The sequence below is a fragment of the Pipra filicauda genome, unplaced genomic scaffold (assembly GCF_003945595.2).
Source record: "Pipra filicauda isolate LSUMZ 115617 unplaced genomic scaffold, ASM394559v2 scaffold186_size1760508_pilon, whole genome shotgun sequence".
NCBI classification, from domain to species: Eukaryota; Metazoa; Chordata; class Aves; order Passeriformes; family Pipridae; genus Pipra; species Pipra filicauda.
The window spans coordinates 1,631,665-1,702,415 of NW_024104294.1; the positions used below are offsets into that span (position 1 = coordinate 1,631,665).

Genomic DNA, 70,751 nt, shown 5'->3' on the forward strand with positions numbered 1-70,751 from the left:
CCTCACTTTATACTCATGAACGAAGAAGCTGAAGACACCAGCAGTGTACATAATCATGTTAGGATGCTGATTGCAGGAATCATTTTAGGTCTTAATTGTTCAGACTTGAATTTTCTCTACTGTGTGAAGAAAACAAAGAAAATGCTACCTGCAGTTTATTTCTAGCTTGGCTGGAACATAACACCAAAGGGAGTGGTGTGATTTTTCTCATTGGCATGTTGCTGTGCATCACGATCTGGCTTTGGAGCAACCTCCTCCTGTGCCAGCCTGGGAGGAGGTGGGAGATGAACAGGGCTGGGTTACCTGTGTCTTTGCCTATGCCGTTCTGCCCCACTGCTGTGCCTACAAGATTGCTGGGAAATTATAACCACAGCCCAGTGAGGTTATAAAACAGTGTATGTGGGGTTGTGCTGCACCCAGGCCATGGCACAGGCCCCTGGAGGCAGAGGACAAGTGTGGTCAGTCACTGTGACCAAAACTACATGGGAGAAAACCCCACTTCTGTGACTTGCTGTGATGGGCTCTGCTCAAACTGCTGGTTAGGGGCTGGATCGTGCAGTGAATCCAGCACCCTGCCAAGCCCTGGTACATGAGGTGTCTGGGCAGAGGGAGGAGTGACTGCTGCATTTAATACATGCCTTGTATTTAAACTGACATGTATTTAACCTTCCCCTCAAGCTTTGGCTCCTGCTGTTGAGCACAAAGGGGAACCTGGGCTGCTCTGACAGGGAGCTGAGCAGACAAAGGTGCATCCCTGGTGAACCACGTCCCAGCTCAGCCTCTGGCCCCCCCTCCCTCCTCTGACAGATGAAGGGAGGATGCAAGTTCAGAGGCTGCTGTGCCACCCTAAACTCTGTGCTTGTGCGGTAGAATTGCAGAAAAAAGCCTGGCCCACAGGCTGCTGGGATTTGTGCTACCCATTCGCAGGCAGATAATTCCCGGATCAGAGTGAGATTTTGCTTTCTTCTATAGGAGACAACTCAGTGACACAGAATTTTCCAGGAAAAAAAAAATATGGGATCTGCCTGTTTTAGCTTGGGCTGTGTGTGGACTTGCATTTATAACATCTGAGACTGTGATCTGAGACAATTGAACCTGCCTAATTGTTGCTGTGTGTATACACGGCGTGTGTGCCAGCAGGGATTACACATCCTCCCTTCTGGTTGCTCTTGCTGCCTGGAGTCTGCCGTTTCTGCCATAGCCAAATGCATCACATTTTTATTGAATAGCAGTGTCCCAACAAAAGAGAGAAATGCAACATAGGCATAATGAATCACGGGCTCTGGTGGCCTCGGTCAGCCCCAGGAGACTGCAGCTGGCCAAGGGAAGAAACACCGTGGTCTAACTCCTGTTTTTCTTCACTTTTGCCTGGAAAGTGCAGCCATGGGAATTAAGAAAACAAGACTTATCCTGCCTGTGCAAGAATCTAAAGTTCCTAAATGGGCCAGGAGAAGAAACGTGCAGGAGGGCAAGGAGGCTGAATGGCATCATCCTCCTCTCTGCTCAGCGTCCCTCTCTGAGCAGGGGTCTGGCTGCTGCTGCCGCCTGGGAATCCTGGCCAGGGGCTGGCTGGGCACTGCTCATCCCAAAAAATCCTTGGTCAGTGTAGACCATAGCAGGCTGAACACAAGCTGCCAACAACACCCCTGTGAGCAAAGGAAGTGAAATGGAGAATGCAGACAGAAGTGCACTTTTACATCCCATCCAACCCTTTCCCTCTGCTCAAGCCAGGGCAGGCTTCAGGACAGGTGTCAAAAGATAAAGCCTGACTGGAGAGGAACTGGAGATGGGCAGCAAGGAAGACTGGAGAACTTGAAAATGTGACCTGTGAGGACAGGCGGAGTGAACTAGCATTGGTTAATCCAGTGGAAGGAGGACTAGGGAGATGAGTTAAGCCTTTAAGAGTATAAAAGACTACCACAGAGTAAGGCAGTAAATTGGTCTCCCACTGGGAATAGGGGAAAATTGCAATAATATTTTTGAAAAGACATTGAGAGAAGCTTTCCAACTGCAAGATAAATAAGCACTGGAAAAGACACAGGTTGGCATGTCTCCACCAACAGATGTTTTTAGGACCACGTTAGACAAACCTCTGTCAAGAATGCAGGTTTTGGCAGCAAGGACGGACAATGTGGGTTTTTGAGATTAGTTTCAATATTTTTTGTTAGCTGGTTTCACTGTGCTGAAGCCAGAAGCTTCAGGAGAAAATTTCTGCCACTGCACATCCCAAGCATGGTGGGACTTCCCTGCAACTGCTCTGCCCAAGCATGTGTGGTTTTCCTGCAGTTCAAGGACAATCAGGTCAAGCAGTTGAGAAGGTGGCAACTTTTTATCATAAAGCTATTAGAGCTTTAAGCAAGGAATTAAGGGATTGAAGATGTGACAAAATATTTTTTCATGTAAAAGACACTCAAACCCACCTTTATAGGCCTCTCGGTAAAGGAGTCTTTGAGGAAGATTCTTTTTAACAGCCTCATAAAAGCATTATCTACCGTTCCCGAACTTCTAATATTAGCAGGCATGAAGCATAAATATTAATTACTTCATTGAGCAGCTGAGTGCTCGTCTGGGAGGTTTCTAGCAATGCACAGGTAATTGTGCCCCCTCCCCACTGATTCAGTCATGACTAGAAGTCACATGCATATGGCCCTGGGGGCAAAGCTCTCAGCCAGCACCCAGATGTGCCTGCTGCTTTCCACCAAACCCACTGAGGGCACTGGACACTGGAGAATCTGGAGAATCAGTAACACTGGGACATCCAGCAGCAGCTGCCAATGCTGAGAGGGTACAAGAATCCCTGAACTGGCTTGAGATGTGGCTGATAGAGGACAAGAGCACGCTAGGACAACAGCCACCTTTTTATCCTGTTCCTCTTCTGAGTCTGCTCATCTCTTTAGAGTGATGAATAGAGAACAATGATGATGACTCCCAGCACTTTTCCCTGAACTGCTAGTTCTTCTGCAGCATAGGAAAAAATGGCTTGGATGAAGATGCTGATGCCAGCTTTGTTCTCCATAAAGAAGCTCTGCTGGAAGGTAGGAGTCATCAGCCTGAAAAAGCCAGCACAGCTCAGCATATCTCTCCGGAATTTGGATGCTCTCCCTTGCTTCCCCTGTGGTCTCCTCTGCTGCTTCCCTGGGGGCATGGCAAGGTGAGTGGGTGAGGTTCACCCCCACCCCCCGCCCCCCCCCCAGAGGCTCCTGGACTCCAGCAGACTGTTTTCGGTTATCTGCAGATTTTATGAGCATTTCCAAAGGTAGGGGAAGGTTTCCTTCCGCCATGTGTGGTCCCTCCTCTGGCACCGCCATGGTCTGAAACCTTGGTACAGAAAGAAGGGAGGGATGAACAGTGTCAGGAGGGGAGGGGAACTGCTTACAGTAGTTTGGGGATTTCTGTACTATCCAGGCAGGTGAACTTGTTATGATCCATCCTGCAAGCAGTGCAGCCCAGAAGGAACCTGAGATGGAGCCAAGGACCAGCAAGAAGGGGACTTCTGCGAAAGAGGAGTGGGTGGAGGGGGAGGCAGAAAGGGGAACACTCCAGTGTTCCAAACCTGGAGCCCCCGAAGGGAAGGGCAGGAGGCTTTTGTGCATCTCCTTGCATGGACAGCATGTACCTACCTCCACACAATCTAAGTGCAAAAGGACTGGGAAGATGCTCAGTGAAGGATCTTGGCCCAGGCTAAAACCTTTCTGAGCAAACATCCACATAAACATAACCCAATTAGTGGTAAATGTGGGCTGGCCAGCTGCCTGTCTCACTTAGGTCCCTACTCAAAGAAGCTGCAGACACTCATCTGCCTTTGGGTTCAGCATATATGGAAAGTTTAACCAGCTTATAAAGGCCAGGAAGTACCCTAAACGACTTTGCCTGTGCAGGAAAGTGTCTGCCTGCTGTGAAACCTCAGCTCCGGTGCTCACGCTCCAACAACAGTGCTCTCAGCCAAGGGGCCGGAAGCGCACTGTATGTATGTATGTAAACTTGCTGTATGTAAACTTGTCCAGGACCAAGCCCTGTGCCCCAGCCTGGTCCAGGCAAGCATCAAGAATCTGCTCCCCTGATTCTCCCAGGCAGTGCATCAAACTGCTTGCAGAGAGCTCCTTATCCAGCTTCTCTCCTGGATGCAGCCCTCTCCAACCAGGAATTGGCTGCATCACACATGAAAGCCGTGTCTCCCCCTTCGATTCCCCCCCCCTCCCCCCGAGCCTGGTTCAGACTGGTACCGGCCTTAACGGGAGTACCTGGGGAAAGGATGGGGTTACAGTGTGAACCTGCATTCTGCAACAGCACTGTGGGTTATTTCTTTTCTGAGGGTTTATCTGGAAATACTTTACTTGTCCTTGCAGATGTTTCATTTTCTCTGCTGTTGGAAAGCCCTTGGGAAGATCTTGCTTTGTCCAGTGGGAGCAGAGGTACGTTGTGCAGCAGAACATCATCTCCAGGCAAGGTGGAAATAGTGCACAGTGAGATGCTGATTTTGGACACAAACTTGAAGGATATAACCCCAGACCAGATGCTGACTCCTTTCAAGGTGGAAAACCATGGATACACCTCAGAAACAGTTTGCTTGCTCTTTCCAGTTGAGCAGTGGAAGTGCAGCAGCCAGGATAGGTACAATGTACCATCTCCTGCAGCCCTGATTGCCCACAATGGGGACTGGTGCTGATTTAAGCAGGACCTTTGTTTTTGGCTTGCATGGCCAGGACCCAGAGTTCAAGCTTTTATGATCACAATAATCAGGTTACTTTGCCTGGATGCTGACTACTACACAGTTTGGCAAAATGTATTGCACGCACAGATCCCTGCTCGTTCTTGTACGTTTGACAGGGAAGAGGCTGAAAGTAGTTAAAGGCTGAGGCAATTTTAAGCCAGCCAGTAGCCGTGTGCCCCGTTTTCCATGCCACGGCCATCCCTTGGTGGACCCAAGAGAGCCGTAGGCCAGAGGGCTCTCCCGGGGCGGCCCTAAAATAGGTGCTGGGGGAGGCTGCCTGCGGCTCGCTAATGAAGTATTGACGTATCTGCAGTGTCTACTCAAAATGAGTCCGTAGTGATGGAGTTGGATGGCAGCTCTGCCCGTGCCAGTAACAGGGGACGATCGCTTTTTGCGCCTTTCCAGAGCGAGATCCCCGAGGCCGGTGGGCAGGGCTAGCGGTGGGGCTCCCACCCGAGGGTGCTGCGGAGCGTGGGGACACGTGCGGCACCGAGCGAGACCCTCCCCAGCCTGCTGTCACCGCTGCCCGGGCTAAAGGGGTGCCCGGGCTGTGCTGGGTTGTGCTGTACTGGGGGCGGCCGGTCAGAGGCACCGCTCCTCCTCTCCGCAGCTCTGCCGTGGTGGGAGGACGGCGCGGGTGCGGAGGATGCCCCGTACCCGCCTAGCTAGCCGGGTTGGCGGCGGCACCTCCCCCGAGCGGCGGCCCCCGCCCCCCCCCCCCCTCAGCGCCTTAAATGCCTCGGCCGCGGCGGCAACAAAGGCGGGCGGCGGCGGTGAGTGAGGGACTGGCTGAGGGGCAGCGGGGCCGGCCCGGGCTGGCGGTGAGCGGCGGCGGGTCGGCGGTGACAGAGGCATTGCCTGAGGGGCAGGCGTGGTCGCAGGTGCCGTGGGAGGGCGGGAAGGGCCGCGCCCAGCCCGGACCCGCCGCCCTCAGGGGTTTCGGCTTCGGCGTGAGGCGGACCCGCGCGGGTGGGTGGGCTTCGGGGAGCGGCGCCGGGCGGACGAGCGCCAACTCGTAACTTTATTAATTCTTATTATTATTTATCCCTATAACCCCATCAATATAAACTTCGAAGCGACAGACGTGTGCGGCCGTGGCTGCTTGGCTCCCCGTCCCCCCTGCCCCAGCTTCTCTCCCCGCTCGGCGGGGCTTTGCCAGCACAAAAGTCGGTGGTGGGCGCGGAGTCCGCGCGGTTCCGCCACTGAGGGAGAGAGGATGGGCGGGGGATAAGGCAGATCGCGGCCTCTGCCTTCCCTCCGGCTTGTGCTTACCCTCGCCTAAATTTTGACAGATCCTTGCTGGCCTGGGTCAGCCCGCACGGACCTGCGAGTTGTAGCAAGGGATACACGCTCTGAGTAATTTTAGAAGTAGCTGCATTCGTTTTTAATAGCGCACAGCAGGTCAGGCTGCAGAGAGAGTGAATAATTCGTGTCTTCTGCCGTGCTCTAGGCTTTTGTTTCAGGGCAAATCTCTATTGCTGTATTTATGAGCCCCCGGTAAATCAGGGCGGTAGAAGGGGAGCAGGGGCTGAAGGAGTGGGAACTGCTGCTGCTCTTTGCTGTTTCCATATCCGCTTGATGCAACTGGATCTAACGACGGACAGTGTCAAAACAAATATCTGAGAGCGGAAAGGTGCCATCGTGGGGCAGCTGGATCTAGCAGGACATTTTCCTGGCTGTGAGGGAGTGAGAAACCAGAGCTGCCTGTAAATATGTGAGGAATGAATCTAACTTGCTATGTGCAACTCCTCCTTTAGTGGCATGCTTACAATACTGCACTTGCCTTAAGACTGGTAGCTAACCTAGCGGGATTTTATAATGCTCCTCACACAAAAGATTGTGGAATCATTTTTCTGAGCTGGGATAACCTTAAATGTATGGAGGACAGTGATTCAAGCCTACATCATCCTCCTGCTTTCAGAGAGGAGTCTGTGGAAGGAGACCCCAGCAGAATGGGGCACGTGTTACTGAGGGGAAAAGGGACAGCTCTCTGTCCTTGGGTTTTGCTGCTAAACCATTTATTTTATTGAGCTTTGCTGTGCATCTTGGAGAGTTGCCCTCATCTGCTGGGGTCCAGGACAAGGTAACAAACACACATCCCTTGTGCTTCCTCACTGTGTCAGGGAAGGTTTAGGTGAAGCTTTAAATAAGTGAGGAGTTCATATAGATAGGAATGATGCTAACTGTTCCTTAGGAGGAAGAATATTACCAGGAAAAATCTTCCCCAGAAGGCCCCTGGGACAGAGGCCAACAGTGTCTAATGAGGCAAACTTTCCTTATGAGCTGCAGTTCTTAATGTTGGAGGGTGAGGGCTTGAGGGGCTGAAGTCAGCAGACCTGGGGACCTCTGAGAACAGACAGCCTGTCTCCTGGGCTCCTTTGCTCTGGACAACTGCTCTCCTTGCTGTGGCACAAGCTGCTGCTCTGGAGGTGATGGAGGTGCTGAGTCCAGGTAAATCATCTATTTCCTTCTGGTTTAGCAAATGAGTTGGTTTGGTGATGGTGCTGCAGAGACAAGCAGCTCCGCAGTGCTGAGGTGTGTGCTGGGGGACCTCTGGCGCAGCTGCTGTCAGTGTTGGGGACAGGACAGCTATGCAGGAGTGCAGCTTGGTTCCACACAAATCTATCTGCTGGCTTTCTTTCCTTCATTTAGTGCCAAAATGTGTGCCTCTGACAAAAGAGGTGACTTGCCTGAAAATGGAGATGGACCCCCAGTGCAGTGAGCTGCCGCATAACCACTGGAGCTGCAGTGCTCAGCTGGGCGTGTACGTGTCTTCTGCTGGCAGCAAATGTGAGGTTTCAGAAAACAGGAGAAATATGTGATCATCTCTACCTAATTCCTTGACATAAAGGTGTTGATGAATCTCTGATGAGCAAGTTGCTTGCTCTGGTGGCTACTGTTTGTTTGCAAATACTCTAATTTTGTTAAAACCAAACAGTGGAAATGAAGGTGTATCATTGTTCTCAGAGACCTAGTTTTCTAGGGACAAAATAGGCAAGTACTTAAACCTTGGTTTGCAGTGACTGCTGGCAGAGTTATCTCCTGCAGAAGTGGAAAATGCATGGGAGGAATTAGAGGTGCCAGTATGAGGTGGACAGGGGTGGTCTAATGAAGGGCAAAGCAAATGCACCTTGTAATGTTTCGTATCTTAACTCTGTCCTTGAGACAGTGGTGCAAGAGAAACTGCTGCAGAAGCAGATTACTGTATATTCAGAGGCTTATGTCCCTGCTGGCCTCTGTTGGAGGACGGAGGGACACTGAAGGGCAGCCCTGTGCTGGAGGGAGTGTGTCCATGGCACTGCCCGTACTGGCGCCTTTAACCACAGGCACTTGGCAGCACATATCTCACCTAGCTCCTGTCTTGCTCCAGGCTGTAAGAACTGGAGGATGGTAATGGGTGCTGGCCCAAATCCATGTCAGGTTGTCCTGCCCTTTGCTTGCAGGCTGACTGAGGTGGAGGAGGTATTCGAACTCAAGTTCTTTGATGTCCAGTGCTTCTCCTGACACCCTTGATCTGTTGCATTGGCAGCTTTGGGAAGGGCAGGAATGATGCCACTGAGTAATGGTCCTCCTCCCTTTGTGCTCAGTGGTGCACACAGCTCTTGGTGAAAATGTCGTTTTCCTGTTCTCTACTCAACACTCATAAATTTCACAGTGAAAGATCAGACAGAATTGTCTTGATGATCTTCTAAAAAGTGCACGAGTCTTTTCCATAGCCCTCAGATTTTGGTAGAGTGATGTAAATCACAATTATGCACAGGATTAGCAATCAAAGAGCATTATGAATCAATCTGATACTTTGTCTTAACCATAGCCCTTCTTAGATTGCTGACCTACATATTCCAGCTTTCACTATAACTGCTTCAGCAAGAATGGGCTTTGTTTCTGAGTGTAAGGTGGCCCAGCTTCTGGCGATCTTTGTGTTTGAAGAACACTTTCATTGAGATTATGTAGAGATTTACTAAAATTCCTGGTGACTTCAGATGTGCTTGAAGTCTGCGCTGCTTGACTGGTAACTTGTCAATGAAGTGTGAAATATAAGTGGTTCCTTTGAATGTTCTTTTTATTATAATTGTGCTGATGAAAAAGCTAGAAGATGAAATAAGATGCTTTCAGTATAAAGTGCTCTTAGATGTCTAGCCAACAGAGATCATTGTTATCACTTGTGTGATTAAAAACCTTGGAAAAACGTACATATTTGAGCCACTTGCTTATAGGTAAAAAAGAAGTTTTATTGCCTTTCTGAAGTATGTGCTGCAAGCTCAGCCTTAAGTGAGATGTAAACCCAAAGCTTCTTCCGTAAAACCGCTCCCTGCGAGTCACTGATGATATTGATGTTAATGCATATCTGCTTGTTACAGATGAGTTTTCCTACTGATTCCAGAGTGAGGGGCTGAACGATGATAAAAAGGAGAATCCAGAACTAGGTCTGCAAAAGAGTGACTCGGTTGTTTTAAGGCAGCACTTAAACCCATTCCTACCTGTCATGATTTCAGCTCTGCAGGATAGATCCCTTGGTTTGAAGAATGATGGGAAGCAACAAGAAGTGCCTGTTCTGGTGTGCTTGTGCTTCCCAGCACGTACCAGTAGACTGCACATGGTCCAGGAGCTTGTCTGTGAAACCAGAATGGGGATTCGTGAAACCAGAGCAGAGGAAGTCTGTCCTCTGGTTTTGTCTCAGCAGGTTCCAAGTGGTGCCTCTGCCTAGCTTGGGTTTGCTGGTCCCTCTGCAGCATTTGGAAGCTGCCTGAGATGCTTGGCTTGGGGTGTCTCTGAACTTTCAGCTCTCCCAGCAAGTCATCAGATGTTCTTAAATATTTCCTTGTGGTCTGTTGCTCACAAGTTACCACAATGTCCGTTCTCAGGCAGAGGTTGTGCAGAAAGCTGCAACACAGCATCTGGCTGTTTCTTTTTCTGTAATAGCTAAAAAAAGGTCTGTTTGCGAGACCTTTATTTAAAATGGAAACACTGCACAGAATATCCCCCCTTTTACCAGCAGGATGCTGAAGTGCAGGGAGGCCTTTGCTTTTGTATATTGTCTCCTGTGCCCCAGACTCCTTTACCTGGGAATGGTGCATTAGTACACGCAGAAGAGAACTCTGTACCAGACTGTGCTGACATTCTTCTGTGCTCCCGATCTGTGTTCCCTCTGGGAACTGGCAGCTACTGCAAATGAACTGAGGGAGGCTGGTGCTGGTGCATACCTCGGTGCTGCCGGAGGAAGTGTAGAACCCGAAGCATTCGGCACAGGATGCCAATCTGGCTGGCTGTGTTGTGCATACTGAGCTGTTCAGCGGGTCCCTTGGCACTGGCAGAAGTGTTTGTCACGAAGCCCTGGCTTGTGCCTGGGATTTCTGGGGGTGAGGGAAACAAGCTAATGCTCCCCTCATCAGTGTTGCATCCATCCTCTTAGGATGGCTGCAGCAGTTTGGATTTTCAACTGTAAAATTTTGCAGAAAAATAGCAGTTGCTGACAGCAGGGATTAATTTATTAATATGCATTATGGCTTGCCTTTGTCTTTGTGGTACAGCACTTGCTGATTAGGAAACCAAAGGTGTTCCAATCAGCCTGACTTCGTTCACTGGATTTTCTGCAGATAACCTGTGTGTGCCAACGGAGTCCCGAGTCTGTGGGGAGAGTGTGGTGATACTCACTGGGATGGGATGACAATAAAAATTTCCATGGCAGTCATGCAGCAATGATAGCTGCTTTCTAAAATGGATCTCCTGGGAACTAAAAGAAATCTGTAGTCCTGGTTTCCTCATGCTCGTCTCAAGGACCTGCTTTTTACCTTGGAAAAACATTTAATGGGCAGTACCAGAGTAATGACTTTTTTTTTCCTACCCCTACGTTTGTTTGTAATGCAGAATCCTCAGGAAAGTGTGCAAGCTCTGTGCCTTCTGAACACAGCAGCTGAGGCACAGAGCACCTCGAAAGCAATTAGTTTGCATTTAAAATAAATAAATAAAAAAAAATCTCTTGACTGCTCAGAGAAGATGCCTTCATGCTGAGTTGCATTGCCTAGCAAGACTGAAAATTTGAGCATGATCCTTTGTTATATAAGTTGGGTTGTTTAATGTTTATTTATTTGTTTGGGTTTAGGGTTTTCTTCTCTTTCCCCAAAGGTTTAGTTCTGCATAACTTAACTACATCCATACATACATAACATAACTTTGGTACAGAGGTGGAGAATAACTGTGTAAATTCTTGATTATCCTGATGACCTGACTGTAATCCTGCCATCCTTTGTGCTTGCAAGGGGTCTTAAAGAAATTAGAAATTAGACATACAAGATTGTAATAGCTGGGATAAAGGTAATCTCACTGTTGCTTGTGTGAGACCCCACATGCAGTGCTGCTTCCAGCTCTGGGGTCCCTAGCACAGGAAGGACATGGACCTGTTGGAGCACGTCCAGAGGAGGCCACCAAAATGATTAGAGGGATGGAGCAGCTCTGCTATGAGGAAAGACTGAGAGAATTGGGATTGTTCACTTGGAGAAGACAAGGATTTGGGGTGACCTAATTGCAGCCTTCCAGTACCTGAAGGGAGCCTGCAAGAAAGGTGGAGAGGGCCTTTTTTTTTTCTTTAACAAGGGCCTGAAGTGACAGGACAAGGGGGAATGGCTTCAAACTGAGAGTAGATTTAGATGGGATATTAGGGAAACATTCTTTCCTATGAGGATGGTGAGGCCCTGCCACAGGTTGCCCAGAGAAACTGTTGCTGCCCCATCCCTGGAAGTGTTTAAGGCCAGGTTGGATGGGACTTCGAGCAACCTGGTCTAGTGGAAGGTGTCCCTGCCTATGGCAGGGGGTTGGAAGAAGATGATCTTTGAGATCCCTTTCAACCTAAACCATTCTAGAATGATTCTCTGGAGCTATATATCTTTTTATGTTGTATATATTTTTTATGTTGTTTATATTTTTATATAAATTGATATTAGTTCTTCACCCAGCTCTTATTTGTCCAGCAGAGATTCTGTGTAAATAATTATCAGGGAGTTAGGCACTTTGTGAGGTGCATTAGCAGAAATGTTGCAGAAATGGAAATGTTATGTTCTGGTTTCTCTGGGCTGGTGTTGCACAGGTGAGCCTGACATGAAATATGTATGTTTTATGAGAGTCGAGAAGGTGCTGGATGGATTTTGCTCTCATCCAGATAACGATGTCTGTGAATATGAAGCCTGTTTCCTATTAACAGCTGTTCCTGCAGTCTTGAAATTCACTTTTCACAAATGGGTCTGTTCATGAAAGAGTAGTGCTTTCCTGGGAAGATCATAAAAGAGCGACGGGTTGTATCTTAACAAAGTCCTTCCAGAGCTTGGTATTTTGTGGAGTTTGTAACTGCCTAAGGAGCTGCCTTTCACCTTTCTGAACAAAAGGCATCATGGAAGGGATCTCCAACAAATGCTGCAGGGGCAGATTTTAGTGGAACAGAGATGGGATTCAGGTTGAAGGAGTCGGGAGCAGAGATGAAATAGTCCCCTGGATGTGTTTTAGTATTGGAGGCAGGGGGATTCCCAAAGGCAAAAACGGGATTGATAGAAATAGGTGTTGCTTGTGCCTGTGACATGAAAGGGTATTTTGAGAGACGTGGGAGTGCCCAGCTGGAGAGGAAAGAAGAGCAGCGCTGGAAGGCCACTTTAATTCAGGAATGCCTTGTGTGATGGGTTAGTCAGGCTTTCTGCTCATCCTACAAAGTGAGGGATCATTGGCATTTTCAGGCTCTTCGAATTTAATTTAACCTGTGCTTAAAGGACAGCCGTCTTGAATCTTGCAGACTGAGCAGCTCACCTGTAGATGGAGGAGTCTGAAAAAGTGCTGTATATTTGGCACTGAGCAGTGGCTCCATGTGATGTGTGCATGAACCATGGCCTGCTTTAACAGAGGGGTCTGAAAAGTGCAGAAAGGAGGGAAAGCTGCATGGAAAGAATCTAATTTTCTTTGGCTCTATCTGCTGGCTTTCAGAGCAGTCACTAATTCTGTCTTCTATTTTATTCTTTTATATATAATAGCGTGGGTGTGGACTGGGAATTATTTTAAGCCCTGTGGATGTGGCTCAGCAATTTCAAATGTGGTTAGAAGTGTGATTTTAAAAACAAAGGGAAACTCCTTCAAATCTGCACCTGGAAAATTTAATTTTCCAGTGTGGTGTAGCTCACCTCTGCTTTCCCACTCTCAGTTTTGGAAACTTCTTATCACTTTGTAAATCACTTTGCAAAACACCCATATCTTTCAGTTGAACTATGTGCTCTAAGGTTGAGAAGTGTTCCTAGTTATTAAGGGAGTGCAATTGGGTAACTATTTTATTAGATATTCATGGATGGATTGTTTAATTAGGTAGATAGAGGATCGGATCATATGTTTGCAATCTAAGGAGAAAAATTCAGAAAGTTTAATTAAAGATTAGTTTTAAAATTTGATGTCAGAAGTGATGTGAAGTTTCAGTGTGGACACTTAATTAAAATCAGTTTAGTTCATGCTGGAAGTGAATAGGAATGAAGGAAATTTAAGCTTACCATGGCTACAGATGTGGGGGTGTACCAAGGTCATTAATGCATGTTAACTCATACTTTTAAAATTAATTCCTGACGTTAATTTGGCTTGATTCTTTCCATCTGTCCATGCAGACAACACTCTGGAAGTTTCACATTTTTTGAGATATTGCAGAAATTACTTCTTCTCCCCACTATTCCTTCGCAGCATCTGAGCTGAGATTTTACACTGGATGAGGACTGCACGTCAAGCCCTGCAGGTGATGTTTGAAATGCTTAATTTTTCACCTAATTGTTGCCTGCATTTCACATCTGTGAAGTGCCCTCAGGCATGACCGTCATGGCCTGCCATGGGTGCACCACGGCTGAGCAGTGGGGTGGCTGCCTTGGAGCCTGCGGGGCAGGAAAGGGCTCTGTCCCAACCCCTTCTGCTCACGGCTTAGCTCTGCTTCAGCAGGGTCTAGGCTGAGCCTCAGCCCTCCCCATCTGTCAGGACCCTCATCGGGCAGCGCGTGACCTGCTCAGCGCCTCGTCTATGTCTGATCGGCGGCGGAGCTGATGAAACTGGTCACTGCTGCCAGGAGATCTCAGGTCTTTCTTCCCAGCTCCTACCCATGTGGATCTCCCCTGGTTGCCACAACTCCCTGATCTGAAAGAAAACAAACCTGAGGTGCGATTGAACACTGCACAGGGTTTCCAGTAAGTGGAGGGAGCAGCTGTGAGCATGTTGCCAGCCCCTGTGTCCCCTAGTCATGCAGCCCTAGCATGTGCTGTTCTGGACCAGCTGGTGCTGGGGACTTTGGGATGGTGGTGGTAATGACTTTTGGAGAGCATGAGCCACCATGGTTGCCCTAAGGAGGCCACCTGCCAGGGTTTTGGTAAGCACAGGCTGTGCTGGTGGGCAGGGTTCTATGGCTGGATTTGTCCATCACTGCCTGTTTTTCTGAAGTGAAAACACTCAGGCTGGGAGTGAAGGTTATCATGTCCTGCTTTTCCCCACCTGAGATTGCCCCACAGGCTGTTGCATGTTTTAATGGTGTCACAGTCTTGAAGTTGTTTTAAAACATTTTCTTCAGTTAAATTCCTGTCTAACCATAAGCTCCAAGAAACCTGCTTTTTCTTCCAGTATTGCTCCTTCTAGCCCATTTCAGTTCTTGCCAGATTCCTAAGCTGCCGTCTCCTAGAGAGCTTTCAGTCTTTCTGGTCCTTGAACATCTCTTAGCCCTCCCACAACCTTGGCTTGCTTTCTTTTATGTTTCATGAAGACAAACTGCAGGAGAAAAAACAGCCACAAAACAACCAAAAAACCCCATCCCCTCTCCAAATGTCCAGATACATTCTACCTCTTCTCTGTAGTTGCGCTTGTTATCTTTCTGAAAACTGAATTTAGCTGTTGGTGTTATTAGTAGTTCTAATAAAATTTGTTTTATAGCTGGTTACCAGGAGATTATTAGCTGCGTGTGTCAAAAAGTAGGTGTAATGGTTCAGAGCAGATAAGCTGCAAAAACTACCCCCTTAAAAAAAGCCTATGTAGAAGCTACTTTGGTGTTACTCACTGGAAAAATGAGCAATTCTTCAGCTCTGGTTTGGGGAGGAGGATCAAGGAAGTTGAATTTGTCTCGAGCAAGATGTATTTGAAGTGAAAATACTGGTCTTTGTAATATCTTTTCCAAGGAAAGCAGTGAGAAACTTCTGCTAATTTGGTAGTTGTGGAAAAAGATCCTACTGGGATGATGCCTGGGTGAGACTGCTGCTGAGTGAGAGATTGGATTAGCCATAATTTGCACAGCTCGTCTTCCTTCATGCTACTGCTTTCCCTCCCCTGCCATGGTGTACTGCAATGCATTAGGGTCCTTGGATGGTTCATGCTGGCATTAATTTGAGTTAAGGACATACTGGGACCTCTTCCTAAGCTGTGTGTGTTTGGGTTCCCTGCTGAGAGCAGAAACCTGAGCTGCTGGACTCAGGTGAAACATATGCCGGGCCAGGCGCATACACTGGAAACTTGCCCAAGGCAGGATAATTATGGGAGGCAGCTTTTTCTGAGCAGACTGTGTGCTCTCACTTGCTGAACAGTCTTGTGATTAATGTCTTACTTAAGAGGATTTTAGGACACATGCTGCAGTTACACTGCATTACTTTTAGAAGTAGGGGAGAGGTTAGAAATATAAACTCTGTAAAGGCTCTTTTGTGTTTCCAGCAAGAGTCATCAGTTAAATGCAGTGCATCACTGCTCTGTTGTGTCAGGGTAGGCAGTGGTTTTTGCTATGGATGGTTCAGTGGGAGAGGGATCCTCAAGAGGGTCTTTGCACATGTGTTTGTACAGGTTGTATTGCTCAGAACTCCTTAGGGACTCATAGCCCCAGTACTAAGGGTGAGTTGTTCTGCCCTGATCTCAATATTACCAGCTCTCCCTGCCCCTGGCTCCTGGCTTTGGACTCTGGGAAGTTCTGCAGACAGCAGGTGTTCACCAGCAGATTTCGCCTTCAAAACAAGGCTCTGTGTGCTGTTTTACTCAAGCCCAGGTTATGTTTAGAGGCGTTGGCAGCTCTAAAGAGATTGTTGATCTTACCCAGGATACCGTTGCCTGTGGTGTGGGCACAGCAGTATTTGCTCTAGTGTTTCTGTGTTGCTGCCTATTTGCTGTGTGGTCCTGGCTGGTGGTTGTAGTCCCCTGTCCGGTGATTTCTGATCAGTCTGATGTAGCTGTCTAACATCTTGATTTCTTTCCTAGGCTAGAGAATTCGATTAAGAGGGACATGAGAGCATGAAGAATTGCATGGATGTGCTTCCTGTGGTGGCACCTCCTACAGATCTTACCTGGCAACCTACTGCTGCCTGGAAGGGAATGACAAGGAACTGCTGTGGGCAGCAAGGGAACCTGGAGATGAAGGTGATGACCATGGCTCTTCTTTTTCTTTTCAGTGTCCCTTTTTTCACTTCCACATGCGTGCAGCAGGAGCAGGACTGCTGTTGGCGTGACAAGGCCATGTACGTTCAGAGGCACTGCTGTTTGCGCTAGGGCTGTCTCGTGTTGCTTGCAGAGTTGGGAGGGTGGTAAAGAAAATGAGAAGGGTTCTCTGCTATTCCCTTTGCAACTATCCTATATTTCTCTTTTAAAGCAAAATAAAAGATTTGTTCTGCTACTTGTGGGAGCCCTTGTAGAAGCTGAGACATATTGGTAGTGTGCCAGAGATAAGTGTCTGAGATCCAGTATTTATTCTGCCTTGCGTAAAATGAATATAAGATGTGTATTGGGGCTCCTTTTGGTAAGGGCTTTCCATAGAAACCCTCTGGGGATATTGCCTGTGGTTCTCGGTTACAGTAATTAGCTGCCTGCTTTCAGGGCTGTCATGTCTGAAGTGCTTTTGGTGGTGATGCCTCTATCCCTGTCTATCACCCTTCCCCGCTGGCATCCTGCCCCTTATCCCAGCACTGCAAGGCTTCGGAGCTGCCCTCAGAAATGATGAGCTAGTTCAAAAGGTTGGGTCATGTGAGCCATTGCAGTGACTGAGGAAGGTGCTGATGCTGGGACCCCACTTTTCTCTCGTGCACGGGAAAGCTCACTTGGTAGGGAGCATTTTTAGAGGCAACTGCAAATGTAAGTGTTGGGTTTATACCTGTTTTCATGTGTGAAGAAGGCTTGGGAAGACCTTGTTGTATAGCTGCTTCTCTAGATCCTTAAATTGCTGGCATGAGGAGTGCCAGCTGTTGCTCCCCACTTCCTCTTCTGCTGGAAACATGCTAATCTCCTCTCCTCTGCTTAAAACCTAAATCTTTAATATGGAACATGCACCACCCTTTCTTCCTTTCTGGCTGAGGAACACTTGTCCCTCCCAGTGTTGTGTTACCTTTAGCATTGCAAACTGAAACGCTTGGGCAGGGGTGGTGGAGCTCCAGCAGCCTGCTTGCTTGGAGGCTGCTGGATTTCCATCCCCAAAGAGGGCAGAGAGCAGCCAAAATTTGCACAGAGATCAAGAAAGAGCTGTATGGAGCCTGGGGAGCACTGGCAGGAGTGGGAACACACTGCGGGAGGTGGGTGAGTGGAAAAGAAAAAATGTGGCACGTTGCCTTGGGCATCTCTGGCAGTTGTTCTTTTCATGGGGAAAAGAAAACAAAGCTGGAGACAACTTGACTTCTAGTTAGGTAGGATTTGGGTGTAGAATAGAGGTTAAAGAAGCAGGTCAGCCATGGAGCTCAGCCCCTGCAAAACTTCTCGTTTGTTGTTGTTCTTGGGAAACAAGGGGGGGGGGGGGTAGTTCTGTTTTTCTTCCTTGTTCCTCTGAAATCCAAGACCAAACCTTTCAAACTCAGATTCACTTTTAGTGCAGATATCCTTCTCTTAATGTGCATTGGTAACACTGAAGAGTCACCTTCTATTTGTGCCAGAATGAAATCTCTAGCCCCTTTCAAAACACTCGGAAGTCTTCCTCCTGAACAGCAAACCCAGCTCCCTGTTACTAAGTACAGTTTCAGACTAGGCAGCCTGGTTAGGTGTGGCTTGCAATATGCCAAGGCTGCTGTGGGAGTTGGATATTTGAAAACCAGCAAAGTGATACATTTGGTCTGTAATATCTGTACCTCTCTGTCTGCCTAACCCTCTTGTCAGCAGTTATGCTGTCATATGTTAATAATTTAAACGGAAGAGGGACTTTTCTCTTTCCTCCTTTGGGTACATCTGAAATAGAGAAGTAAAACCAAAAATTGGTACACACCCCCTTCATGTCCCAGTGCTCCCTGTGGCTGTGTGGGAGCCTCTGACCCTCTCCCCCTTTAGAAGGGGGCAGAGCCTACCTGTTGGAAAAGAGGATGTTATGTGTTGGGTCTGGGTGGCTGAAGGTGGAGGAGATGAGCTTCGGTGCGTCGAGTCCAGGTTTAGCAGTGGCTTCCCAAGGTGGGTGTCCAGACCAGTGGAGTGTGATCAGCAAAACCTTCGACCACGTACTAAAATACAGTTTTCTTTCACAATAACGGGATGACGCAGATGTAATCGTATTGTGTAAGAGCAGTTAATTCTGTGTGCTTGTGCTGAAGTGCAGTGCTAACCCATCTGCTTGTTTTTGCTGCAGTTTTGTGTGTGCTTTAGAGATGGCCCCACTACTGCCAGCACTTTGGGGCAGCTTCTCTATCAGGAGCTGGCTGTTGGTGCGTATGGCTCTGTGGTCACTCTGGCAGCCTGTTTCTATATACTCATGGCTTCTACTCTTTTACATACATGAAGTCCTTGCTGTGGCAGAAGACGCTGTTCTCAGACATTGCTTTGCACTTGAAGCATTTTGTGGGACTCCTGCATTAGCTCTGAAACACCATGGTGAGTAGAGGACGTGAGCTCAGGACAGGCACTGCATACAGTGGTCAGCTTTTCCCCCCAACTCGGATCCAAAAATGCTCATAAGGAAAGGACTTCCAAGAAGAAAGGCTTGTGGAGCATGGGAGGAGGGCTGGAGGTGGAATCTCACTATGGCAGGAAAGCAGCTTCCTGCACACTTTCCTGGTGGGGAAAGGCCACAGAAACTAGGGTACCCGCCTTGTGCAATGCAGATGCTGGAAAGGATGTGAAGGGCCTTAGGGGGGATTTCCTAGGAGGAAGAGAAGAGTCCTGGAGATGCAGACACACCAGGAATGCACCTGGTTCCTAACAGGTAGCGTGTATATCCACCTCCAGCCCTCCTCCCTTGCTCCACATGGCGCTGTGCATCCTTGGTCTCCTAAAATAGCTCTTTGAGTACCACTGCTGGTAGTGGCAAGCGCTGAACCCGCTGTTGCTGCCGCAGCGCGTGTGATCGGGCCGTGCTGGGCGTGTGAGCAGCAGTGCAGAGCACAGGCCTCCCTCTGCCCCGGCAGCAGCACCTGCCCAAGTCAGAGGGTTCGGGGGAGCTGGCGCCCCGAAACAAGTGTGTGGGAAACTTCTGCTCTGCTTCCCTGCTCTCATGCAAATGGTTTTTTACCTCTTTGGGCCCTAATCTGCTGAGATCTCTGAAAGAGCTCTGTTTACTCAGCTTTTAAAGAGCTCCCAAAAGGGGCATGGGAGGTTTGCTGCAAGTTTCTGAAGCACTAATGCTTTCCCTCATTGAGGTGGCTGCAGATAATGCCATACAGAGATCCAGCCAAAATAAGACTTTATGCACAACCCAAAGTGGAGGAACCTGTAAACTGGGTCAGGCTTGTAATTTTCTTTAGCCTTGTACTTTGGGGGGAAAAAAAATTAAAAATTGCTGTTCTAGCAGACTTCAGAAAATATTCATCAGGCTGATGCATTTTAACTAGATTTCTATACTTGTTTAGAATAAAGAAGGAAAGTTCAGAGATAACACTTTGTAAAAGTGGTTTCCCTTGACAACATACAACTCTGGCCTATATGCATGTTGGACAACCTGTGAAAAGGCTTTTATTTCAGCAATATCTCTGTATTATGAATGCATTATTTCCTAACTTAAAAATAGCTGAGGATATGTGTGTAAGTATGTAAGTATGTGTATTTGTTATAAATCCAAGAGAGAGAGCAATACAAGTCTCAGTGGAAGCAGAACCACCTTAGCTGAATTGACCTGATTTTTGAAAATAAAAATAAAAAATAAAATAATAATAAAAAAAAACCCAACCAAAAAACCCCACAAAAAACAAACAAACACAAAAACCCCAAACAAAATCCAAACAAACAAAACACACGTGCACCCCCTCCCCCAAAACAAAAAAAAAACCACAAACAAAATAGTTTCAGACAACTCTGCTAGGCTTCCCTGCTGTTTTTCTTTGCTTTCATACTAGAATGTTGTGGTTCCTCCTATGTGAGAGGAGATATTCTAACTGCCACACCCTGGGCTTGGGGGTTCTCTGCTAGTTTAGCCTCAGGGGATACTGGTATGATGGCATGAGGAAGGAAAAAAAATTGTGTTCCTCCTGTCAAGAGATATCCAGGACTTTGTACCTTCAGATGCCTGTGCGAGGTTAAAACATGGTGTAGTAGCAGCCAAGCTCCCATCCTGAGAACCTGGAGGGGAGCTTGTGGAGAGGAGAGTGAGCTACATTGCTGTACCAAAGGATCCAAAGGGATCCTTTTGGCAGGAAGAGGAAGGAAAAAGGAGATGAAGGATCATCAGCTCCCATGAGACTGTGATGGCATTGCCAAATGAACTACTTAAAAACTTGTCCCTTTGAAGTGTGCTGGAGTAAAGGTAGGCAGATTTGTTTAAATAAAATGAATGAATAACTTTTCATCTAAAGCTTGTCTGAGCCAGATCAAAAGTCAGCCTTGTTTAAAGTTCAGTGAATTTCAAGCCCAGTGCTTTTCCACTTTGAGCTTGAATGGGATGTTGAGCAGCAAGAAGAGGTGTCATGAGATCACCCTCGCAGCCTTGAGCACTGTGTGAGATTTGTGGCATGTGAGACCACTGCTGTAGGGAGTCTCTTGCTCTTGCTTTCGAGCAGTAGGGCATGGTGTCCTCCCAAGGTGTTCTGTGAGTCACCCCCAGCAGCTGGCAGCCACCACTGTGCGTGTGGAACACCTCAGCTGGATTTCTACAGGTTCCTTGTCTGCACAGGATGCTGCTGCTGGGATGTGGATGGTTTTGGCACTTGTACTTACTTGTGTGGTACATTGAGGTGTGTTGTTGTAAGAGATGACTGTAGGTAGTGTTTGCTGCACGGCCTCAGCTTACAGACAAGTTTTACAGTATTCTGTAACTTCTTCCTGGTAAATATTTGTTTCAACTTAATGTCAAGTGTTTGATGCTGTGGTGCAGTTTCCTTCTTTGGGGGTGGGAGAAGCCCCACTGGAACTCTTTGACCTGTGTCTGGGTTGTTGAGATGTTAGATAAAAGAATTGGCTGGACTTCAGAATGATCCCGAGGAAGAGCAGTGCAGCATAAATCTGATTAAGTGATGTACTTTAGGTCAGGTTTGCACCTTCAAAGCTGACCTGCTGGTCACCTACATGCACACCATGTTTCCATCCCTGCTCGGAAGCAATGTCTGATCAAAGGGGGTTGGAGTCAGGTGAAAACCAACAAAAAGAAACTTTCCAAGAATGGTCTAACCAACTACTTGGGTTACTGCATTTCTCAGCAGCACGACTCCAACGGAATTCATAAGGAATGCTCCCTCCCACCCCCTTGATTTTTTTACATGTGCTTTTTTGAGCTTCCCTTCCCTTTCCAAGCCATCCATCCTAGGCATGACAGATGCCTGACTTCTGTGTTTGGGGGCAGTTCTCTTAATGAAAGAGGAAGTGTGGTGTCTTTGTGGCCAGGTGGCACTGAGTGCCCAGGAAGAGCTTTATGTGCTCGTGTGCAAGAGTCCAGCTCTGGGCAATAACATCTTCCTCCCATCCCTCATATCTCATTCCTCCTCCCATATCTCATCCCTTCATCCAACCAAGTGCTGTCTGGTTGTGGGGGAAGACAAGAATCTTTCCTTGCTCTGGGAGGCTCAGAGAAAGACTGCAGAAACATTTTGTGCTAGAAGTAGTATGAGAGCCGATGTTGAGTGGAGGAGATGCAAAAACGTCTGGGGCCTCCTTTGCTGCTTTAGGGAGTACCTTATGTTTTTGTTAGAATTATCTGTCTAGATGTCTCTCTCCGTGCTGCAAGTTGTTACCTGGCTTTGATGAAAAACATATTTGTGCTGAGATTCACTGGTAGTCTCCCTTTTTCCCTGCTTTCTCAGCCACCCTGTCCTGCGTTTCATGCCCCTGGCTGGGCACCATGTGGAGCTCTCTGCACACTCAACTGCTTGGCCCTTGTGCTGGTGCCAGGCTCATGTGCTCAGCCCGTGCTGGCTGCACCTCTGGAGCCCTCCCACAGGTGTGTCAGGCACAGGCAAACACAAGGGGACTGTGGCTGTGCTTCTTCCCTGGCACTACACAGACCCAGGGAAGACGGGCCACCATTAGTGACACCCTGGGAAAGCAAAGTCCTGCTGATTTCAGGAGCCATTGCTGCTGTGAGTAGGGACCAAGTTCCTCCTGTAAGGCAGTGCCATAGGGATGGCACAATGGCATCCTTCATAGAGGAAACACAAATTCCCATGTGCGTGGAGTTTCTGTGTGCTTAAATACCAGAGGACAAAAAGCTGCCTGCTTCAAGGGGTGGGTGGAGGTGTGGCTCAGATCCACAAGGGATCCATCCAGTTGTCATCTGCAAGCTCTGCTGCCAGACTTGTTTCTGAAGTGCCGACTGTAGGAAGTGTGACGTGTCTGGGGACAGGAGATGGGTAGTGCTTTCCAGGCTTTACGTCTGGTTTTCTGGTGGAGAAGAAAGGAGACTAAAACCACTGGGAGCTGGAGATATCACATAGGCAGACACTAAAATGGCCTTTATTGGTGTCTCTGAACCCGACTGTGTTTCAAGCTTGGTGTTTACCTCCCTCCAGCAATTGTGTAGATTTGTTTCACTTCTGATCAATTAATGCCATGCCCATAGCCACACTGATCCATCACTGGGATGCTGCCAGCGTTTGTAAGGGGGGAAGAAAAAGGGAATTCTTTGGCTAGGTTGTACCTGGCACTGTGGAGCTGCAAAATGCATGGCATGCTGTGTTTGGGAGCTTACAGCTGGAGGTGGTTCCTAGGCTGTGCCAGTCCTCCATCCCACCAAAGAGTTGGTCATTGCAACTAGTTTGAGAGGCACCCCTTTGCTCCTGCCAAGTGTTCTCCATGCTGGATCCTTAAGCAGAGGACATAGTCTTGGGTTTGAGTAGGAGGTACTACTGAACCTGCTTTCCTTTCCTAAGCATCTGGGGAGATGCTGAGGGAAGAAAATGGGAAGGAGGTTTCAAATGAAGGCTTTATCAGGAAAGTTTCATTAATGTTTTCTGTTTTTATAAATACATATGTAAAACTTTGGGGGGAGTGTCTTAATCTCTTTAAATGTCTTTGAATATATCTAGGTGTCCAGAAATGGCTATGCTATGCATTTTGTCTACAATTTATGAAATTATGCTGTACATATTGTCTGTGATTCATAAAATTGAATTGTATTTAGGCAGCGTCACTTCTCTACCAACATACATGTGGGCTTATTGACAGCAGATATATTTGAAATGCTGCTACAAGGAGATAGTGTTACCGGATGAATCAGTCAGACCTGTGTTTGAAAAACAGAGCAACACTTGCTGTTACTCCTCTCTGAACTCAAGCCATGCTGAGAGCTCCCTGCACAAGGATGTGACTCGCTGACGTGCCTTGGCAAAGCACATATTTGACATCTGCTACTGCAGATATTCTGACTTTGGGAACCTGCCTGCTGCTTCAACAATTAACAATATCCAGGACTTTGGGGGATATTGATTCCTGCATATCTGCTACCTCAGCTGCTCTGCTGCAGCCTGACACTGAGGGCTTTCTTGACAACTTGTGCTGGGTTACACCTGGCTTTCCTCTGGTCGTTTCAGTCTTGGTTTAACCAGTGGAACTGATGATGTGTGGTAGAAGTGATATCAATTTAGCTTTCCTAACACCGTGGCTAGGGAGACTGCAAGCAAGTGGTTTTTATTTACAGAAAAACGTCTGATTATTGTAGCACATTTTTTTTCTGCCTCCTTTTCTATCAGAGATAAAATAGTTAACCCTCATTTTGATGTTTCCATTTGTCTTCCATGCCTCAAGTTCCTTTCATAGAAGGGAACTACTTTGATTTTTGCCAAATAAGTTATTGAAGTGCTTGTTACATGGTTGTTCTTACAATTTCTCTGGTGGTTATTTGGTTTGATGGGCTCTAATGGGTGTCCTTTCTAGTACTCTCTTTATTGCCATCAGGACTTGCCTTTTTTTTCCCAGTATCTGATATTTTTTTGATGAACAGTCTTGACATCTGTGCGTCTCTTACATTATAAAATACAGATTTCTTAGTGAAAAGTGATTTCTTTTAGATGTAATGCGGGAAGTGTTTTGGTTAACATAGGGTAAATAGTTCGAATAGTGCTTTCTGAAGTCAACAGCCAGAATTCCCACCTTAATTGTTTCTTCCAGTGAAGTTGATGTGGTGGAGGGCTGCTGTTGAGCTCATGAGCTCTGGGTACGTAGAGAAAAGCAAATCTTGGTAGTGCTGTTGGACTGAAACCCAGGAATGATAGATGGACACTTCTGCAAGTTTATTTCACTTAGTGAAAGGCTAGGTCTTAAGTTAAATTGAATTAGAATCCTCTTCAAGTTGTAAAGTTACTGCGTTGTCCTTGAAACAGAAAGACATCGTGCCCACCTGCAAAGGGCTGGTGTCAGAGAAATATTATCCTGAGGGGTGGTGTGGCTGCAGCTGGCACACAGTGTATTTATTGTCCTGGGGCCATGGAATACCAATTACATGTCTTGGCATGCAAGGATATTTGCAGAGGCATTAAATGTTGACCTGCCACATGCTGTTTATTTCAGATAAAGAAGCGCTCCCCTTTCATTTTGAAAGATAAACCTTGTAGAGAAACACAGGCTTGGATGGGAGAAAAAAGTGATTTGTTTGATTTGAAGGTGTAATGTTCCATGTAAAGTAAATAGTCATAGATGAGTGATCACATCCTGGTCTTTAAAGTTGGGGTGGAGTAGGGTAGGGGGATTTTTACTGTTAGCTTCAGCATGGGAATGATTGTGGTAAAGTTGACCGATAACAAAAAACTCACTTGTAAAGTCCTGACACACAGGGTCTGGGTATGGGAGGAAAAGCAGTGAATTTGGGAATTGGTGCTGTTCATGTATGCTAAGATGTGCTTTCTTTCTGTTTCTTCAATGGAACGTGGAACTGGCGACTTTAGAAATGGAAAAGGTTTGTTGCTAGCAGTAGTCTCGAAGTGTCTTACTGAGCAAGGCTTATGTGGGCATGTGCCCGTCTGGAAACAGCTACTGTGTTGAGCTGCACTTTGAGAGCTCCCATGGTGGCCAGCTAGCTGCATCCAAGTGAGATCATGCTACAAGAGCCCAAGGCTGGCCTGGGGCATGCAGACACCCCATGCAGATGAGGTCTCCTTTGTGTCCATTATTGGTAACATGGAAAATTCAGCAGGCTGTGGGATTTTGTAAAGGAGAAGTGCTGTTCCCACCAGCTGAGAGAGCTTGGTCCTGTTACAGAGTTCATAAACATGCTGTCCCTCTGAGCAAGTAAGCCACCAAGCAAGGAACAGTATGTGGTGTTCTCCACCATGGCATGCCTTGATAATTATTTTATCCTGTCCTAAGAGTTTAAACTGTCCTTCCATCTTGGTGCACCTGCAAAGGACCCTGCAGTAGCCTGTTTCTCCCTTAGCCAGCAGGGTCAGGGACTGGTACTGCTGACCCAGGTCGATGGTTAGAGCCTGTGGCTTTGCAGAGGGAGAAGACACACTTTTTGGTGTTCACTGCTCTCTTGGCAATGTTGGAGTGAGGGGTGATACATGTGTCAAAAATGGAGGTTGTCCCTCTGTGGCTGCCAGTCTCTGAACAAGTAGGCTAAGGAGGACTGTCCCTTTGACAGTCATCACCTATCAGAGCAGCATGGCTGTACTGTAAACACTCTTCAGTGGATCTCTCTTCCTCTCTTGGTATGTCAGTGTTGAAGCTCTCCTTGCATGTGTGTGTTTGTGTCTGCTTCTGGTCTGGGCCTGAGCACAAGAGCAAACAGAGGCTCCCTTCCTGGGAAAGCTGTGTCTCAGCCCTGTGGGTGCTGCTGGCACCTGTGATGCTTCTCACTGCAGCCATAACTGTTGGCACATCCTCAGGGCACAGGTTGCCTAGTTCAGGTGCCCTGGATTTGTCATACTGGTTAATGTCAGGTGGTTTATTAAAGCTGATTTCAGACTGTGCCCTGGTGTGTGCTGGTCCTGGGCCAGAGCTGTGCAGGCACCTGGGATGGTGGGAGCTGGAGGTGGGAAGCCACAGTAGTGTGGGTCACCTCTTGCCTTGGTTCTTGATGGCTCATGGTGACTGTGGTTCTGCAGGTGCCTGGTGGAACCTTTGCAGGGAGTGAAAGCAAAGCTGCTGCCTCGTAATTAGGGCAGCAAAAACCAACACAGGATCTAAAAACAGGGGGAATAAAGGGCTGACACAGCTAGAAATGAAGGCTTCTACCTTATATTAAATACCAGTGTTTGTTGACATGTAAAACCAAAATGAAGCACACACTTAAACTTTCCCCCGTGCCTCCCCCCAAAATCTGGCTCTCCTCTTCTCCTGGAGGATTTTTTTCAGCTGTGACAGCAGCATATTTTCTCTGGCACATGCAGAAATTTTAAATGCAGGCAGGACTAATGGAATGATTTATTTGATTATGAGTGACTTGTATAGCTCCTTAACGCATCGTCTGAAATTTAACCATGTTTCTCACTTAAAATTATTTTTTCCCCTTTCCCTTTTCCCTTCTCTATGTAAAATTTCCTCATTCTTCACTTTTTTTTTGTTCTATTTGTTGGCATTGGAAATACTTAAATGTATGGCTCAACAGATGTTTTATTTTCACAGCACAGTGATGTTTTGGAAAAAAAACACACCAAAAAGCAAGCCTTCCTTCCCTGCTTATATATTTACAAAATCGTGATACACACAGTTGAATTAACTGGCTGGGCTAAATAAGGTATCAGAGAGATCTGAAACTCTGCTGTAGAGGGACAGGTCTGAAACTCTGCTCCAGAGGGACAGACCTTTAGCTTGGACAAATGCATCCTCACCTGTCATCTGGTGTGTCAAGCATGTGGAAAGTATAGGTTCTTCATCTGCAAAATGGCATGATTGTAATTTGTTTAATACTGTAAAAGATCTTGATGTATATATTTTTCCCCGGGACAGGAATAGGGAATTTTGAGGTTACTTTTTTAATTCAGATTTTTTTCTCTTCTTCAGTTTCTTTGAGTATGTTATTTTATTTTGAACAGATCAATTCCTGCCCTATACCTCCATGTCTTTCCTCTTTTCCACACACTTTTCTGGAAACTAATTCAGCCTCTGCTACCAGCCACTGCTCTTTTCAGAGGTACTTTACAGAGGGTGCTGGATGAAGGAAAGGGTTAGCACTGAGAATGTACAAAAACAATGTAAAGGTGTAGTTGAAGTATAGAATGTTCATATAGGAGAGCATAAAAACATTAAAAAATACACCAGCAAAAGCTAGGGGCAAAACTTTCTTCTTGTTCAGGCATGGCACAGTTGTGGGTACAGATGGAAATGCATAAATGAAGGAAATCTGGAAAGAAATGTAAGTGCTCTAAGTTTAAATATGAAATCATTATCACGTTATCTAAAAAAAGGTTGAGGAACAACTTGCTAAAGTAAAAAGCTTTTGTGCATAGATCAGACACATGGAAACTGCATGTAAATGATGCTGATGTATGAATGGCAGGACCAAGGAGAGGTGCAGTAGACCAGGTAGATGTGATTGCTGCATATGCCCATCCCCAGGGGTATCTCAAATCATTGCTTAAATTAAAGGTTTTATTGGACGTGATCGCATTTCAGAAAGACTCTGGTGGGATTCATTACTTCAGACCAGTAATCATAATAACTAACACCTGTAAAATATTTTAAGAATTAATGAAGAGGTCTCATCTGTTTGCAGAAGTTGCATTTCAAATCTATCTGCCTGTTTCCTCTTCTCTCATTTTCAGAAGTTGGTGAGCATGGAGAGAGGGAAGCGTTGAATTTTCAAGGTTTTGGTGTGATTGCTCACCAAGAGCCTCAGTAAAAAACAACTATAAGCTGTTGTGGGATGAGAAAGTCCCTGTCCTTGCTTCGTGACTGCCTTAGAAGGTTGGAAAGCAAGTGGTCAGTTTTCACAACATCACAGAAGTCCCCAAGAGATTTTCTCTGAGATCCCCACTGTTGAGCAGTGGTAATGGATCTGCAGAGGAAAGGAGGGAAGGGTAGGAATACAGGTTTGGCTGATTTTGTCTCCTTGAGACTGCTGGGACCGGGCAAAACACGGAGCAGCTGCAGAGGGGTCTTGATCCTGGGTGGCTGGGCAGCACAGCAGCAAAGGAAGCCTGTGCCAGCAGGGATAAGATAATGCTCTTTAGTTGTGTTTACTCCTCCCCTCTATCCTGCACCAGGGACAACTCTGCGAGTCACTGCTGCTTGCAAAATATCCTGAAGTCATTGCCGACAGCGACAGCATAGAGACCAGGGCTCAGGAGTGGTCAGGAAGGGAAATGGAAGGGGAGGAAGTTTCCAAGGGAGAACAAAGCAGCCCTGTTGTTGTGTTGTGGCTGGACCATGTGGTCCAGAGAGCATGTCCAGCAGGGGTGTCCCGGTGTCCCTGCCTTGAGAGATGGTCACGTCCTGCTAGTTCTGCTGGGGAAGTTGACCGAGAGAGTCCAAGGTATGGAAAAACTGCTGTTCAAGGAGGGATTGGAACAAGTGGGATTCAGTCTGAAAAAGCCACGAGTGGGCAATGGAGGGTGTTAGCAGAGGTGGTGCAACCATGAAGGATGTGTGGAAAATGAAGGCAGGAGTTTCCCGTCAGTGGGATTGGGTTTTCTGGTGTGAGGTAGAGAGAGGAGGGGTTGTGTCTGCACTTTGTGCCATTGCAGAGGTCATTGCCTCGGGCTGTTTGGGAAATATGAGTGCTTTCAAGAACTAATTAAACAAATGTGCAGAGGATGGGCATTGGTACAGCTGATGACACAACTTTTGGGAAGCCGAGCGCATTTACTGGAAGAGAAATATATTCATACCTTTGTTCCATAGTCGTGGTTTCTCTGTGTGTCTGCTGTTGGACACAATAGGAGATAGGTAAGGCTTGATAAACCTTTTGTTTATGAGATAAAGACAGTTCTGTTAGCATTTTTAAGGTAAATCTGCTGTGAAATGGCGATTGCCGAGTGTTCTCTGCTGTGACATTGCTGCATCAGGCTCTGGGTTTCAGAAAGGCAGCAATTTGTTTAAGGTTTTTTATAGGTTTGGGGAATTTTTTTTGTCCTTTCTTTCCTTCTACTCATAGCTGACACTTTGTGCTTTGTGTAGGTGATAAGCTTCCATCACCTCCACAAAAGCACCTTTGTACTGACTGCTGCCACACACAACTGCACACAAGTGGCTTATCTAAAGGTGTGGAAAGAGAGCACCACTTGTGGGGTATCCTGCTTTGTCTGGAAGAGCAGGTGCCTTCCCTCTCCACAGAAGACGTTTAGTGGTGGAATGCTTGAAAGGCTTATCTAAAGGTGTGGAAAGAGAGCACCACTTGTGGGGTATCCTGCTTTGTCTGGAAGAGCAGGTGCCTTCCCTCTCCACAGAAGATGTTTAGTGGTGGAATGCTTGAAAGGGACCTGACGTTAGAGCACTGCTTGTGCCAATAAAATAAAACCATATCATGTGAAGTAGTAGTAATAATTAAACTGAATCCACGGGGAACAGAAGGAAATGTTGTGGCTCTGCTGTGTACTTGCTTGCAGAACCTCCTTTGCCAGCTTGCAAATCAAAGCAAACAATGTGTCAAAGTTCACGTTGCAGCAGCACACAGTCATCAGAGGCAGGGATCATCCTGTACAGAGTGACTCAAAGGTGAGCTTTCCAGGTTCCTCTGTGTGGCCCAGGAAGGAGAGGAGATATTGGGACTTGGGCATCCTGTCCTGTGCAGCCGCGGGAGGAGTGTCCCAGCAGGAACTTGCAGTGAGCTGTGAGGTTGTTTCACTGCGATGAACCTGCCACCTTTCTAGATGATTCTAATGTAGGAAGCCAAAGCTGATGGTTGCTGAGTTGTGCCTGCTGTCACCTCCACCTGGAAACCCGTCGAGAGAGGTTTGTGAAGTCCAAAGCAGGGCAGAGCCGTGGAGCAGAGAGCTCCACTCTGCAGGGTGGTAGGCACCTGAGCACCTCCTACAGTGTTGATGCTCTGTCCTGCCTGCACAGAAGCTCTGGGTTGAGTTTCCTGGAAGCCTTACCAAATACAGGCTGGGGGCTGCATGAGGGAGGCATCTCAGGGTCTTGTACTAAGCTGACACTGGGCAGCTCTATTTCCGTGTGTGTCTCATTGGGAAACGTTGCTGTGTGCATGTAGTTTGCCTGCAGAGCCTCTGACAGCATGAGGGTGATTCAGTGGTGCTTTCCCTATTAGCCAATGGCTTTTGCAGTCCCTGCCTTTGGGTGCCTTCTGTTCTGGATGGCACCGGGCAGACCCCGAGTGAGCTGGCCCTCCAGGGTCCCCAGCTGTGGAGGGCATGGCAGGAGGCGGGAGGCAGGGCTGAGAGTGTCTTGCAGAGCCCATGGCAGGAGAGGAACTGGAGGTAGAACAATGTTTGCTTTTTCATTGTGGAGTGCTCTATAAAAAAAAAATTTGAGTTCCTTAATAAAGTTAAAATATAAATAGTCAGCATTAGGATGCTTTAATAATTTAGTATTTAGTCTGTGAAGGGTAGTGTTTGTAATTTAGCTTATGTGGCATTGTACTGACTCGAGTTCCTGCAAAAGCAAGCTACTTCTTATTTTCTGTAATACTGTGAAATCTTCCTTTCTCTTGCTGCATTTCCTTGGTAGTAAAGTCTAAAATAGATTTATCTATTTTGTGAAGACTTATGGATTAAGATACATGTTATAAAGCAACTTTCATACGTCTTGCTCCAGAAAAGCAGGGTCTTCTCTGCAAGAGTGCATGAATTGCTCAAAAATAGGCAGTAGAATGTTCCTCTGGGAAGAGTTAGCTTTATCTTTCTTTTCCCCTGTTCACTGCATTAATCAAGTTATTTCCTTCAGTGTATTGTGGGTGTATCCACTGCTCAGAGTCTTTTCCATGGGAGAAGGCTGTTGGTCTGGTTGGGACCATAGAGCAGGCAGTCTGTGAACTGGTTCCTGCTTTAGCTGAGAGCAGAATGTCCATTCTGAGTGGACGGAAAGGCTTATGTGGTGTTAATGTGTTTGCTGCTGGCCCTTCCAGGCCTTGGTAAGAGCTTTTTTTGGGACCACAGGGCTTATCTGAGGAAACACTTGCTGACTCCTAGAAATTTGAGGCTCTTCCTTAACAGGTTTTCTTTTTTTCCTCTTTTTCTGCAGGTGTTTCTTGAACTCTTCAGTGCACCACAGAACTGTTGTGTTTTGGGATATTCTGCTTAAGCCTTCAGAAGAAAATCTGCCAAGAGCCAAAAATGACTTGAGTTGGAGAGCTGATGCTTTTTCCACGGGTACTGTGGTGGTAGCTCAGTAACATCTCAACAGCACGGTGTAGCACTGTTTGCTTTCAGCAGGTTGCTCAGTGAGGAAGTTGCCGCCCTTGCCTCTCTGGGATGGCAGTGGTGACCTGCACGTGTTTGTCTCCTGAGGACCTTGTGCCTCTGTGCTACTCCCATGTTTTTGGATGCATGCTGGAGGCAGCCACGTCGGGAAATGAGCACCTGCTCTCCTGCCTTCTCTGGTCCTGTGTGCTGCTCACGAGGTGTTTATGCCTCAGCATGTTTCGTACACCCACCCCTTGTGCTGCCTGGGTTGAGCTACCTTTTGGGCAGTCCTCCTGTTGGATTTCCCCTTTTATGGTGGGAGCTGGAGGTGTTTGCTAGAGTGAGGCAACACAGAAGAGGAAAGGCAGTGCTGTACAACAGAGTCTGGTTCTGCTTCCTCCAGAAGTAACTTTGCTGGAGTAATGTTTATCAAAGCGCGTTTATGAGCCCAAACATGCCTCAAACCTTACTGGGGCTTCATTGGCTCCCATCAGCTGTTTAGTAAGGTTTGATGTTGGGAAGTGCACTCAGCCCACCAGAGGTTTGCAGCAGTTCCCTGCGAAGTTACCAAATGAGTCAGTACCAGGCCGGTGAAGCTCCTGGGGCTCATGAACTCACAGACTTTTTTTTTTTCCCCAGTTATATGCTTTATTATGTGTTTATTAGCATTCAAGCTTATGGTCGAGTAAAAAACTCATTTCTGGAAATTCATTTGGTGTAATTTGGATATTGATTGGCAGGGATGAAAGATGAAGGAAGGCAAAGTGCAGACTTACCCCATTGCTAGTATAATACTGGTGGTGTTAACGTTGGCTGTCACTTGTGGTAGGGAATAGACAACAGGTTTGAGTGGCAGTGGCCTCAGATCACCATTACGTAGCATGTGATGGCTGATAGCCAGCTCAGGTCTTTCTTTTTGGTGTTTGAGGTGGTGGACTTTGAAATGAGATCTTTAAACAGCTTGAAATTTTAGAATTACTATGTTGTCCCTCTCCCCTCCTGTTGCTTGCACACTGATATTTATGACTTTATATATATGCAGCCCTGACTGAGCTGCGTTCCTTTTTGCAGGACCAGCTTCCAGTGGACCATTTGGATGCACCATACACTATGGTTCACATCAATGTGTTGAAAAAATTAATGTGTGTTCTTGTGGTGATACTGGTAGCACTGACAGTTTGCCTGTGGAGAGAGACAAGAAGAAGCTACTACAATCCTTTCAAGATTGAGAACGATGATTTGCAGGGTCACAGGAGTTCAGAAAAATGGAACACTGTTAAATCACAAGGCCTCTTCCGTGAAGCAGCCAGCGAGTTGGGTCAGGTATCCAAAACATGGCTTGGTACCCAAAACAAACCAAAAGGCAGCATCTCTGAAACAGTGGAAAAGTCCAAGAAAGCAGCAGCCTCTGTGAAGGTATGGGATAAGGACAGTTCATCCAAAAATCTCATACCCAGGCTGCAGAAGGTCAGAAAAAACTACCTGGCCATGAACAAGTACAATGTGACTTACAGTGGGAAGAGGAACACTGCTAAACTCAGCCCGGAGAAGCTGCTGTGCCAGCTGCGGGACAGGGTCAACGTGACCATGATACAGGGGTCAGATGGTCCTTTTGGTACCTCTGAATGGCAGCAATACCTACCAGGGAAGAGCCTCAGTGAAACAGTGGGCCACCTGGGTCGCTGTGCTGTCGTGTCCTCAGCTGGGTCTCTGAAATCATCTCATCTGGGACAAGAGATAGGTTGGTATCTTTCTGTTAGCATAAAGCCAAATATCGTTGTTTTATAACTTATGCTGAATAGAAGTAAGCTACTGTCATGCTCTTACCAATAAATCTCTGTTGTGGTCAAAAGATGTTTAGAATAAGTTGAAATATTGTCCTTCAACTTCTTCTAAAGTCAATTAACATTTCAGCCTAGGAGATGGGAATAATAGGTAGTTCTGTTCTAGCTAGTCCTTTCAATTTTCATGATTGTGTTGGCATGACTAGAGGATAGCACTAGTACTGGATTACCAGAGAGAGGTCTTGGTTCCACAAGTGTTAAGTTTTTTGAGAAGATTTGGAGTGGGTTGAGTAATGCTCATTGAACAGTCAATGGTCAGAAAAACTTTCATCGAGAAAAATTTTGTCAGAGAAGAAATAAAAGAAAACACCAAAGGGGAAAAAAAACCACTGGACACAGCCCTGAGCAGTGTGTGTTGAGCAGAGGGGCTGGGTACAGACAGTCTTCAGAGGTCACTTCCAGCCTCAAGGATGCTATAATTCTGCTCAAGGCTTTACAAAGGTGACACTACTGTATTCTGAGCCATAAGACAGTGGCTGAATTTGAATGGCCCAGAAGACTTTACAGGGCTTTGTTTTATCTCTTTAGGCAAAGTTTGGTGACGCTTTGCAGTCTTATCTGATCATATTTATCTGAAGTTAATGCATTAATAAATGCTGAATCATTGGTCTTGTACTGTGGATTGTAAAGAAGCATGTTTTGATACCAAAGCATTTTGAGTCTTTACAAAAGCAACATGAAGGGGAAACCAGGTCTTCAGCCTTCACCTTGGGGTATTGTGCCTGCAGTTCCCTAAGCTTGCTTCGTTATTTTTTGTTTGAAGCTCAGTTAGGATTCTCACTTTGCAGAACTGTAGCTTCGCTGAAGGAGAAGTTTTAAAGCCTGGGAGTTTTCTCTCAAGTGGAAATTGTTTTCAGGCTTTGGTGTATTCGTAAGTTTTCTGTTGAATCAGATTCTTTTGGCCTGCACTAAGCTGCAAGTAGCCTTCATCTTCTGAAACAAGTAGGTGGGTAGATTTTAAAGCATTTTTCACGGACAACTTGGCAATCATAGTCTCTGGGTGCTCATGCGAGAGACAGTGTTTTGTTCTGGTACTTGCTCAGAAGTTCTCCCTCAAACTTGTCTGTGCTCCAAAGAGCAGGTGGAAAGGAGCTAGAGGGAGGCTGGACAGCTGGAAGTGTGTTAAAATGCTATTAAAAATGCAATGAAAAATAGCATTGCCTCCTGGTTCAGGTTGCAGGTGGGAGTTGGTTGATGTAATTGTTTCTGCCCGCGTTTGAGGCTATGCGAGTCAAGGCGTAGGAAGCCAATTCTGACTTTTCCTTTGAGTACCAGTCTTGGCTTTTTTGGGTGCCTCTTGGAGCTAAAGGTTTGCTCAGAAGTGACTTTCTGTTGAACACCCTCCCCAGCACAGCTGGCTTGTGTCCAAAGGTGTCTCTGTTAGGCTCCAGGATACTGATAAAACTGCTTGCTCCCCTGTGGGGAGACCCTCTGAGGATGTGAGTGTGATGTTTATGGAGTGTTGAGGCGCAGTCAATACAGTGCTGGATTCAGTGCCAGAGCAGCCAAGTGCTCTGGCTGTGGCACAGCTCAGCGGACGTCAGACATGCAAAGCCATTTCATTGTTCCTACAGCCTGTCCCTGAGCCTGTCTCAGAGCTGAAGCACTGGCTTGTTCCAGATCACAAGGAATGGATGCTGGGGAGGTCACTGAGTAGTGCTTGAGGCAAATCCATTAACCCTTGCTGGTGTTCCTGCCTTGTGTTCCTCGCGCCTGGGTCACCTTTGTGCTTGGTCGTCTCTGCAAGGGCTTCTGCAGAGTTTGGGGCACTTGCAGCTTTGAGCTGGGCAGGGTGAATGTTAAGGATTCAGGAGCATTCCGAGTATTTATGTAAGGTTTTTTCACAGTTTTGGCTGGATTTATTTCCATGTAGGAAAAGTCATGGGTTTGTTGGAGGAAGTTGTCAAAAAGGTACTAAATCTTACAGGCTTAAAATTAAGCATTTGCGTAGATGAGCACAATGGATTGCTGAGTTATTATTCCAGGAAATATGTGTTCTGTGTAAGCACATTAAGATATCAAATGAGCAATTAGTCACTGTAAGGAAGGCTGGCAGAGCAGAACAGGGAGAAGCTTGTAAACAACTGGCTTGTGTCTTACTGGGCTCTTGGTGTTACTGAAGGTTATAGGATGCTACTGAAAAATCTGATATGAGAGATACCAAGTGTAGCACAACCACCTGGAGACAGCCAGCTACTCTGCCTGAGCTGTCACCAAACACCCTTTTAAAATGTGAACTCGGGGCAGAATAATGCTTAGTGTCTGGCTGAAGTTATAGGGGGAGATTATAACCCGTATTGAATTGATGCAAGGTAGGACATGGAGTTATGGGTCTGTCGTGGTAACTACAGAGGCACTTCTCAGCATGGATATGTTTTTTTCCTGAAACATCACCTTTCACAGTTTTGGGTGTTGCTTTGGAAGGGCTCTTAAAGATCCACTTCTTGAGAATAAAGAAGCTGAGAAACTAGTCTTTGCTGACAGTAATTGCTGATCCTCCAGCATTGCTTATGAAAACACCCCTGTTTTCAAGAAAATGATCTCAAAAAGACCTGGTTCTGGACCAGGCGAGCCCTTCTGCCCTGCCTGGGAACTAGGCAATTCCCCAGGGACCCTGACTGCAGGTGCTGTGAGCTGTGGTCATGTGGCCTCAGTGTGAAGGCAGGGGAGTTGGTCCTGCTTCTCTAATGTGAAAGATTTCCTATCCAAATCCAGCCACGAGGCATGGAGAAGTCAGGGTGATGGGCAGGAGCACCCTCCATGCCACAGCAGCCTGGCTCCGTGGCGTTACAGCAGCTGTGCCAAGGCAGAGGAGGGTGCTGAAGGAATGCTGTGCTATCTTAAGAGATGATACCAGCAGAGGAGAATGCAGTGAATCCCAAGGCGTGTAACAAGCTATGCCTGTTTAAATGCACAGCAGAGGATTTATTTCTGTAAAGTGGGAGGTGTGCTGGCAGGCTAAGGTCAGCTTCGCTTTCCACTGTGGCTATTATACAGATTTCTTGGGCCGGTCAACCTCCAGTCTGCAAGAGAGGTTGCTGGCTTGCCATTCATTACTTTCCATTTCCTTAGTATGCAGCCAGCCGCGTGATAAATTAATTGTCTGTCTCCTGGTAAAGTGGAAGGAAGCAGAGGGAGGGAGATACTGTACTCCTCCATGCAGAGCAAATGCTGGAATTGTGCTCTCAGCCTGCCAGTGGGTTGTAGTTTTAAAAAGTGGGGATTTTTAAAGTATATTGATCATGAAGTTTGAGCCACAGCTTCCTCCAAAGAATCTGGCTCGCTACTTCCAGTTGTTACAGGGAAAGCCAGATTGTATTAGAAGTACAGGTGCATAACATGTTATGTGTCTCTGTCACTCAAAAACCAGTTGCTAGCTCACAGGTTTTCACTGTGTTTCGCTTTCAGACAGCCACGATGCTGTCTTGCGGTTCAATGGGGCTCCCATCAAGGGCTTTCAAGATGACGTGGGGCAGAAGACAACAATCCGTCTTGTCAATTCCCAGGTGAGTCTGAACAACATGTGCCCAATGGGCCAAGCACGGCAGAGCTGCATTGTCTGGGAGATGAGCAGCAGGCTGAACTAGCAGCATCCAGGGGACTTCTGGGCTCATCTGCTGCTGGGAGGTCTTTAAAAAGAAGTTGGGGGAACAGGGCCATCCCTCTGATTTTGCGTGGCCCTAGCAGAAAGCTGTAAGATGGGAATATTTCCCCTTGGAATGGGGGACAGTTGGTAAATCTGAGGTGACTGGAGTGACCCTAGCTCATGCTAGGGAACCTGTAGTATCCTGCTTGCAATTTACAGCAGGCACAAGGTAATTTGGGGTTTGTCTTGGCTTGGAGCCTCTGTGTTAGCACAGGAAGGCCAGCTGCAAGCTGCTGCTCTGCCTTCAGAGCAAGGGGCAGGAGCAGCACCACAGCTCACCTAATGCAGCTCAGCAGAGAGAGGTCTGCCGAGAGAGGAGTTGTGCTTGCCCCAGAGATGGGTATGAAGAATGAAGGGAGTTTATTTGGCTTTTAATAAAATAACAGTGTTTCTTTACTGCCTAGCAATGCCACAGATTCTGTAGGTAACACATTAACCAGTGCTGCTAAATGGCTGAAGACATTTGGCAGAGGACACACCTTTAAAGCTGTAGTCTGTGCACAGCCAAGAGAGGGATGGGCTCTGGTGGGTGAGTCAGAGGGTCCGGGATCTCACTGCAGAGCATGGCAGAAAATGCTTTAAATGCAAGGCATTGCTTATGGAGTTACATTTTCCCTGCGGCGCGGGCCCGGCTGGCCCCGGGCACGTGCGCGGCGGCGCAGCCCGGCCCCAGGCGCTGGGGCCCGGCCCCGGGCGCGGAAAGGGGCGAGAGAATGGGAGCTTCGCCTGTGCAGACAGTGCCATCGTGGGAGATGAGAGGGGAGCCCCGGAACACAGAGAAGAGAAGGACAACTCTAAACCTGGGCAGATGGAGCTCGTCAGCCCTGTAAGGCCATCCATCTAAGAGAAGGTCACCCTAAAAAAACCTATGTCCTGAGGACCTCGCTACCACCATCCAAGCTCACTCGGCCCCGGCAGATGAACCTTAGGATTAAAGGGTGGGCTCAGTTCAGCACACACTGTGTCTCACCTAAAAAATCCATTGCGCAGACTCGAAGGCCTTACCCGCATTTGCAAAGCCCTGTATCTCCAGCGCGCTTGTAACAAATGTGGGTAGAGACCTTTCCCAAATCTTCGTTCGCAAAGACTGGCCATGATGATGACATTTTCCCTGGCTCTGTGAGAGCTCTTTCTAGGTATGAGGCTGTCCCTCTCCTGGTTGCCTTTGGCTGTCAGTAGGCTGTGAAGCAGACTCCCCGGGGTTAGGAGCGTGTCTAGCGGTGAATTGGCCCGTTCACGAGCAGAGGGAGACCCTTGCTGCTCTAGGTACATCTCAGTGTGTTTGCACCCTTCTTCCATACAGCTGTTACCCTTCATGTTTGCCCATTTTGGGGGGAGAAATTTTCAGGTGTAGACATGCAGAGGGAAAACAAAGTCACAGTAGTGTGTGTTGGTGAGGTAATGGAATGAGGCAGTAAAATGCCAAACAGGCATTGGTAAAAGACCTGCTGTGGCGCTGCAGCACCTCCTCACCCTGCAAGAGGAGGAGGAGGTTCTAGGCACATGAAGACTGAGGGGCTGGGAGAGGGAGAGATGAGGGGCTTAAACATAGCTTTTGTAATCCAGAACCAAAAAGGCAGGTTTTTTTTTCCTTACCCCAAAGGTAAGATTTTTAGGCTGGAAGTTTTCTCATCTGCTTCTGTGTGAGGAGTCCATGGGAGCTGCTGTGTAATGAGGTTTGAAGTTTCTCAAAACAGCAGCAGGAGCTTGGCCATCTGTTCCAAAGGCAAGACATGCAGCTGGTGTGTTTGCTTAGTTCATTTTGTGTGTCTTTTTTGTTCTTGCTTCTCTTGTGAATGCTGTTGCCACCTCTTTCTGCTCTTGGATCTTGCTTCTCCACTTCCTGGTGTGCTCTGTGCTGCTGCTTGCTGCATCTTGATGCCCTTGTGTTAACATCCCCAGTTAGATGTGGGACAGTTTGTCCTTCCTGAACCAGTCGGGTTTAGAAGACATATCTGACTGCTCACATCCTCCTTATGCCCTGTTTGACATCTCTTTTTTTTTTTTTATCTTTCCTTTCTGTGCGTATTTTTATACGAATGTCAGATAGGTGTTATCACTTAAGCAACTTTCCCTAGAGGTTGTGGTCATTGCCAAGCTGACAGTGATAAGAAGAGAAAACATGTACATGACCTGTGGGATATCAGAATTATCAGCACAGGGAGGAGGGGATCTGTGTGGTTGTACAGCTTAATATGACTCTTCATGTGCAGTCTCTTACTTTTGTAGTTATAGCCATGGCATTATAGTATTTCTGTTCTCCATGTGGATCAGCCTGCAGTCATGGGTGACATTCCCTCTGAGTGGAGGCACCAGCTTAGAAAAATTCAGTTACAGGGAGAACAATATTGTTGCAGTTTTTAGAGGCGAAAGTTAACGCAAAATGCAGCGTAGATCTGGCTGCTGACCAGGGCAAAAGATATGAGTAGTGCAGGAGCCTCTCATCTGGGCTTTATGAACTGAGCATCTCTAATTGCAGTCCCTGTTATCTTCAGGGATCACCGAATTGAAAGCCTGATTTTCTGATGTGTTTATTCGCACTTTTAGTGCTGTTCAGTGCTGTTCTAGTCTTGGTGACATCATTTAAACCTTCTTGTGAGTGGGGTTGCCTGATCACATTCTGTTTTCAGCTTACTGGGCCTTGCCCAGAGCTCCTGCAGGCATCACATAGTGGCTGGAGATGCTGTAGTTTGTTCTTGTTCTGGGATTGGCTTTTCTTATGTTATTTCTTGGCCTTTCTGGGAAAAGGGATGAGATTGTGGCTTGGCTGCTTTTATTTTGGCTCTTACTATCGATCAATCCTTTCCCAAAATGAAGGAAATGGGATTTCCTGAATCTAATCTGTCAGAACTAGCCTGTATGGAGTAGCATCCCCTTGGCATGCATGGCCAGGGGCCCTAAGTTGCTTAGTAATTATTTTAGGGTATTTTTCTGTAATTTGCATTACATATCTGAGGGTGGATGGTTATAACAGTAGAGTGGGGTATCTTTTACATCTGTGCGGATAGGGAAAGGTTAATAGATTTGATACCGACAGGAGGGGGAGACAGTTGCGATCCCCAGATCTGAGGATAAGCTTGTAGGTCCACAAGTTTGGTAGTTGTTTTAAATAAAGAATTTATTCAACACTGCCTTGCTTTTTTTCTTAGACCTTGACTGGTTCATCAGCGGTGCTGCCTTTCATGACTTGTTTTCCTGCAGTCTTACACAAGGCATCGATTTGCCCTGGGAAAGCAGCACATCTTGCAAAAACAAGGGCTGAAGTGTGTGCGAGGGGAGTGCCAATGTCACTGCGGAGGACACAGCTCTTTCCTGCAGAGCTGACCGAGGACCAGAGTTCCTCGTTCCTCCCAGTTCTTGTTTACAGTTCTCCTGGGCTGACTTCTCGCTGTCATAGAGAGCACTCTCTTCTTTGGCTGCCTGTGCTGTTACTGGCACTAATGGGTCTGCAGGGAGGAAGAGAAAGGATAGAACACATCGGTGGAATGGGGGAAGATTGTGATGGGAAAGGGGATCGTGTTTAGATTACAGGACATTGACTGTGGAAGCCGGAAAGAAGGAAATCATTGTGATATCGTCAATAAAATGTACCAAGAGAGTAGGGGCTGTATTAGCAAGATACTGCTTAAACTGTGAACTGGCTGAAGAACAAATTAACTAGGAAATCAGTAGATCAGCTAACTAATTAGGATCAAAAATCCGGGCAAGACAAGTAAATAATGTAGCAATTTAAATGAATTTAACTACTTAGAAAGAATTGGTCACTATCAGTATTAAACACAACAAATAGGCACTAAAGTATCTGGGGAACCAGATTCCCCCAGCAAACGGGTTAAGTGACCAAGAGTTAACAAGTAGTGCCAAGACCCAGCCATGGGGCGTGAGGAAGGACACAGCAAACAGCTTGTGGCTGTGGAGGTGCTCTCCACCTGGTTTCTTATCCCTTTGCTTTTGTGCCTATCGCAGCTCGCTCTGTGTCTCTGCCAGCTCACATGGCTTTGCTTGGCTGACCCTCGCTTTCTCTGATGCTCAGTCTCTCAAACCCTCCTTTCGTGGGTGCTGCATCAGAGAAGTTCCTGAAAAATTTCTAGCCTTTAAATAGAAACAATGAAATGAAAATGAAGTGTCCGTGTTCCTTGCCCTGGCACTGTCCCGTTGCAGTGCTCCATCCCGCTCGTACCCAGCTGAGGGGATGGCTGGTACCAACCTCTGTGCCCCTCCTTGCCTCTGGTGTCCACAGGCTGCAGGCAGATGTTCACACCTGCAGCATTGCAGGCTCCAGCTCACAAGCAGCCTAGATATTTTAGCTGCTGTAAGGAAAGGAAGCCGGGCAGCACACGTGGTCAAGGCCAAGCTTTAATCCTGCAGAGTTATGAACAGATGCGAGGAAACCCTTTTTGCTTTTGAAATAAATCATATCTGGGCTAGCTGGAGTGTCCTTTTGCTCTGGTTACGGGGACAGCCAGGCAGGCTGCTGGGGCAGCCAGGATGCTCAAGGACTAATTGGCTGGCTCATAATTAGGTCTGTGGAGAAAATCAGGACAAATGGAAGCTGATTTCTATGATTATGATTTATGATTACAGTGTTTACAAGCTGTGCCTGTACAGATGATGGCTTTGGGTGGGAAGGACAGGAGATGAATTGTTTAATTCTGATTGTTTGCTTTGTGCTGCAGACCTGGGTTACCCTCAGGTGTACCAAACAGTTGTTGTGTCTAGAGTATAGAGAGAACTTCTCTGTTTGAAGATTGCCTTCTCATTGCTGCTCTCAGAAGATTCAAACCTCCTTTGCCTAAGTTGGACTCCCCTGCTCTGGAGAAGCATAGAGAGCTTGGTGTGAGGCTGGGTTGGACAGGGGTGCCATGGTCTCTCATCTCCTCCACTGGTGGTCTCACAGCTGAGCCCTGGCTGTTGGAGTTCCTGCTGCTCAGAAGAAACCACCCACCTGCAGGCCTTTTTTTTTTTTTTTTTTCTGCACACAGTGGGGAATGCTCAGTAACCAACAGTGGCATGGCTGTGACTGTTTTCAGGTGTCTTTTACTGCTTGGCTGCCCACTCATTCTGACAACATACTGTATATCATTGCGTTTGTTGTTGTTATTCAAGCTTGTCACTGTTGAAGAGAAGCAGTTCCTGAGGGAAGCGCTATATAACACTGGAATTTTAATTGTCTGGGATCCAGCACCTTATCATGCAGAAATTCATGAGGTAAGGCTGAGTTTTCTGTAAATAAAATCAGATTCATATGCTTTGAAGTGCCTCGGTTAACCCACTTCCTGCTAACATGGGCAGTCACTCCTTTGAAGGCCATTGTTTTTTACCTCTTTATTATTGTGGATGTATCTGTGTGTACTTCTGAGAACACCCCATGCATGAGTGCTCCTATGAAAACACTTGCCTGTTCCTGATCCCTGTGAAGGGCATCAGGCCAAGTGTAACAGGTCACCACCTCTACTTTCCCATGGACTGATGCCACAGGGAAGAGATCACTGGTAGCTGCAGCAATTAGAGGATGATCTGTTCTTTCTGACAGTTACTCTAAGATTTGCTGCTGGTTGATGCTTGGATATTTCGAGCACCAGTGAGACATGAGATATGCTTGATGCGTTATGAATGGATTAGGAAACCCTCTGAAGATCTTAGCAAATGTCTCCTCTCTGTGTCAGCAAGGCTGTCATGAGTGGGTGTTGCAATCCCTCTAGCACTCACTTTTGATTTTGAGTACAAAAGAGCATTATTTGATAAGTGATGAGCTTTGGAGACTCATGGTCAAAGCAGGTAGAAGTGAACAGTCCATTCTTTACTCTTATTTAGAGCTCTATCTGTAACTGAAAGGTCTTTGCCTTCCTTTCTCTGGACTGCATTTCCTATTTTGTCACTGATGTTTATTCCTGTGTCTAGTCTCATGGCTCCAGGTGGCATAAGGGGGTATGTACAGCATGTTTAAGAGTCAGTAAAACCAGCATGGGATATTTGTAGCGTAGGAAAAAAAAATCTCAAAATGATTTAGAAAAACCCCATAAACCATTCCTAAGTGTTTTTACTGAAAGGAGAAGATTTAGGACGCAAATCAGCTCTGCCTGGTTTGGGAGGCTGTGCTGAGAACACTTGCCTGCAGAATAGGATGCTTTGTACTGCAACACTGAGAAGGATTGGGGTCTGTAACATTTAAGGCAGAGTTCTCAATATCATCTGCTATTGGGAGGTACAGAAGGAAATTATACAAGATGCTGATCTCATTTAATGGTCCTTCACTGAGATTTGCGTTTTCCCTGCTCTGTTCACTGAGTCAAGTCACCACAGTGACCCAAGGGTTGCAGCTCAGGGTGTGCAGGTGTAGCAGGACCTTTTACCCAGCATCAGCAGGTTCACTCATCCTTGTTTCCTGTTGGTTACAGGAAAATGGGCCAGAAATAGTCTGACTTCTTGTTTCTGTTTTGCAGTGGTACAGAAAACCAGACTACAACTTTTTTGAAAGCTATAAGGCGTATCGTAGAACACATCCAGAGCAGCCCTTCTATATCCTGAATCCAAAAATGCAGTGGCAACTCTGGGACATTCTGCAGGAGAATTCCCTGGAGCATATTCAGCCTAATCCACCGTCATCAGGAATGCTTGGTAAGATAATCACCCTCTAAACTTCTGGTTCAGTTTGCAGGCAGGAACTCTCCAGGATGCCTTTTTACAAAGACAACTACAAATCTATGGTGCTTATCAGAGTTGTTTTTACAGTGTTTGTCTTATGCCAAAATTTAAGCTTCCTGTCTTTAAAGTAGCAGCGCAGTTGCACTACAGTAAGTGGTTTGCAGCACTCCTCTGAAACAGCAGTTACAAACATAGCCCAGTTCCACATGGAAACAGGAGGGCAGATCGCAACACTGGGATGATCTCTAGGATTTCTAGCTTCTGGTGCCAGAGCAGTTCCCACGGGGTGTGAGAGGAAGGATATGGTTCCTGCAGGCTCAGATCTTGTCAGGCAAGTAACTCTGGTTACTGCAGATGAATTCTGAGTGCTAGCCTGTTCATCCTTTCCATATATTATATATATATATATATATTTATATAAAAATGACTTACTGAGGGGCTGGGGATGGTCAGACTAAACAGTTGCCCTGAAAAGTTCAGTGATGTTCCCCCTTATGCAGCATGCTAACTTCTTGCTTGTCAGCATGCTAAATTCTGCCTCTCAGCGAAGGAGCTCATTTTACATTCTGCTGTTGCAAAGGTTTTCCTACTTAGTGGAAAGCAGATCTCATGACCAGATGAATAAAAAGGAGTGAACCTCTGGGAAAGCTCACGTGTATTTGAAATCACACAAGACCTATAGTCTTGTTTGCCATAGAATGTCCAACTGCTGTGCTTCCACCCTTCGTCTGCTCCTGTCTCTGCTCCCATCACTGCTGGGGCAGAGGCACCTTTCTGTCTCCATGTAAACAGAGTCACTTCATATTTTTGCCAGGTCCAGCAGCTATTAAATGATTGCTGGGATATGTGCAGAATGTGTAACAGCATAACTGATGACTTCAGCAACAAAATTGTTAGCAGGCACCAGGCCACATCGGACAGCAATTTCTCTGTGGCTTAACTTGGGGCCAAGTTACCTGCTTTGTAAAGCAAATCACCTCACCAAATTCGGGGGCATAGATGAGTTCTAGTTTCCAACTCTAGCTTCTCTGAAAGGTCTAAGTGTGATTGAAAGTTGTAATTTGAAAAAGTGGTTGAAAATGTGTTTAAAATGTGCCTTAGGTAAATGAGTGGTTTCACATACGGGTTCTTTTAATGTCTTGCAATCCATGTTCCTCTGATTGTGCAGAGTCCTTGATATCTCAGATACTGTGTGAATTTCTGTGATGTTGTACACTGTTTGTGATTCCCTGGTATATTCTTGCACTTAGAAGAAAAGTAGCCAGCAACTATGGCTTACGTCTGATCTGGCCGAAAAGTCTTCAGGCTGTGCCCAGTGTGATGTCCTCGAGTAGTTCCTGTGCCTGTCAGAAGACACAGGAGGGCAGCACCGCTCTGCTGCGGGGACCCTGAGGAGCAGAGGCTGCTGAGGTCTCCCTGAGCATATCCCAGCACCAGTCCCATTCATATTCCCTGCATTCACTGGAGGCAGGTGGGGAAAAGACGAAAATCTCATCCCTGCTTATTCAAGCAGCTAAGTGTAGTGCATGCTTGGCAGACACCCAAGTTTCCATGAAGGTCATTGAGAATGGTAGCACTCTTAAAAATTGGCCTTTTAGCAGGTCTGTCGCTGTAAACAATCCGCTGTGATCACATCGATCACACACTTCGCAAGGGAGAGCTTCAGAAGACATCCCTGATCTGGCCAGATTTGTTTGCTCCCCCTCTACTCTGAATGTCCCAAAAGGAAGCCCTTCCCCTGGGAGCTGGATGCTCCTTGCTGCCTGCCTGTCTTGCTCGAGTGTTTAATTGGTTCTCTGGGCTGATGTGGGCTGTCTCCCTTCCATCCTTCCCCAGGCATTGTGATCATGATGACACTCTGTGATGAGGTGGACGTGTACGAATTCCTCCCTTCCAAGCGGCAGACGGACATTTGCCACTATTACCAGAAGTTTCATGACCACGCCTGCACCATGGGAGCTTACCACCCTCTGCTCTTCGAGAAGAACCTGGTGAAGCACATGAACCAGGGCACAGACGAGGACATCTATACTCATGGGAAAGCCACCCTGCCCGGCTTCCGAAAAGCGCGTTGCTAATGGATTGGTGTTTAGTTTTCCTTGACTGTCAAAGCACTTTTTAAATCAGGGTTGTCAGATTTGTTAGGTCTAAGCACTGGTGTGTTTTGACAGCTCTTCCATGTAGCAGCGCTTGCTCTTAGGACTTCGTTGACCAGCTCTGTGAGGTGGTGTTAACTCACTGTGGTACATCCACACCATATCTGCATGAGTCACTGCAATAAATTCACTCCCAGTGGAGCCAGGCTCATGCAGTGGGTGGATACCTCTGTCTGCCTCTCAGCCCATGATGGTGTGGGGGAGGTGCAGGAGAGGCTTTCTGAGCAGAGATTGCACAAGTTGGGATCAAATGGTGAATACAGTTTGGTTTGCTTAAAAAGGGTTATGACAGCCAAAAACCTGGTCCATTGGGAAACAAGAGAAATAATTTAAAATTTGTTCCCATAGTCCTAGGAGCTCTTCAGAGCAGGACTGATCTATGGAAATGCTGTCAAGCTGTGTACTGATAAGCTAAATTCCTTGTCCAAAATATTTCATTTTATAAATAGTTTGTAAAATTACCTTGACAACTTCCTTCTGAATTGTAAGACTTCTAAAACCACTCAGGTGACATTTTTGACCAAGGAAGAGGGAGGCAATTCACAATTCAGTGATTCTTGCAAGACTTTTAAATCTTGTTACTTTTTTAAAAATAATTTAAAATAAATTTTAGTGAACATTTACTTCTCCAGTACAGTGTTGGGCTTGGTACAGAAGAACCCTTATTTCAGAAATGTTTTGGGGAAGATGCTCCAAGGCACACATGGGAGAGCTCACTGGAAGTCAGTACCTCTTTCCAGCTGTCTGCTGCTCTACCTTTGCAATTGTTGGCAAATTACTTCCTGTCCCCAGTAACAAATACCACAGAGCTGCTTCTAGATGAGTTCCAGTCTTCTGCAAGCTACCAGAAGGAATCTCTCGGCTGCTGTGTGCTTTTCTGAGTAGGTGGGGAGCAGATTTACTGCTTCCATGCTTCATGAGGTGTGAGGAGGGAGAGTGTGCTCTGCTTCTCATGCTGAAACAGGCAGAACTGAGAAGGGCAGCTTTTTCCTGCTCCAGGGGACTCCTGTGGCAGCATGATGGAAGTAGTAGCTGTGCAATCTCTTGTATGCTGGTGAGAACACCTTCCCTGTCTCCTGTACTGGTGTGTTTCATCAGGTCTGTAAAGAAAGCTTTTTCTTCTCCTGTTTTGAATAAATCCTGTGAAGTCATTGGCCTGTTTTTGCCTTGGTGAAACCGGTGTAAATATCTTTGCTCCATGACCCTGGGGATTTGCACCAGTCTTGCACCAGTGCAGGCAGAGCTGGGAGGGAGCTGCTCCCCTACTCATTCCAATGAGCCCGTGGCTCTTGCCCTGCTGGTGAGAGGGCCACTGCAGAGCTGTTCCTTCAGCTCAGAGCCTGGCTCTCTGCACCCCCATCTCTTGGGATGCATTGGGTCTGTCAGTGCTTAACAAATTGTATGGCATATATGTAGGGAAAAAAGTTCAGGTCCTGGCACTACTACTCAGGAGTGCTAGGGCAGGAATGCTGTGAAGGCAGCTGTGTCTTGTTAAGCATTCCTTTTCCCCGTGAGAGGAGAGAGCTTGTGGGGGAAAAGCCATAAGGGGTTTTTTGGGAGAGCTGCAGCAACCTCTCCCCATCACCACTCTTAGTTTCTAACAGTCCTAACTCTGGCCTTTGGATCAAGGGAGTGTCTGCCACAGCAATTTGCCTTCTTAGTATGTGTTTAGTTGAAACTTGAATACCTTCAGACTCTCTTCCTACATTGTCTCATTTGACATTTCCCACCATGTTATTTTCCCCGAGCATCCACCCTGGGGAGATCAGCCCAGCCACCCTCTTCGTCTTGGGCTGTGGAACTGATGGATAGCACATGGCTTCTGGGAAGCCAGAACAATCTGCCTGCTGGTCACCTGGGGATCCCCAAACCACCTGCTCCTCTACAGGGCTCCTGCAAGAAGACAAAATGTCAGACAGGCTCCCCAGGGTCTCTCAGAACCCTCTGTTATTTATGGCAATAGTCTTGCACTGGGCATGGAATTTCAAATGTGATGGTAACAGTTTTAGCTACATCCGGTGTGTGATTCACTTACAGTCTAAACACACTTTTAAGGAATTATGACAGAGCTTAAAATAAGCCAGTTTTGACCATCTTTTTTTCCCCCTCTTTTTGGCTGCCTAGATCCCAATCTAATATAAATTGCAAGTGATGGCAAGTCTGGTATTTAGAAGAGCCAGGTGTAAGTTAGTGGGCAGCAACAGCTAGACTGTAACAAAAGCCTCATCCCTCCTGCAGCCTAACCACTTCCAGAGTGAACAACTCTCTCCATGTAGAAAACAGGAAGAGGGCAACACTGCCCTTTCCAGTTACCTGCTGAAGGGCTAAGAACTAGGAAAAATTCTCCATAATTATATGAGAAGGGTGGAAAACATTTCCAGCTGGAAACTGTTTTTTCCACTTTGCCTTTTTAGAGAGCCAGGAACACGGGTGGGGAGAGGTTTTCTGGTGAGCAGAGACCAGAGGAGGCAAGTGCTGCTGCCAGGGGGTCATGGTTGGATGAGGAAATAATTGGGTGATTTAAAGCAATGAAAATATGTTACTGACAGAGGAACACTGGACTTTATTGTCTTTAAAGGAGATTTTTCATTGTCTGGGCTAACAAAGGGGCCTGTGGGTTTTTATGGTTTGCTTTCACTAAAGACAAGGGGAGAAAAGTCCCAGAAATTCAAGCTGTTCCCACCTGAGTCAACACGCCTGTCCTCACCTCCCTGAGAAGAATGGAGTGGGTGAGTAGGAACTAGATCTGACAACCAATGTATCAAGTGACGGTTAAAAAAATACATACTGGCACTTCCTGGAGAGAAACACAAGCTGCCCCAGCCACACATTCCTTTGGTTTTGTGCATGCACCCAACTGAAGGTGTAGGAACAGTAAGATGGCTCATTCTCTGCTCTATACTGTGAAGTCTGACACTCTTGCCCAGCACTGTAGGTGCTTGTCTTCACTTGTGAATCGTACCAGCCTGGCAGGGAAACTGCATTACTTGCTTCAGGTGATGATACAAAGCACACTGTGGAAGCATCAGGCTTCATTCTGGAGCAGATAATTTGTGTGCATGGCCATATACATCTTAGTTCATATCCCTGTGCATTTATAGAAGAGATGAAAGTGAGGAAGATCTTGTGGAGGTGTGGATATGTTACCTGGCGTCCTGGGAAGGGAGCTACCTGCAGTCACTGTACTCAGCAAGGCATCACCTGGAGCTCATGAGCTCCCTGGAGAATGCTGGGAGCAAGCTGGGACCCAGCTGGCTTTGTGCCTCACTCCAGGTTTCAAGAAGGAGCTACAGATCAGTACTCCCTTTCGAAGAGAGAACTTTCAAGGAAGAGGACGTTCTTGCTTCTAGCTTGTCTTTAAAGTGCAGATGAAGGTAAAGTTGTAAATGTCTCTGTCTGCAAATAGCTGCTTCTCTTTTTGACCTAAACTCAGTGAGCTGTTCAGCAGCCTTGTCTTGTGAAAGGTATGGAAAATGGCTTCAACACACAGAACCATGACTGGTCATCCTGGTAACACAATGGAGGGAGATCTGATGTCTCTTGGAATTGGTAGCACACAGCTCATGCCATGCACAACTTGTCTGCAGTTCTGGAGGTGGGTATGGAGGGCTTCTTTCAGGGGAATGTGCCAGAGGGTTTACAAACACAGCACCCTCACAGCATCTCCACTGAGAAAGGAAGTAGCCCTTGTGGGAGCCAGCTTTGGAACCCCTCATCTTCCATCCAAGTCCTGTGAAATACTTCCCTCTGTAGGTAAGTGGCTCCTGCTGCTACTTATCCTCCAGGTGTCACCTCTGCTGAGGTGACACCCGAGGATGTTTGTGTCTCCAAGTTTTGCATGAGTTTGTATGTGCTTGCTGGCCTAAACTCAGCTTGCAACCTCATGTGTGATACAGGGAGAATTTAATCTTAATTGCATCTTTTGACAGGCGAGTCAGACTTGAAGCTTAGCACTCTACCATTAATTTCAGTGTACAGTGTACAATGAAGAAAACTGATTTGGGGATTTCAGCAATGAGCATTTGAAAAAAAAAATTCCTATGTTTTGGGAAGATACAGGGATGTTTGCAAAGCAGAATGGAAGATGAACAAGGAAAATCTGACCTTGGAGATGGTTTGAAAAAGTGTATGTCTAGTGCACTTTATTCTAAATAACCCCCTGAAAGCCAGAGAAGGGCAGGAGTGGAGGGAGTGAACTGAAAGCAGTTTGGTTTGGAGTAACTTCTGGCAGGAGGGAGATCTCTCTGAGCAGAACAAACACTTCCCAGGGAGCTTGGCTTGCTGTCTCTGTGCCAGCTCTGGGTGTGCTGCTGGTTTTGGAGGTCAGTGTGCATGGAAAGCTGTCCTTATTGGAACAAAACCAACTTGGAATGTCTTTATTTCCATTCATGCAGTATCTTGCAGTGTTCTTCCTCTCTGGCCCTGGTATCCTTTACAAAAGCAATGGCGAGGTGCTTCCATGAGCCAATGCCAATTCAAACCTGTGACAAACCTGTCTTCAGCAGGTACTGATGGCTGTTCTACACGTCAGAAAAAGTTAAAATTTTAGCATGGGGATGCATAGTTTACAGTTTCAAGGAATTCTAAAACCTCTGTGCAGGAGAACCTCAGAAGGAGGGTCCTTCTAAGAATAAGAAGGTGATTAAATCAGCCAAGCTTTTGCTAATCCTGCTCCAGAATGGCTCTGCTGTGTGTTATCACCTGTTCCAAGCCTCAGTAATTCGCACAGAGCCCTCCACAGGTGCTTACCTTGTACCACTCCAGTGATGCTGAAATGCCTTGGGTCATCTCAGGTCTATAAACCCAACCTGTCAAAATGTGGAAAAGCTGAGTCCTTCTCTGATAGTTAAAGACTAAAATGAAATGCAGGGCCCTGGATGGTGAAAGCGGTACCAGCATTTGTAGCACTCGTTTCCTTTCCCAGAATAAAATAAAATATGTGTGAAAGTAGGCTGTGTTTCATTAAAAACCAGTTTTTGATACACCCAGCAGCATAAAAATAGGAAAATTGAGTTACATGCTCAGTATGTGCTTTATATATTACAAAATAACTGTAATTTATCGTCCCTGAAGTGTTACATAAACACTAATCTTAACAAGTGTATGGAGGGGGAACTTCCTTGGCTTTCTCCTACTTGGCTGAGTGATCCACACCCATTCAGAAATGCTGAATAACTGCATTACCACTTAAAACACTTCTAAAAAACGGAACCTGATCTTTAACTGAGATAAATCAATGAAGTATCCTACCTTCAAGGGAGCTGTAAATCATTTTCATGAACTGAGAATCTGTTTCCCCTCTCAGTTGCCTATAGTTTTCTCAGGTATCTTCACAGACATTATCTTATTTGAGTCTCTCTTGGTTTACCAAAGATATATTAAAGACCCACATTTCTTAAGAAAATATGTGTGAGGGGGCATTTGCACTTGAATTTAGGAAGAAGGCTGAGCAAACAGTTAAGGCTGGACCTCCTGTGCCTGGGACAGAGTGCAAAGCAGTTTGTTGCTGGGGGAACGGAGTTTTCTAGAGAATTTAGAAGATGGTGTCTTGTACCAGCTGCCGGTTCAAGGTTATTTGTATGGGTTGCGGGAACTGGGACTGAAGCTGAAGAATTTAAAGGAAATTATAAAGAAATCTTGTTTATTTGTTAGGACTGAGATGCTCAAAGCAGTTTGGATGAGAAGCAACTCAATCTTGTTGAAGTAGGACTGTCGTGGCAGATAATTTGAGCCTGACAAGGCTAATTGTGACCAATAGTTTAGAGAAACTCTTTTCTTATTTTTAATGAGTAAAAGTTCTAATTTGCATAAATATGACTTGCGGTCTCTTTTTAGTTTTTTTCCCCACTTCTAGTTTTAGGCACTGTTTGTGTAGGAAGATCAGTGAGTGACTGGGACAACATGATAACGATTTGGCATTCTTGCCTTTGAATGGCCTGGGGTAATTGTGTGGGTAAGTTGTTGTCATGGTTTGAGATAGCCCCAAAATCCAATTCCCTAGCTCCATCCCCCCTCCCACATCTCAACCTAATGTGAGATGGGTTTTTCCAGACAAAAACACACCAGACTCCAAAGTGGGGGAAAGGGAATATATTACAATGACTGTACAAATAAATACCATATCACATTATACACACGATCACAACTATCTCTACCATGACATATAGTATTTACAATGGATCAGATCTCTTCTCCCATCCAAATAAAAGTCCAGGAGGGAAAGAAGGACAGATCTCTTCCAGTCCTTAAGCAGCAGCATCTTCTAAGGCAGCAGGTTCTGTCTTCTCCACATGCATGCAGCAGCTGTGGCTGGCTTTCTGCCAGCACTCACAAGGGAGGTATCCAAGCTCCCTTGGCCCCCTTGACGCAGGCAAAAGGGTCTTCCGTGGGCTTCGTAACCCCAGACAAGGTCGTTCCACCACGGTCATATCACGAAGACACAGGGGGGTCTTCGTGACGGTCTGGTATCTCTTGCAGGGCCTCTGTGCCCTGTCTCTCAGGCTGCCACCGTGGCAGCAGTGCGAGGGGGGGAGCCAAGGTCAACTCCCCCCGCATTCCATCTGGCCGTCCCGGTCCAGCTCCGGGACGCTCTGAGCTTCTCAGCTCCTCTCTCTCTCCGGTGCTGCATGTCCAAAACTGCTCTCCAAACTAGGAGTCCATGTCCCTCTTCTCCAAGAGGGGTCTCAAGGGAGTTTTGGGGGAGTGTGGTACAGTCTTACCCCCAGAACTCTGTCTCTTGGCTCTCCTTTCCTCGGCTCTCCTTCCAGGAGTCTCCTCTGCGGTGCTGCATGTTGCTTCTGCTGCTCCTTCAGTTCAGGTCCTTATCTGTCCTGGCTCTCTGCCACCGTTTCTCTGGTCAGTGTCGGCTGCTGCTCTGCGCCCATGGAGAAAACATCTCCTGGCATAACTACAGGCACCTAGCCCAGCTTTAGGCTGTTCCACGTCCCTGCAGCCCCCCAGCCAGAGGCTGGGAGGTCCCAGAGGGCCCAAGGGGCTCAGAGCCCCTTCCTCGTGGCTCTACAACATGGCCACCTCTCCTACAACAACAAAAACTACAACTCATCTCTTCCGGTGAACTCGTGATATGTTTACATTTTCGCAGGAGCGCCCATTGGGCAGAACTTCAAAACTTCCAGGGGTTTCCACCCCTTGGGGTCTACCACTTCTCTTAGCCTCTGGGGGAAAACAAGGTCCAAACCACTACAGTTGTGTATCCTGGCAGCAGGTCTGAGCTCTCCGTGTCCAGCTTGTCTCCAGCTGTGCAGGTCTTTGAACACTCTGGAGGTGCCAGGATTGTGGAGTGCTGTTTCTGCCCCATGATTTTCGGACTATTGTCATCTTGCTCAATAAGCTTTCAACGCTGAGCTCTGAGAGAGCTTGAGCTGACTTAGAGCTCACTCTTAGGTGAGCTGTTGCCTCTGAGCTTCCCTGCTGAGCTCATGTGGAGGTCTGAAGTGTCCCTGTGCCCTGGGGATAGACACTACCTCCTGGTCTGGACTCTTCTGGTCCTGCCACCAAGTGGAGGTGACACTCCCAGCTTCATCTGTGAGTGGCTGCTTTGCTTGCCGTGATCTGACTGCAGATTCTGGTGAGGGGTGCCAGCAAAGAGCCATAAAATGGGCATGTGTTCGTAAACCGAGCCCACACAGTCATTGTTGGATTGGCTTCTCGTTGATCCTACCCACGTCCTGCTGGGACACTGGGGTGGAGGTGACTCTATGGATGCTCCAAACAACCTGTGTTACAGCACTGCTAACCTCGGGGTTTCTCTTCTCATTATTATGGGACTCAAAAACATTCCCTTGGTGACAGAGCAATAAAACCATCTCCTCCCTGGCTGTGTCCTACAAGGAAGCAAGGAGGTCTCTCCAGATCTCAGTTCTCGATAGGTATAAAGAAAACAAGGGCAGAATAAGTGAGTGTGGGTGGGACACCTGCAGCTGGAAGCTGGGCTTTGGTGAAGCTGTGCTGCTCCAGGTTTCATACTGAAAGTTTCATCCAGCTCTGCATGCCAGTCCCTGGCCTCCTGATGCCCTCCTTCCTGTAGACAACCAAACCTGAAGGAATTCTGGTTTACTCTGTTTTAATTTCACACTTTTAGTTAATAATTAAATATAATGATGGTGCTATGATGCAGCATCGTCATATGTGGCAGAGAATGAAAAAAATAGCAAATGAGTATCCCTGGTGGCATGAGCGAACAAGGAAGTGGTATGTCAAGAAATCAGCTGTTTTTGTCACTGCCATAAAATGGACAGTACAGGAAATAGTTTTAAGCTCAATTAATTTTCAGTTCTCTTAAATAGCTATTAATATTAAAACAAAGCTTGTGTTGCCCCCTGGTAGTCCCCTTCCTGTCCGACTCCTGTCACTTCGAGTGTGTCAATGGCCACACAGGAACCTGGAGATTCCTGCACCATGGAGGAGCTGTGTTTCAACCCACTACACCTTCCCCCACCCTCGAAGGTCTCTGGGGAGTTGGAAAAGGACAGTGAAGGTTGTGTCTTGCTTTATGAAACCTATGTCTATGCAGTGCTCTAGTCTCATCACCAATCCATCCAATCCTGGGAGCAGATGGTTTCTGTAAAGCTGTGTTCTGTAGCTTCAGCGTTACATGGATGCTTTATTCACTAATCTTCCAACGTAAGCATCTTTGGAAAAGCTGATACACAGATTAATAGCAGCTGAGCCAATCCCGTTACCTGAAGTCTCTGTTTTTCCAAAGCGTAATTTGCCAGCACACCCCTCTGTGAGCTGAGGCCTTAAATTCCCCCCCTGTGCCCAGCTATAACTGTGAGGGGAATTCACAGGGGAGTTACTCGAAGAAAAATAAATAAATGAATACAAAAAAGTTCAGCCTTGTGGTTTGCTGAAGCAGATGAAGCTGAGGTCGTAATGCAGCTAGAAGGTCATTAAAGGGTGAGGTGATGGGTGCAGCTGTAAATCGATTTTAAAGTATTAAGGAAGAGGAACCAGTGATGAAAAGTGCATATATGTGGGAGCTGTGCACCACACTGCTTTCAGCATAAGGAAACTAGAAGGGCAGAATTTTTTCATCTCTGTTACAAACCATACAGGGGTGGATACAGTTGTCGGTATTTTGTTACAAAAACCCTGTACTCCAAAGCCATCCCTCTCCGTGAGCTTAATCCCTCCAAACTCCCCAAAGCTCTTGGGTACAGGTGAGCGTCTAGCTTGAGGTTTTTGGTTGTGATGAAGTTGCACTTGAAAGCTCTTCTATGGATCAGCAAATGCCAGAAACACTTTATATTTTTCTTCCAAGGAGGGCTGAGCCTGCAGTGACTGCTCAGTACAAGGCTGAGAATTGCAGTGCTTGTGAAAGCAGGAAGAGTGGATGATATCACTCTGACTGGTGCCCAGGACTCTCAGGAGCTGTTAGGAATTTGCATGCTCAAAATGCCCTTTGGAGAGTCCCCCTCATCACTTGCTTAACTGCCTTCCAGTTAAAAATGTATTATATATTTATTTGCTAATGTACCTATTGCTTTGATTCATGAAGATAGTGATCTGGCAGAACTGAGGATGGTTTTTCCAAAGCTCTTAAAAACAGCTCTTCCTATAAAGTCAGAAGGTGATTATTCCACCATGAGCAACACTTGGCATTTGTTCATTGGTCAAACAGTAACAAAAGCTTAATGATCATCTGGAAAAGTAACCAGAAAATGGCATGTTCGGTGAGAGTGGGAAGAGCTGTGAAATCAGTTTCAGGAAATTTTTTATAACAAGCAAAACAAAAGCCCCAAACCCGTCTTATCAGCCGTATATCTAATAGGCAAAGTACTTGACATGCACCTTCATAGCTTGGCACTGAGTCCCACTTGGCAGGCAGGAACGTCCTGAGTCAAGGTGATTTTGCTGCAGTATTAATATTTTAAGGTCCTTTGCTCAAGCAAATACACAGGCACTCATAAGAAATCCTATAGTGCTATGGAAACTTTCCATTTGTAAACCTGAACAGGTCCTTGCCCGGAGCAGAAACTGGAGAATCTCCCCTTGATGTGAGGAGACTGCAGGAAGGGATTTTGTGCTGATATGCAGTGTTGCTTCTCACTTCAGTGAGAATTAATGAATTATGCTGCTCAGTGTGATTTTAAGAAGTGGGTTTTGTGCTCTTGGGAATTCCTGGCTTTTACTGCCATATGAGAAAGGTATGTGTGTGTGTGTGTATATATGTACAGGCATAAGGGGAAGAAGCAAAAAGCTACAGAGCAAAGCAGTGGTATTTTAAGCAAGAATAGCAGTGAGGGGCATCCCTGGCTTGGGAAAATTGGAAGTGGGAAAAACGGAATGTGTCCCTGCCAGTGGCAAGGGGGTTGAAAGTAGATAATCTTTATTGTCCCTTCCAACCCAAACCATTCTACAATTCTGTGATACCTTTTGGGGTCTGAAGGGTTTTGCTGTTGTATGTGCTTCCTGCAGTGCAGGTTTTCCCAGAGTAGTGCAGATTGCACAGATTGCACAGTAGTGGCCAGATTGCACTTCTCTATTACACCTGTGACACTTGCTGCTCTGATGCTTGCTGATAGTTTAATTTTGAAGCCTGGGAAAGGTCATTAATCTGCCTTGGTAACAGATCACTGCCAATGTGCCACATGCAGGCCCACGAGCTGGAGGGCTGCCATGGGCTGAGATTCTCTGTATTTTATGGCAGTGTTTTGTCAATGCACAATACATTCCATTTTTGCTGTGTCTAGCTTCTTTTTCTCCTGTTTTGGGAGAGGATGGAATTCTTCAAGTACTTTTCTACAGTATTCAGTACTTCTAACAGTGCAGCAAAATCCATTATGAGGACGAAGCTCAGGCTGGAATTTGAGTAGTGGAAATATTTGCACATGCTTCAGAATGTGAGCAGGTGTAATCAGTGGGGATCTTCACACAAGCTGAAGGCCATCTGTAAATGAAAATTAGTTTCTTTCATTCAACTGCTATTTAATGAATATTGCCTGCCTTGATTGAGTTCCCAAGGTCAGTGCTTCTGATGCATTCAGATTATTGTAGATTGGCCAGTGCCTTCCCTGCCACTCTTTGGCTGCTGAGTTTTGTAGTATTTGAAGTAATTAAAGCCACTAGTGTAGTCTAAAACCAGCTTTCTAGTGCCTGTTACCACAGCTGCTGCTCAGTTTCTCTCTCAAGATTTGTTATCTGATACTTTCAGGTATCTGGGTGGAAGAAAAGAACTCCAAAAAAAAAAAATGCCTAAATGGGATAAAACCAGAGCCTTTTCCTGAAGTGCAAATAGATACTTCCCACAGACAAAAATAGTATTTAAAAATACATATTTAAATTAAAACAGCCTTTAGGATGTGTTGTAAAAACTTGCACAGTTTCAACTTTCTTATTACAAAGCTAAGGGATTGAGCATTTAAAAATGAGAGTCACTTGAGCTGTTCGAGAAAAATCCTGGAGCCTGGTGGTTTGCTCTTGTGAAGTAATTTAGCATCTCCTCAAAACAGCAGCTGTATGTGTTTGGGGAGTGTCCTGTCCCCAGTTCACAGGTTTCAGTTCAAACACTGAGATGCTTGTGCCTCTGAATACCTTGATGTATGTGGAGTCAACTGAGGAGTGAGATTGCACTGAGGATGAGCTGGACCATGGGTTCCTCCATGTTTTCCTGGGGGCTTCCACAGGAGAAGGGAGTGCAGCTGGGAAGGTGCTGTCCCTGGGTCCCCCCAGCCCCTTCTCCCCTCGAGGCAGAGAGATGGGGCAGTGGTTCCAGATGCCAGCAGGTTCTCAGGGCAGGAGAGTTCCCTCTTCCTTGCTTTGAGCATATGGGAGATACTCTGTTGTACAGGGTCGGGAGTCTCATGTTCCTGTTTATTTTTAATAAATTAGGGAAAAAAATGCCATTTTATGTCGACTATTTCAATATGCGCGTGTCACTTTTCCCTTCTTGCAAGTTTTTTTTTTCTAATTATAATTTTCTTGAAGCCAAAGTTATTAACATTTATCCTCTCAGGGCCGAAAGCTTCTGTTCAGCTCTGAGTCACTCTTCCAATTACACATTAATTTACCCAACTTAATCATTTATCCAGAGTAGCTATGAGAAATGCACCAGTCTCAGACTGAAATTTGCTGAAGGAAAGAAGGAACATGTCTTTGGTGTATCTTTGGGGTTCAGCTTCGTGAGAGATGTATTGAAACACTCTGAATGTTTGGGGAGACAATCCAGGGAATTTTGATGACTGATTTATTCCAAGGAGCTTTACAGTGTGCAAATGGGACAAACGCCCAAGTGCAGGGGAGCTCCCCAAGGCTGTGGTGCCCACATGTGTTCTCCCCCTCACCTCCCCTCCCGGCTCCTAGGGCACCAGCTTTTAAATTGGCCTCAGCTTTCTCCCTGCTAACCTGTTCAGGAGAGGATGTGCATTGCCAAAGGCATCTAGTGCTCCAGTTTGCAGACGAACCACAAACTTGCAAAAGAAGTGCCTGGTTATCTGGGTGGCTTGTGATCACTTTTCCCTGGTTTTGGAAAAAAAAAATGCATATACTTGGCTGTTTATGTTATTCAAAACAGAGAAAGCTGTTAAAAGTATTCTTCAAAGATATAGGTGGGAAAAATGGCTAAAACGCTTTTATCTGTTTTGACCACAATGAAATCTGCAGTGTCTGTATCTCAGACCTTGAGCTGACTGCTATGAATCCCTGTTGGAGTCACAGAGCCAGTTGTCCTGAAGAAGCCTGTGGGAAAATCATATGCCTGAAACATGGGAAATGGCGTTTGCTTTGAGATTGTCTGCCAAGGCAGAGAACTCTCATGAGTTGGTAAGTTGATATCTGATGTGCAGATTTCCTCTGTTCCCCTTCTCTTAATTACTTTATTCTTATCTGAAAGTGAATTCAGAGAAGTACAGCTAAAATAAACATCCCTTCTCTTTTCTTGGAAATGCAGCTAGAAAAGTCTGTGAACTTCCAGGTTAATGAGCAACTTTCTGATGTAGCGTGGGGGTAAATCTCTCCTCTACTTTTGTGTCAGATGGAAAGTTTAGGAGATGGAGGCATTTCCTGCTGGGAGGGGCTCAGAAATTTGTGCAGTGACGAGCAGCCCTGATGCTCCTCTCTGCATCAGGCAGTTGTGTGCAGCACAGTGCTGTGGTATGGGGTCTCAGCCAGCGACAGAGTGAGGGGCAAGTGCCCCTCTTGGGGAGCAGGGAGTCAGTGATGTCTCTCAGCTGGGTCCTGACACCAAATCAGAAGCCAGGGCTTCTGGTTTCATTAGCAGTTACAGACTCAGCTGTAGATACTTTGGCACTGAAAACTTGTCTTATTAATGTTATTCTCATTGATTTACTAGTGAGTCATTTTTTGTTTTTTAATGGAAAGTGGTGGGGGTTTTTAGGCAAATGATATTAAAAACGTAGAAATAAGATTGAGTGAAGCTCTTACTGTTGCTAATCAATCTTCCTTTGTTCCACAAACATATTTTTGTTCTATTATCATCATCATCATTTTGGATTGAAGGGAGCCTTTTTGTTATTTATTTATAAGTCAGTTATCTTGGCTTTTTCTTTTCTGTCTTCTTCTCCCTGTTTTGTATTTCACTTGTAAGATAGCCCTTTTGAGATGAGAACCCTGACTGATGTTGGGGGTTTTGCCCCCATCACTCTGATGTGATTAGAGAGTACCTTCTGTTCCCTGTATCCAAGGGGTCACTTGGACCTTGGTACCTCATGTTTACAAATGAGTTGGGCATCTTGTTTGAGCCCAAGTTCAGTGCTGGTGGTGTTGGTGCTACGGCAGGGTCTGCTGGAAATGCAGACCCCCAGGGGATGGAAGGGCTCTGTGGGGAGTGAACGGGGAGAGGTTACTGTTGGTCTTCCACAGAAAAGGCTTGTGAAACTTTCTGCCAAGATATTTGAGATGTCAGTGTTGTTCATGCTAATTTTAAACTTTAGGAAGTTTCCATTGGGCTGTTTATAGACTGGTTGCCTCTACAAAGGCCCAGAGGGACTTTTTCTGTAGAGCAAGCCTGAGAACTTCACTCAGGCAGACTGGCCAGGAACTCAAGTCTTCATTTTTTATATTCAAATGTACAGCTCACTAAACAGGGTGAATCCTGCAGACTTAATGCAGCCTCTCAACGCAGACTGACCACACTGATGTTGAGGGAACTACTCAAAAGCTTTCAAGTGAAGGCTTGTACCTGCATGTATGTGTGTGGGGCTGGGGTCAAAGATATGGAGAGTCTCCAGTACCCCAAAATCTGTACCTTTTGAAAACAAGGCTACGGGGTTATTTCCTCTTCTGCAGCTGGCATGCTCCTAAAAAGTTAGGAGTAGGCCACATACATCCTCACAGACCAAGGACAACTTATTTTGGGGAAGTCAGTTTTCACACCTGACTGACTCTATACACAGTCGTTTCCTCCCTGGTTCCTGCTATGCTAAAAAACTTGCAGCCTGACTGGATTCATGGTTTTTGGAGCTTTTCTGCTTGGTAGTGCACAAGAAGAGGTTTCATACTGGAAGCAAACCCCTCTGCAGTTGTGAGGATAAGCAGCAATGAGCAGAAATCATCATCATCATGGCTGGGCTTCGCGAACGAAGATTTGGGAAGGGCTCTACCCACGTTTGTTACAAGCGCATTGATGGCTAAAAAGGCCAATACGAGATAGGCATGTCCGGTTGCAAAAGACACAGCAGAAAGACTCCTTAGGTGGTAAATTCTGCAAGGCACGATTCTTTCTGCGTTGTCTTTTCTCCTCAAGAGTGATCCTGCATGCGTTCTCAAAGGCATCAGTAGCATTAAAGATGGTGTGTCTCCAGGCCTCCGATTGGAGGCCAGAGTAGACCAGTTATGGTGATCAATATGACCAAGGCTGAGATGTTGTTTCAGGGAGTCCTTGTATGTTCTCTGGGGCTCCTCTCATGTGGCAGCCGGTGGCAAGTTCACCATAAAGCAAGATCTTAGGGAGGCGGTGGTTGGTCCTTCACCCTTGAGACGTGCCCTGCCCAGCGCAGCTGTGTTCTCAGCAACATGGCCTCAATACTTGTGATTGCTGCTTGTTCTAGAACAGATGTACTAGTCACATAATCTGACCAGTGGATGTTTAGGATCGTATGAAGGCAGCGTTGATGGAAGCATTCTAGGAGACGCACGTGGTGGCGGTAGATGACCCATGATTCAGATCTATATGAAAGAGTAGACAGCACTGTGGCTCTGTAAACACTGATCTTTGTACTTTTCTTCAAGTGTTTATTTCGCCAAACTCTTTTATGAAGCTTTCTGAAGGCACTGTATGCCTTTGCTAACCTGTTGTCTATCTCTCCATCAATCTTACCATCTGAGGAAATGAGGCTACCCAGGTAATTAAACTGCGGGACTGATTTAAGCTCTGATTCACCAGTTGTGATATGGCGATGATGGAAGACTTCCTGAGGTGCTGGTTGATAGAGAACTTCTGTCTTCTTTAAGCTGACTTCCCAAAGTGCTCAGCAGCATCTCCGAAGCAGGATGTTAAACGCTGCAGAGCTGCTTCTGTGTGGGCGACAAGGGCGGCGTCATCAGCATAAAGCAGCTCCCGGACAAGATGATTTAAGGTCTTGGTGTGGGCCTTCAGTCATCTTAAGTTAAATAGGCTTCCATCAGTACAGTATCGAATGTAGATACCGTCCTGATCCTCGAGGTCTGCCATGGCCCTTTGGAGCATCATGCTGAAAAAGATTGTGAATAGGGTTGGTGCAAGAACGCAGCCTTGTTTCACGCCATTCTTTATTAGAAAGGGCTCAGAAAGTGCATTACCATATCTGACCTGGCCGTGCTGATCCTCATGGGGTGAGATGATCATTTTAAGGAACTTGGAGGGACAACCTAAACGTTCCAAAATCTGCCATAGACCTTTTCTGCTCACAGTGTCAAAAGCCTTGGTGAGGTCAAAAAAGGTTACATAGAGACCTTTGTTCTGTTCCCTACACTTCTCTTGCAGTTGTCTGAGAACAAATACCATGTCTGTGGTACTCCTGTTGGCTCTGAAACCACATTGGCTTTCATGTAGAATTCCTTCTGCTATAGCAGGTATTAGTTTGTTCAAGAGTATTCTGGCCAGGATTTTGCCAGCAATGGAGAGCAGAGTAATACCACGGTAATTTGAGCAATCTGATTTAACTCCTTTCTTCTTATACAAAGTGATGATGACTGCATCACGAAGGTCTGATGATAGTTCACCTAGTTCCCAACAGCGCACCACAAGCTCGTGAAATTTAGCATGGAGTGCAAGGCCCCCATCTTTCCAGACTTCAGGAGGAATTCCATCAACCCCAGCTACCTTGCCAGTTTTCACCTGCTGTATGGCCTTAAGTGTTTCTCCTACAGTGGGGGCAGTATCCAATTCATACTTTACTGGTTGTTGTGTGATGGACTGAATTGCTGAGTCTTGGACTACACGGCCGGTACTAAAAAGAGTCTGAAAGTGTTCAGACCATCGATTCAGAATGGAGGTTTTATCTGTCAGAAGCATTTGACCATCTGCGCTGAGTAGAGGGCTTTGGACCTGGTATGTAGGCCCACATGCTGTTTTCAGGGCCTCATAGAATCCTCTGTGATCACCCGTATCTGCGCATAATTGAGTTGTCTCAGCTACATTGATCCACCACTTTTTCTGGATGTCATGGAGTTTCTGTTGGAGTTTGCTGCATGCAAGATGAAAGGCTGTTTTTCTTATGTGACAGGATGGCAGTGCAAGGTGTGCTTGGTGAGCAGTTCTCTTCTTCCTCAACAATTCCTGGATCTCTTGATTGTTTTCGTCAAACCAGTCCTTGTTCTTCTTGAAGGAGAACCCTAAGGATTCTTCAGAGAACTGCAGGATGCTGTTTTTAATATGGTACCACAGTGTTTCAGGAGAGGCATCTGTAGAATCTATGGAATGGTTTTCGAGCCTAGTTTGAATATTTGCCTGGAATCTGTCTCTCTCTGTGGCTGATTGGAGATTGTTAACTTGGAGTTTCCTCCTTGGGATACTGCCCCTTTTAGGTTTGAATTTGAGATTGAAGTTGAGTTTACAGCGCACAAGCTGATGGTCTGTTTGGCATTCTGTGCTGGGCATCACATGGGTATGGTGGACATCGCCGACATCTCTCTGTCGCACAAAGACATAATCGATGAGGTGCCAATGCTTAGATCTGGGATGCATCCAGGTTGTCTTCAGACTATTTTTCTGCTGAAAGATAGTATTAGTGATGGGGAGCTGTTGCTCTGCACAGAATTCTAGCAGAAGTCGACAATTATAGTTGCAGTTTCCAACACCATGCTTACCTAATATTCCTTTCCAGGCTTCAAAATTCTTTCCTACTCTGGTGTTGAAATCACCAAGAATAATGATCTTATCATCTGCAGGAACCTTTTGGGTAAGGCGGTGCAGGTTGGTGTAGAATTTATCTTTTTCAGCAGGGTCAGCTTGGAGAGTTGGGGCGTATATACTAAAGAGGACAACGTATTGCTTGTTGTGTAGTGAAAGGTGTAGGGAGATAATGCGGTCAGAGTGACCTGTCGGCAGATTTTTGAGTTTAGGAACAATAGAGTTTTTAATCATGAAGCCAACTCTTGAGAGATGCCTTTTGGTTCTGGGCTTACCTGACCAAAAGAATGTATAACCGGCACCATGTTTTCTAAGGCTGCCTTCCTCATTGAGGTGAACTTCACTGAGAGCAGCTATGTCAATGTTGAGACGTGATAGTTCGTGGGCAATTGGGGCAGAGCAATGCTCAGAATGTCCACTGTCTGCAGAATCAAGCATGGTTCTGATGTTCCAGCATGCTAGACTTAATTTGGGTACGCCTTTGGAGGCAGGTGTATGCCTTTTTATCTCTTGATCTTTGTGTGACCGCATTAGAAGAAGATGCCCGTTGGCCGCGGTTAACCAACCGGGTGAAAGTGGAGATGAGTTGTGGTTAGGTCATCTTTTCTAGGCCCCTCTCTGAGTGGAGCAAGCAGTACTGTCCTTGAAAAGGCTGCTTGGTTGTTCAGGGTGCTGCCCTAAGAGACTGTCATCTCTGGTCAGTCTCTAATGACCAATATCCTGAACCGCCTGCATGCAGGGTTGGGTCTGTGGCTTCCAGTGCACCTTTCACCTGCCATTTCAACCCTCGCCCATTGCTACAGGGCTTTGTGAATGTGGGTAAGGCCTTCGAGCCTGCGCAATGGATTTTTTAGGTGAGAGGCAGTATGCGCAGAACTGAACCCACCCTTTAATCCTAGGGTTCATCTGCCAGGGCCGAGCGAGCTTGGATGGTGGCAGCGAGGTCCTCAGGATGTAGGTTTAATTAGAGTGACCTTCTCTTAGATGGATGGCCTTACAGGGTTAAGCGAGCTCCATCTGCCCGGGTTTGGGATTAGAGTTTTCCTTCTCCTAGGATGACTGCCAGAAGGCTAACGACCTCATCCTACCCAAGGATATATTGTATCTGACCCTACAGTTTTGACCTGTCTGGCATGGGCGACCCTACCGAAGGCATGTACCATCGCCAGCATAGCTCGCAACCACATAGGGGTAAACAGGCTTCTTTCCCATTAAAACGGTTAGGGCAAGCCTTTCACTCCTTACTTTTCTGCTACCCATCTATATTCAATCCCAGGGAAATACTCAGGAACATCCCTTTATCCTGACTACCCTTTCAGGACGCAACAAATATATCCAGAACATACCGAACCTGGACAGTAACCACAGGTGAGACGAAACCAAACCGTTCCTGCCCCAGTACCCACCTGGGGCTTGAGTACCTCTCATGGTCGTAGCCTGGCCGAGACCCCCAACCCCCCAGAAGAACCCGTTATCCACCCTGACCTTATCCTCCCCCCACCGTGTTACCTCATATCTTCCCACGCACTGCTTACCTGCGACACTTCATGGAGGGCTGCCCTGCCTGCCCTCCCACCAGTCCGAGGACCACCATGGCCTGCCCGGCACCCCACGCAGTTCCAGGGGCGGGCAGAAATAAGGACAAAGAAACAAATAGTCTTCTCCATAGAAGGCCTTGTGCAGGAATACCTCAAATTACCAACTGTATTTGGGTTACATAGATGTGCAGGATAAGATCTTCTCCCTTCTTGTTTCCTCAAATTCCAATTTGATGTGAATGAATTACCAAGCCCAGGCAGATCATGAAAGCAAAGGCAGGTAATTGGTCGTATAATGCTTGTATAAATCTATTTACAGTTCTTGTGATGAAATAGGGTTGTGTGCACTTTGACTTTAATCCTCTTATTTTCCATCTTTATTTTAATAGATACTGAAATTCTTGCTCCATTGTTCACCCACTTTGAGGTGTGTAAAGAGTGTCAGCTGATAATTTAGAGCAAGTGGAATAAGATCCTCTGTATTCATTCCTCCTGTGTCTCCTTTGAAAGGATGTTTTTCTTCTTGGATCACAGCAACTACTGCTAGAAGTATTTGTAGCTGGCACTTACTGCATTTTTTACTACATTTAGATGATAAGGGTGACACTTGCATGAACTCTCATCAGTGGAACTTTTTTCAACATCTTTGCCTTCAAAAGCACTCCAGGCTTTTAAATCTCATCCGTGGGAGGTATTTTGCAAGGCTTTGATTTATTTGATGAAAACATGTCTATGATGTGTGATGCTGGCTGCTGTGGGACTGAGAGCAATGAGGAATCTTGCCTTTTAGGAGCATCAAATGTGACATGGCAAAAGTGCTGCTATTAGGATGTAGCTCTGCGCATCCTGTGAGCTCGTTAAGATCTTTGGCTTTGTTTTCATCCTTGGCTATAGCTGTGGCTTGGAGCGCTGCAGGCCTGCAGCTGGACCATGCTGTCTTGTACAGAGGCCATTAACAAATCTGTGGTGGTGCCTCATAAACACTCTTGTGGTCTGGGGTATCTCCAGGGGCTGGGAGGCTCCTCCCACCCTGTGGCAGTGTCAGGATGTCTGATGCAGCTGTGGGGTGGGGGTATGTGGTACTCAAGCCAGGGCAGAGCTGTGGGGGCAAAAGCTTACCCTGCTCAGCCCAGCCCTCTCTACTCACAGCAGTCCTGCTTCCAGGCACCTTGTTGGCACAACCCTGCCTCTGTTGAGTAACAAAACCAAATAAATACAATGGGAAGCATGGGAAAGGGTTGGCAAGAGCAGACATCCATGATGGATATCTACCCTTTGACATGTGCTGCATCTTGCAGATTAAAGAGTAGATGTTCAGGGCCAGATCCTGGCATTAGCAGGGCAGGGACTGACTCTGCTGACAGCCCCGTGTTTGCCCTTTGGAGGACTTTTGGCTGTGTGAGGATATGGAAAGTTGATCTGAATTAACTTTTCTAAAGCAGATTGCTTAAATTGGTTGAACACTCTCCTGTGGACTTGGATTTCAAATAGCCTTGCTTGACTGTAATTTATTTCAGCTTAATTACATCTGAAAGTGGAATAAAGACCCTAACTCAGAATCAAAGCAATTTAATGCAGATCAACCCATTCACTTTAAATCCACACCCCTTAGCTAACTCCAGTAGATTTCCCTGTGTCCCTGTGTGGGCAGGTCCTAAGGCCCCAGTGCCCTCTAACATGGCACTTCCCTCCCAAGCAGCTTTTAAGTAAAGGACTTTCATAACCTAAAACTGCATTGTCATTACTTTTTCTCCTGCTGGAAACAGCCTTCCTCCCTTCTGAGGAATATACATTGTACGTTACAATTAACGCCATCACTGTAATTACAAACTGCCTACAAGACACCCTCTGCTTCACTTGTATTTGGAAAGGTTCTCAGTGTCTATCATCTCAGTGACAAATTTCACCAGCAGTCCCAACACTGCTGCTAAAATGTTTCTTTTATGTTTAAATCACAACTGATAACTTAAACTTTACACAAGAAGTGGGGTTCACACGTCTGAGCATGTCCTCCCAGCTTTCTGGTAAAGTGCTTAAAACTAGTAATGTATTTTAAAGGCAAATCACGTGCAAACACTGTGGATAGAGAAAGAGCATTTGATACTGCCTCCTCTCTGCTGCTAAGAAGACCCAATAAAATGCTTTCTGCAAGGAAAGTTATGAAAAAAAAAAGGTGCTGTGCAAAAGTTGGCCTTGGACTGCAAGTCCAACTGCCCCTAAAAGCAGGACTTGCTGGTGTTCAGATATCTTGGGGCTGCCTCATATATTCTCTATGCTCTGGTTGCCAAAACAGAAAATGCTGCAGAACACTTTATGGGCTGGTTAAAGGGCTGGTGTCATCCTGCTGTAATTTGTCCATCTGCTATCAAACTTACTTACAGTTTGATAGGAAAACCCAATAAATTTTTAAAAATTTTCAGGGGGCTATTTTCAGGGTGTTATTTCAGCTGTCAGCTGTGTGACCTCAGAGTGATGCTTTTTGGGGGCAATATTCTCTAAGGCCTGGAGGAGAAAATAGCCGTCTAGCCCACGCAGAAGACAAAATCCGTCACTATAGCAACTGCAGTGAATGTTAATCATTATAAATTTAGTTCTCCCCTGGCACTGTGCTATATAAGAATAATGTGTATGTCAGCTTCCTACCTTTCTGGGTGCTGTCATGTCCACAAGCCTGGCTTGCTGCTTCTTGCCCAGAACTCTGCAGGATAACTCAAGAATGAGTGCTGGCTGTCCCCTCTCTCATGTGGTCACTACAACCAAATTTCCTTGAGAGTTATCTCCCTGCATCTCCTGCAGGCCATCCTCCTTCTCCTACAGGACTTGTGCTTTTTCTGCTTCTAATCTGGGACTTAGGTCTTCTAAAGCTAAGCTGGTATTTATGTTTAATTCAAAGTGAGGGAGAGGGTGACAGAATCGATTTGCTTGAAATTAAGTTTCAGGCCATGGTGCCTGAAGCAAGCCCTCTCACAGTGGTGAGGAAACTCCCATTGACTGAAGAGACTTTTGCTCAGGCTCCGTATTTCTTCCTGAAATGGGGCCAACACAATCCAGATATGAAAGAAGAGAGTATTTAAAGCTCTTTCTCTAATAAGTACAAGGTGGTCTGTGCCTTAGGGGGTGCCATCTGATGTGTCCAAGGGTCAGTGCAAGGCTCCCTCACGGGCCTCTGTGAACATGGTGCTGTAAACCCTGCTGTAATTATCCGTTATTGCTCCTGCTTGATGCTAAGAAGGGAGATCCCTAAAGGAAATGGAGCTACTTGGAAGTGTTTAATGTTAATTTCCTTTCTTGAATCAGTTTTGGTTGACTCAACCCAATTCTTGGATTTGCATCTGAAAACTAGGCAAAGTCTCTCTTGGGATATCCCAGGGGTTTACTAGGGATTGGTTCTGCACGCAATGAAATGCCTACATTCAAAGCTAGATAGTTTTTCCTTATCACAAAAAAAATAAAGTTTGAAAAATGGCGCAACCACTTCTTTCAGATGTTGAAGATGTTGAAGAGCAGGTAAGGGAAGGCTTGACTGCTTGCGTAACACCCCACGATACTGCTGGTTACACTGCTACAGTTCTTTGTTTAGAAAAAAATCCAGGCAAATAGTTATGAAATGATCGTCTCATTTAATGAAAAACATTACAGACAGCAGATCTACTTGCTGAAATGAAATGAAATTATGAATTGCTTATAAATATCAGAAAGCATAGGGCTGTACACTCACTGAAAAAAATGGGAGCTGTACCTCTGTAACCAGTTATTAAAATCATTAGAAATGCCTCTCCCCAAATTAAGGTACAAAGAGACCAAATCCCAAAGTCAATAGCATGGGTTTTATTTAATGGTAAATGTGAGACAGAGAGATAGAAGGAAATAAGGGAAAGGAGCAGGTGGGGGTAGAAGAAAGAAAGTAACAGAGAGAGATTAAAATAGAAAAAAGTATCACCACTCCATGTAACCTGGTGGCATCCCGTTGGTCTGGCTCTTCTGGTCTTCTTGATGGTGAGGGTTTCCCAAAAAACATAGAGTCCAGTGAGGGTTTCTCAAAAAACATAGAGTCCAATGGATTAATATACGTTCAGGAGATGCCCGGTACCTCCCTTTTGGGTGGGAAACTTGTCAGTCTCTTGTAACAGATTTGTTGCCTCACTTGGATCACCTTCAGCCTTCTGGTGATGGGAGGCCTCAGGAATGGATTAGGGGGGACTCTCTGGGGGTCTTTTGTGGTTTATGAACCCTTCTCAGCTGCCTCTCACATGAATGTCCTGTGTTTACCTGGTCTTCTCGGGGGTGGGGGTGGGGAGGGGGGGCAGGGGGTTATTTAGTTAGTTTGGTGTGGAGAGATTTCACCATCACACGCCCGAAACCCTTCTCCCCCACCACGCCCTGAGCCCACCTAGGGCTGGTTCTTAACACAGATACATTCTTCTTTCCTTGGCCTTGTTTACTTCTCCTCAGATTTGAGATGATTAGAGGATAGTCTTGTCTCAAGCCCCCAACCACAGTCCAAACTCCAGTTGGGAGGCACTGGGAGACAGGGGTGCCTCAGTGACCACAGGCTGTTGTTTCTTACACTTTGACAAAAAGTCTTTCTATGATTTTGACAATGTTTAAGATATTACTGACATTTCAGTCCATCACAACCTCCTTTTCAAGGGAAAGAATCTTCCCCCTCACTTTGGAGGTGTTAATTGGAATCTGGTTTTGGTTCGTTGGTTGGTTTTGTGTCCGTTTGCTTGTGGTTTTTTGGGGGAGGTAGGGTTGGTTGTAGTTTTTATTGGATTTTTTTTGGTGTTTTTTATAAAACTGATATCACCTCGGTCATATTTTCCAGTAAATTGTCGAAGGATCCCAAATGCAACTATTGGCAGTGTAAGTGAAGCGCAGTTGCTGTCTCTCTGGTGCCACGTATCGGACATCATGTGAGGGCTGTTGTTTAGCTGTGTGTGAACACTTTGACATAACCCAGAGTGCCGGGCAGCCCTTCAGGGGGACCTTGATAGGCTGGAGAGAGGGGCAGAGAACAACTCTGTGAAATTCAACAAAGGCAAGTGCGCGGTCCTGCCCCTGGCGGAGAATAACGCCTGGCACCAGCACAGGCTGGGGGTGACCTGCTGGAAAGCAGCTGTGTGAGGAACTGGAGGTCCTGGTGGACAACAAGCTGTCCACGAGCCAGCAGTGCCCAGGGGGGCAAGAAGGGCAAAGGGATCCTGGGGTGCATTTGGAAGAGCATTGCCAGCAGGTCAGGGAGGTGATCCTGCCCCTCTGCCCAGCCCTGTGAGGCACATCTGGAGTGCTGAACCCTGTTCTGGGTTCCTCAGGACAAGAGATATGGAGCTCCTGGAGCGGATCTAGAGGAGGGTGACAAAGATGATGAAGGGACTGGAGCATCTCTGTGACAAGGAAAGGCTGAGGCAGCTGGACCTGTTCAGGCTTGAGAAGAGACACTGAGAGAGGACAACATCCACGTTTGTCACTGTTTGCAGGAAGGGGTCAGGGGATGGACCAGGCTCTTCTCAGGGGTGTCCAGCAATGGGACAAGAGGCAACAGGCAAAAAGTGGTGCACGGCAAGTTCCCTCTGAGAATGAGTAAGACAGAGAAAGCTGAATCCTTTCTGAAAGTAGATTTTTGTTGCTGTTGTTTCTGCACCAAGCAATGGGAATTTTTTTGTTGAAGCTTTGCCAAAGTCTCTGCCTGGGAAAACAAACTGAAGCCCCTCAAATGTTTCGGAAGGGTTAGAAACCTATTTGGCCTATAATATTTTACAAGTTATCTTTCCGGAGTATGCTGAGTGGTGGCAATCTGGTTTCACAAGTTACCATTCCTGCTACTATTGTTACTGTGAAATCCAGCCTCAAGTCCTGTGCCAAAAAGCTGTGAAAGCCTGGAGAGGCCAAACTGTTTGGCTTGCACATAGGAAATAAGGCTGGCAAGGTACTGAATGAAAATATTTTTTATTTATACCTATAACATTCTACATGGTTCCAAATAGCATCAGAGCACTTACAAGCTGCTTTCTGGAGTAGATTTGCAGGTAATGTTTGCCACAGGTCACAGGGTTATTGGAACAGAAACTAGAAATTTGTGTTGAAAACATAAATATGTATCACAAGCCACAAACTATTTAACACCTCAAAGACACAGGCCAAAATCAGATTGTATGCTCTAAGACAGAACAGAGTCTTGCATATATGCAAATCACCAGTCACAGAATTGCAAAGTTATTGTTAATGTAGAAATTAATATTGAAATTTTACCAATCCACCTAGAGATAGTATCAAGACAAACTGAAAAATTCCTTCTGTGCTTTCTAATCTGAA

General features: G+C 46.3%; 1 protein-coding gene across 2 annotated transcripts; it reads left to right on the forward strand.

The window, feature by feature from the left end:
• Positions 1-5,400: 5,400 nt before the first annotated feature.
• Positions 5,401-46,738, forward strand: ST6GAL1 (ST6 beta-galactoside alpha-2,6-sialyltransferase 1). Of its 2 annotated transcripts, XM_039380142.1 has the most exons (9): positions 5,401-5,484; positions 13,339-13,463; positions 15,938-16,096; positions 31,136-31,263; positions 32,368-33,037; positions 36,549-36,646; positions 41,893-41,994; positions 43,230-43,404; positions 45,268-46,738. In XM_039380142.1, the coding sequence occupies exons 4-9, from the start codon at positions 31,249-31,251 to the stop codon at positions 45,507-45,509; spliced, it is 1,302 nt and encodes a 433-aa protein (XP_039236076.1). In that variant the 5' UTR covers positions 5,401-5,484; positions 13,339-13,463; positions 15,938-16,096; positions 31,136-31,248; the 3' UTR covers positions 45,510-46,738. The 2 variants fall into 2 exon arrangements, with proteins under 2 accessions (XP_039236076.1, XP_039236075.1); XM_039380141.1 differs by lacking the exon at positions 5,401-5,484 and having other exon boundaries at positions 11,504-13,463.
• Positions 46,739-70,751: the final 24,013 nt, after the last annotated feature.

Excerpts from the sequence above, each read along its gene's own strand:
- ST6GAL1 (XM_039380142.1), top strand. Across the intron at positions 41,995-43,229 it reads ATCATGCAGAAATTCATGAG|TGGTACAGAAAACCAGACTA; the intron begins GTAAGGCTGAGT and ends TCTGTTTTGCAG. Across the intron at positions 43,405-45,267 it reads ACCGTCATCAGGAATGCTTG|GCATTGTGATCATGATGACA; the intron begins GTAAGATAATCA and ends ATCCTTCCCCAG.